The sequence below is a fragment of the Malania oleifera genome, chromosome 2, assembly GCF_029873635.1.
Source record: "Malania oleifera isolate guangnan ecotype guangnan chromosome 2, ASM2987363v1, whole genome shotgun sequence".
Lineage (NCBI taxonomy): Eukaryota > Viridiplantae > Streptophyta > Magnoliopsida > Santalales > Ximeniaceae > Malania > Malania oleifera.
The window spans coordinates 69,670,483-69,742,571 of record NC_080418.1 but is presented as its reverse complement, the minus strand read 5'-3'; the positions used below and the strand labels follow the sequence as shown (position 1 = coordinate 69,742,571).

The 72,089-nt window shown below is 35.2% G+C and overlaps 2 protein-coding genes and 3 pseudogenes across 2 annotated transcripts; 2 read left to right on the top strand and 3 right to left on the bottom strand.

Annotated features, from left to right (window-relative positions):
• Positions 1-32,925: 32,925 nt before the first annotated feature.
• Positions 32,926-33,393, top strand: LOC131148697 (small ribosomal subunit protein uS11c-like; annotated as a pseudogene).
• Positions 33,394-33,410: 17 nt separating this feature from the next.
• Positions 33,411-34,122, top strand: LOC131148698 (DNA-directed RNA polymerase subunit alpha-like; annotated as a pseudogene).
• Positions 34,123-36,058: 1,936 nt separating this feature from the next.
• Positions 36,059-36,760, bottom strand: LOC131148237 (cytochrome b6). The gene is given in 3 exon segments (XM_058097963.1): positions 36,059-36,591; positions 36,594-36,714; positions 36,716-36,760. Coding segments are annotated over 3 exon segments (699 nt in total).
• Positions 36,761-38,277: 1,517 nt separating this feature from the next.
• Positions 38,278-39,869, bottom strand: LOC131148236 (photosystem II CP47 reaction center protein-like; annotated as a pseudogene).
• A 2,891-nt stretch (positions 39,870-42,760) lies between these two features.
• LOC131148696 (riboflavin synthase) lies at positions 42,761-43,906 on the bottom strand. The gene has a single exon (XM_058098584.1). The coding sequence runs from the start codon at positions 43,758-43,760 to the stop codon at positions 42,924-42,926; it is 837 nt and encodes a 278-aa protein (XP_057954567.1). The 5' UTR covers positions 43,761-43,906; the 3' UTR covers positions 42,761-42,923.
• Between the last annotated feature and the right edge of the window lie 28,183 nt (positions 43,907-72,089).

Here is a 72,089-nt window from a genome sequence, read left to right as displayed (position 1 = left end):
CTCAAGATTAATGACTAGATGAGTATAGGAGGTAGATTTTTGTAATAGGATTGAAGAGGTATGAAGATATAGAGATTTTGGACAAAGATATTTTCAAAGAATTTTTCCTAATCTCAAATCCTAATCCATGCTTAATTTTTGCAAATGAAGGGCTACATATAGAATTTGGAAAAAATATAGTTGTTGGGGACATGCTAGGTATTTTTTAAAAAGATTAAGTAAGTTTAATTAAAGTTAACCCAGTTTAACTCTCGGTAAAAATTCAACAACCTAAGAGGCTCGGTCGACCGAACTTGAGGTTCGGTTGACCATAGTGTCCAGTTTAATCGACCGTGGAAAAATTGAACTTAAAGTATGGTCGACCATCTTGAGGGTTTCAAAGGTGATTTTCTAAATCTGTGCGGTTCGGTCGACCAGATCATTTTGAACTAGGAGGTTCGGTCGACCAGGCCGTTGGAAATTCCCACGTAGGGGTTCGGTCGACTAGGGCGTTGCCTATATATTTTTGGTCAGTCAACCGAGAGGTCAACTTAATGACCCAGGGAAGTTCGGTCGACCAAGACTTGCCTATATACTTGTGGTTGGTCAACCGAGAGATCAACTTGTTGATCCGGTGGGGGTTCGATCGACTGAGGATCTCAATGTAACGGAGTTCAGTTGACTGAACATGCCAATTTCGGCATTTTCGGTCCTTTTCTCTTTGAAATGTTATCCATATTCATATGATGATTAACTTAATTTTAATAGGGCACTCATTTATGGATGCATGGGGGACCTAAGGTTAGTTTAGGTTTTTTTGAGCTTAAACCCTATCATGCATTATATGTATTAATTATTATTGACCATAATGCCTTGAATATTACAAACCCAATTAAAATAGAAATACAACATATAAATATTTCAGGTCTTTATTTTCTTCAAGTCCATGTGCATCATATAGAAACCTTCAATTGATCCTGCACACAAACTCAATAAATATTAAGTACCAAGGTATTTGTCATAATCAAAACGGGATCTGACCTATAAGGTCAACAAAAATATTTTCTGAAAAGTTGTTGTGAGTTCTTGCGAAAATACCTAGTGAAATTTTGATTTGATTCTCTGAAATCCACATCCCACAATCAAAATACTTGTGATATATTTGTGAGCTTCACTTTTATATTGATTATCTGAAGTATATTGTTAAACGTCCCACTCGGGAGTATATAGTCCAAAAGGGGTGGTGAATGGACTCTTTTCGCGTATTTGGGTTTTCTCTACAAATAAAACTCTTGGCAAGATTGCAAGCAATTATATCACAATATATATATATATATATATATATATATATATATATATATAATGTAAATCAAGCACAAGACATAAATTAAAGAGTATAGAGAGAGAGAAAGCTTAACACTGAAGTTTTAACGTGGTTCGACACCAAGCCTACGTCAACGCCTTAGCACCAATTCAAGGATTCCCCAATCCACTATAAAACTTCTTCACCAGTGGAGCAAGCCTTACAACTCGGGTACCAAACCCTACACTCAGGAACAAATCTCTATCGTGCTCACCAAGAGCCACAATGATCACCAAGATACCTTGCAAGTTTGGTTCACAAAGAACCTTCACCAAACAGTTCACAAAAAAATTTTCAACCAAGAAGATGATTATAATAAAATGCTCCTTATTGAGCTAATATCAAATAAAATTCAAACCTCACACTACACTCTCAATGAATGATTCAAACAAGATGAATGAGCAAGAGAGATTGAGCACTTGTGAATGAATAAAAAAGATGCAAAGTGCCGAGGTTTTGTATAAAATGATATTTTTCACTATGAACTTGCATAAATTACCAAAAACCATTGCTAAACAAGTCTATGGATTTGTATTTATAGCCAAAAAGTCATTCTAGATGTTGTCTAACCGTTAGGAGTGATCTCCCTTTGATTGGCTCGAGAACTAGTTGTTTTCTAGCTGTTGGGGACTGAATCCCGATGTCACTCGTCAACTATTGACCGCCATTAGTCGACTAGTGGCCCCACTCATCGACTAGTGCCCCCCATTCGTCGACTAGTAGCACTCTGCCAGCAATCATTAACATTTTTCCTAGATTCTTTGATGAGTTGCACCTAATAATCATCGATGAGTACCCCAAATCAGAAAAAAAAAAAAAAATGATCAACATGAAAGTTGTGAGATTTTTTCTTAACTTTCCTTAGACACCAAGATCATCATTTTTAGACTTTTCTAGCAAAAGTTAGGCCTTAAATACCAAAAGATATTCAGGAAATTTGATAGGTGCATAACTGAGGTTTTAAACCCAACCAGGACCAAGTTTGTAAAAGATTATAACACTCATATGATTTAAACTTGTACTTATGAATATATACTTAATTTTCTTGAGGCTTTAGGACATAAAACTTGTTTTGGACTAAGTATATAAAAGATTATAACACAAATACCACTTAACACTTGTCCCATTTGAAAACATATTTGAGTATAGAATGTTTTGCCAAACTCTTTGTTTTATCTTTGAAAACCATGAGTATTGAGTTTGTGACTTAGTGAAAACCTATAAACTCAAGTGTCCCAATATGCATACGCAAATTGCTCAATTCTTGCTTAGAAATCATGCAAGAATTAAAACTGCAAGAGTTACAAAATAAGCTACCTCAAACACTCCCCATTACAAATAAACAATTCTACATTAAGCTTCCTTGGGTGTGCTTGAATCCTTTCTGAGTGAGTGTCTATATGATCTTTCCTACTCGACATCTACTCAGTCCGATCTTTGCCTTTGATCCAGTACTTCCTAAATTCGTCATTGGAACCTGTACTAAACATGATCTGCAAAGATGGAATACAGTAGGAACCACAAATAGGTTAATATCATCAAAACACAATAAACATGATTATGTAGCCCCCAATGCTAACAATCTCCCCCTTTTTTATAATATCTAACCTATTACTATTTTACTTAATCTTTGCATTTATGCTTATATTTACCATAGGTTATCATGTAAAGATTTGTTCACCTAGAACCACTAATGGGTTGTTATCATTAAAACAAGACAATTAAGAACATGTAGTCACCAAGGCTAACATATATTGTGCTTTAAATTTATACAAATTTTGATATTTTGAGAGTTATTTTCTTATATGAATTGTATTCTGCTGTTGTGCAAACTTTGACAATTCAGGGTTGTTGAATTGTTGCTTAGCGAGAGGGTTTTCTCATTAGAAAGGGATCTCCACCTTCGAACGGAGGGAGGGGTGCTTCACCTGTTCAACGAAGCGGTAAAGGAAATCCTCACAACGAGTTGCTTAAGGCAAGGACATAGGCTGCTAGCCGAACCTTATAAAAAACTTATTGTTCTGCTCTTCTTCCCTATCTCTTTAATTCTTGCAAATTATAATCTACATGTATGAGTTTAAATTCATTGGGGAACTTGCTAAACACTGAGTATTGATTTGTGTTTATCTCAAGTTAATAAATTAGTTTCTTTGAATGGTTGTATAATTTGTCTTGTTGGCTGAAAATTTAGACTAGTTCTAAAAATATATATCTTGTTGAGATTAACCAAGGAAAAAACCATTGTGCTTGTTTATATTGATTCAAAGTAAAAATAGATCACTTATTTTATCTTATCTTATTAATATTGTTGAATCCTTGAGAATATTTGGTTATTACTGAAATTCAAAATTTTATATTGAATTGACTAAATCCTATTAACTAAAAGTTAAGTTTTGTTTGTAATTTCAACTTTCATATTTATATCTAGGATTGATGATTGGTTTAGCACGGTCACTGATTAGTTTATTGTGATTGAGTGGTTGTGGTGATATGAATTAAGAGGGTCAAAATAGACTGAAATTCTGCTAAGTAATTTTTAATTACCCAATTCACCCCCCCTTGGGATTACATGTTTAATTTCAAGGTGTAATCTAGTACTATTTTTAATTTGGATGTATTCCTAGTGACACGTGTATCTTGGAGTGCTATGGCACTGTGTATTAATGTGTATTATTCAGGTGTAACATCAGTGGGATTGTGTCCCAAAGTGTTATGGCGTTGTGTATTCTTGGGAGTTTCATAGTGGGAAGTGTGTTTTAAAGTGTTACAACAATGAGATTCGCCAAGGGTCATGTTGTTGGCACTATGTTGACCTTCTAGGGTTTTGTTGTCCCTAGTGATACATCACAGGTTGTTAGTGGTAGTCCAACAATATTAGAATGATTGTCTTGGAAATTGTAATACAATAGGTATTAGTGAAAATCTCAAACTTGTTGGTATGGAGAGTGGACATAGGTTAAGAGTTTGAACCACTATAAATTTTGTGTGTCATTTTTATCCTTCCTTTACTTTATATTTTGGTTGTGCACTTTATGTTAATCACTCCTAGTCAACCAACTTAATGACTGAGTAAATTATATTGTGGTAATGTATTTTATATTAATCATTCTTGATCAACCAACTTAATGATTGGATAAATTGATTCTTTCGCTAAATATTTTAATAGATTCATTTCATCACAAAAACAAGTTAAGTTTTGCATATAATTTGTAATAAAAGATTTGTATTATGTTGATATTATGCTTTGTTTTATAATGATTATGTTATATTTTATAATGACACTGTAATGACAATGTTGTGGTGGATACATGTGTTTACTAATGATATGTTAATTATTATTGATGATGCTTTGTTTTATGATGACATTGTGATGGCAATGTTATGGTGGATACATGTGTTTACTAATGATATGTTTATGATAATTGATAATATTGTGTTTATTAATGATGTTAACTTTTTGAGTCTGATCCCTGTTTTGATGCTAACAAAGCACTAATGTCTCATCTATGCGTTGAGTGCTTGTACAGTTTTTTATGTTGGCACACTCATAAGAAAAAGGGAAATGGAAGCCAAAAGCACTAAAAGAGCACATACTATTGGTGCATTCCATGAACATAGAAGAGCAATGAGGAAAAGAAGACACATTTATTTTAATTGTATATGCATTTATTTTTTATTATTTGGTCAGTAATAATGCATGCATCTGCATGATATGACTTGAATGCTCAGATGACCATAGACTGACCTTAGGGCACATAGAGTAAAACCAAAAACCCTTTTCATAAAAACTAAAATCAAACAAAGTTTTTGGAACAGTTTTAGGTAAGGTCGACCGACGTTGGGTTTTTAGGCTTAATTCAAAAGCCTCGGTCAACCGAACCCTTTAGTACAAATCATCTTGGTTGACCAAACTAGCCTTGAGTCAAAGTTTGACTGTCTCGGTTGACTGAACCCTTGGTAGTGTAAATGCCATGGTCGACCAAACCATTTAGAAGTCAACATTTTGACTTCGCTCAGTCGACTATATCTTTTTTAACGTATCTTCCATAGTAGACCGAACTGACACGTGTTTGACCCCCAACAACTTAGTGACCAAACTATTAGTTCAAAATTGTCTTGGTCGACCGAACCTCGAAGGGTTCGAAATTGCCTCGAGACGGTCGATTATATCTCCAATTCAAAATGGCTGTGGTCGACCGAACTCAGTGACATGGTCAACTAAACCTTGAATATGGTCGACCGAACCTCTCAGATTAGAAATTTTTTAAGAGCTAAAAAATCATTAATTTTTTAATTAAACTTTTTAAAAATACCGAGCGTGTCCCTCAACGGTCAAATTTCCTGGAAATCTATAAACACCCCTCATAACTCAGATTAGTAACTTTGATTAATCCAAATTTTCTCTCAAATCCATTGTTAATCAAAGTTCCTCCAAAACGTTTTTTATTGTCAAAATCATTCTTTTGGGGCAAGATCTTTTATATAAATCTCTCCAACTCTCTTTCATGCTTTTATTTCAAAATCATTTTTGAAGAGAGTATTTCATTTAGGGCATTTTATTTGCATATATTCTCACTTAACACTTAATTTTGAAAAAAAATTTTGAGAGTATTGCTTAGGTTTTCTCTCGGTTATTTCTTTGATAAATATATTTGGGAGAAAATTATTTATAGCATAAATATTTTCTTGAGCTTAAATTCCTAAATTTTCCAAATATTCTTTATTTCGAAAAATATTTATAGGAGAACAATAATACTCATTTTTCATATACATTTTATTTGTACAAAATTATTTGATAGCACCCTTACTTTACTAAGCATAATGCATATCATTAGAGAGTGCATATATTTTAAGTTTTAATGTGTACATCTTTGCTTGTATTTCAGAAGAATGTTTTATGTACAAAAATGTTTTAGTAAGATTGGTTATGAATAGGATATGATATGTTTGTATTATGAATAGGATATGATGCGTGGTGCATCGGCATAAATGTTTAATTTAGTTAAAATGTTTTAAAACCCAATTCACCCCCCCTCTTGGGATTACACCAATTCCAATAATTGGTATCAGAGCCCGGTTGCAATATGCTTAACCACTATTTGCATAAAGATTGCAACAACTCATATTTTGGTGTATCCCTGTTTTGAGGGTCAACCCTTTGCAAATCCTCTACTGCTTATATTATATGGATTTTACTGTTTAATTATTGAAAATGCTTTTGTAAAATCAAATAATTGGAGGATTTGGAAAGTGTTTATCGAAGTCTTTCATATCCCATTGAAAATGTTTTCAAAATGCATAAGTTTCCCATTTTTGAAAATGAAATGAATTTGCATGACATGATTTTAATGCATATCATTTGAGAGCCTTACTTATTTTATTTTGTGCCTTAGCCACTAATGTTTTTACAAGTTCATATTTTTCATAATGCTAAGGATTTTGGGAACCATAAAAATTTTTTAAAAATCCAGAGAGAAAAAGACACCACTTCGAGCTTAAACGTTTAAGGAGTAAAATGGAAAGGTATATATCTTTCTCCTTCTACTTTATTGTATCTTTCATGTCATGATTTATATGTTATATCTCGTATTAAAATTTTTGTATGAATCATGATCATTTTTTTATAGCATGATATCTTATGAGGCACTTTTTGAAAAGGAATTTTATTAATACTTATAAGATGTTAGGACAAAATATATAAAGGGGTTATTATGCTTTGAATGTTTAAATAGTGTTTGTGCTTAATATTCTAACTTTTAGTAAATACTATTACCATACTGAGAACCCTAAGGAAATCTAGCCAATACTAAGTTTTAGTGATCATATCCAATCTTAACTTAATATATACATACCATTATGATTGGATAATATATGATAATAGTGGCTATCCCTTTCAAATGGACAAATTGATTTTAAACATCATTATATTTTTAATGCTATATATATATATATATATATATATATATATATATATGCTATAATATAAAAATCTTAAATATAGCAAAATTTGTCCATCACATTGTATTGAGTTTTAGGAAATCTATCTTACTGTATATAATGTAAAATCCTAAACTCATCATTGAGCTTAAATGATAAATTATTTTATAATAATAAATTAAAATTAAGGAATTCATATGCTCATCCCCATATTAGAAAATATTAGTTATGCCAAATAATGCAAATTGAATATTTGATTCTTTGCCTGCATAATTAAGGAGGAACAGATAATTTAAAACTTCATCCAACAATTACTTTATTATATTATATTTATTATCTAGGGGTTGTATGTTGGATGATCTAAGTGTTGAATGCCGCTATCTTGTGCTTGTTAAATGTTTGCATTATTTAATGGATAGTTTATTTTAATTGTTAGTTTATTTTAATTGTCGTCTGCTCTACTAAAATGCATGTCTCTACTGAATGGCTCCTGCATGGCTAATGCAGTGATGTGAATTACATGCTGGTAGATATTATAGGTTCTCGCATGCTCAGATTAAATTATTATATTGCTTACTTAAACCTATCAGGTTTCAGGGACATGGTAAAAATGGGAAAATGTTCAAATTACAGATGGCACGCTGCCAAAATTTCGGTAGAATTTTTCCCAGAAAAGAAACCATGTATTAAGATGAAAACAATTAAAAGCATGCAAACATGTTTTTGAAAGGATTAGTGAAACATAAGAGAATACTAATTTTCCATCCTTAGTTGAAGATGCATGCACAAGAACATATAGGGAAGACTATATTGAACAAATGATAAAATGCTTTAATAGATAACTAGTGTAGTTTCGTTGAAAGGAGTGCTTATACTATCTGGTATACTTAATAAAATTTATTTTTGATTAGTATAAGAAACACATTTTCCTTCCTAGGATGCACAGTAATTGAATAGCTTATTACATGTAAAATCCAAACCGCTATATTTTGAAGACATGTACACATTTTTTGTGTCTTAGGATAACTTAGTTCATGGGCACCGTTTTGGTCCAAAATCTTTAGGTATGAACTTCATGTTGGACCTAAATTGTTAATAATAATGTCATAAATTTCAAGTCCATGTAACTAGGGAGATTGCATGACGTAGGGGGAGTTTTCATTTCACACACACACTCATTGTGAATTTTGAGTTGCGTCACCTTTTTGAACCCCTATTGCATTACCTTTGAGTATAGTCTTGATTGGCTATCGTGTTTTTAAATTGAAATGTAATATGTCATGCTAAGAGCTAAATGACTCTCATTCTTGAGCTAAAATTCAAGTAAGCGTGTATGCAAATATACAGGGGGAGTTTAAGCTCCAGTCTAAGGAAAAATTAACATGAGCTTAATGCCTATGGTCTCTTGCATATTAAGCTTTGTCATAAAGGATGACCATATGTTAAATGTGCTTAAATGAACATTCATCCTTGCTCTTAAATGCACTTATGTGTGCTTGAGATTATATTGGGGAGTTTAAGCCCCATCTTTGAGGAAAGGATTTAAGTCACCTACCCCATGGATTCACACTATTGTTGTTTCTACTTTTTGAGTTCGAAGCTTTTTAGGCACCATGAACATCATATCCTTCACCTATTGAATCAACATTTGATATGGATTGTTCTTGGGGCACAGAACACTGCACATGACTTAAAATGTTATACTTCTAGTGCATGAGTGTTCTAAGACTTATACTGTTCAATCGCTTAACAAATTTTCACAACTAGTAAATAGTATAAGTAATTAATTGGATCTAAGCACATATTCAAATTGATAGGGGAAGCATTTAAAATTAATTTTCCATCTTGTTATGCTCACCAACATTGTAGGCTTAGATCTATTCTGAATTTATTGTGGCATGTGCTTAAATGTGGTGTTTATATTGAAAATTTTTTTTTAATTAAAATGTTGCTTGGCCATAGTTCTTTGTTTTGCCATATGATCCCTATTTTAAAATTTATTTAGTATCTTTGGATCTGTATGGTTGCATTTTTCTAGTACTTTGTGATTTGTACTTAAATGATAAATCAGAAAGGTAATGTTTGCTTAAGTTTTAAATTAATGTTTCTTTCTCAGCAAGCATAATCGTATTCATCGAAAATTTTAAGGGGATATATTTTTATACATATATATACATCTTTAAAAGTAAGAATTGAACTTATATAGAATACATCTTGTGTCTTGCTTGTGTGCTTGACTGGCTTCATGACTTGTGTTATTCTATGTTAAAAATTGTATGTCATGAAGTTTCAAAATTTTTAAGGGTGTTGCGTAATTGGTTCATTGACTTTTCATGAAATGCATTTGAATTAGTTAGATCATATTTATGCTCGAACTCATTTTTTTTTTTTTTTATACTGCATGTTTTTAAATTCCAATTTTTTTCGGGTCTTACAAAATGCTTGAATTGCAATGGTTTGTGTAAATTTCTGATCTAGTCTTGCTCATCATGTCATTTTTTATCTTAAATGACCAGTTAAACTGTTTGTATGCTTAAAGGCTATATCTTTCAAACAGTTATAAATTTTTTTTTTTTTCTTATGCCCAAATCTTAGGCCAAAAAAAGGGAGAGTTTTTTCAAGAAAAATAAAAATTATTTTTAGAAGGGGAGTTCTTTTTGCTAAGAGTTTGTTTTTAAATGGTCAAATTGTTTTCTACTTAGCTTAACCCTTTTTGTTGATGTCAAAAGGGGGAAAATTTTTATGTGCAAAATGTTATGACCAAAAGGGAATTTTTTTTTTTATAGGGACAAAGACATAGAGGCAAATATCTGAGCTTGCACTTTAATGTAAACATTTAAATGCATGATCTTTCTAATGTCTTCTTTCATGAATATGTTTGAGCTGTAATTGTTTATTTGTTTACTATGCATATTCTTAAGGGAAGCTTTTTTAGGTTGTACCCATTTTGCTCTTAGGTGTTTGTCATCATCAAAATGGGGGAGATTGTTGATTTTTTGAGTCTGATCCCTGTTTTGATGCTGATAAAGTACTAGTGTCTTATTTGTGCGTTGAGTGTTTCTACAGGTCTTTATGTTGACACTCACATAAGACAAAGGGAAATGGAAGTCAGAAGCACTTAAAGAGCACATATTACTAGTGCATTCCATGAACACAGAAGAGCAATGAGGAAAAAAAGACATATTTATTTTAATTGTATATGCATTTATTTTTTATTATTTGATCTGTAATAATGCATGCATCTGCATGATATGACTTGAATGCTCAGATAACCGTAAACTGACCTTAGGGAACCTAGAGTTTAACCAAAAAGAAGACATATTTATTTTAATTGTATATGCATTTATTTTTTATTATTTGATCTGTAATAATGCATGCATCTGCATGATATGACTTGAATGCTCAGATAACCGTAAACTGACCTTAGGGCACCTAGTGTGATGACCCAAAAATATACATACAATTAAAGCATAATAATAATAATAATAATAATAATAATAATAATAATAATAATAATAATAATAATAATAAAATGGTCATTAAGTTAATATCAATACAGAAGTGTTTTTCTATAGGATCCTTGATTTCATGTTTGATGCCTAAGAAAGACCTTGTCTTAGCGAGTGCTCAGAGACCATTGCGGCTCAATCGCTCCCTGGAGGTCAACCTGGTCAAAATGGAATTTTATAAGATAAACAAGATAGATACTGTTTGTACACGTAAATAAGTACATATACATATATAAAATAATGTTTTGATTGACATAATTTGTAAAAATACATGAAAAAATAGTAAAGGTATCCTATGTGGGGCCCACAAGACTGTGGGGGGCCCACATGAGTCCCGAAGTCGTGTGGGGTCCACATGAGTCCCGAAACTATATAGGGCTCATAAAATCGTGTGAGACTAATGGAGTTACGTAGGACCCACTTTGGGTTTCAAAGTTGTGTGGGGCCCACATGAGTTTTCGAAATTCAAACTTAATTCTTTTTTAAAAAAAAATATTAAAACATAACTTAATAATAATAATAATAATAATAATAATAATAATAATAATAATGATGATGATGATGATGATTTTAAAAAAAAGTTAAAAAATTAATTAATTAATTAAGAATTAATTAAATCGGAGTGGTGGCAAGCACTCCCACATGACCTCCATCCCTATCCCATACCTAACTCATGCCTAACTCATCCCATGCCCATTCTTTAATTTAAAAAAATTATAATTTCACCCCTCTTCTTATAATTTTACAAATTCAATTTTCTTTCCCAAAATTTTTCTATCAATAGGAAGCTCTCAACATTCATTTTTCAAAAAAAATTTTCAAAGGAAGAGAAGGATTAGTGAGTGAAAGAATTAGTGGTGGTGGGAGAATTTTTGTTAAATTCTCACTCACCCACTCTTTCCGATCTCATTTTGTAGAGATATTCGTTGTATTCGTAGCACAAGGTTAAGTAAGAGATAAGTAAATTTGATTATGTTAGATTTTTATTTAAAATTTATACCCGAGTTTATTTGTAAGTAAATTTGATTATGTTAGATTTTTATTTAAAATTCATGCCCGAATTAATTGTAAGTAAATTTCGATTATGTTAGTTAATTTCATAAAATTCTCCTGAATTTATTTTTACGCATATTTAATTATACTAGTTTTATCTTTAATATACTTGCATTTATTTTTGAGTTAAAAAATATTCTAAATCTCTCGGGTATTTTACATCATTAATTTCTATTTAAGAAAATATTTTTAACACGAAAATTGTGTGGCATGAGTTTATTTATGCATATTTCACGAAAATATGAGTAAAGATTACATGAGTTGAATTTTTTTTTTTTTTTATGTTGCGTATTTCACAAAAATATGAGTAAAAATGAGTTTTTTTTATGATTTTATTATAATTGTACAAATTATATAATAAAAAATATTTTTAAAATCCCTTATGGCTCAGACGATACAGAAAATTACGAATGCTCGATACTACAACTTAAAGTTTAAACGGATCAGAGTGCACTCACACTGTTTACAGAGTGATTTTATATGATAGTGGATTTCTCCTGAGTGCACACTTGGGTCGGACCAGGGTTTAATAGGAAAAATCTCACTTAATGATGATGTACGTTGATTTAGTTTGGTCAGCTAGCCAGTTAAGTCCAGTTTTCGGACCGCACAATCCAGTCAATGGGGTAAACATGACTTACGATTAACAGACATGATGGTGATTTTTACAGTATATGTATATACATATTTAATTACGTGTACAGAGTTATTAATGATTTGAAGGTACAGTATAAGTTTATATGAACAGGGTCATTCTTGTGCCTAAATGATGATCTAAAAGAAACGTATAAGGAAAAGTATATATATGTATATAATTAAAAATTATAATTATAATTTTTAAAGTTAAAAGTTTAATTTAACAATTATAGTATATGATTATAAAATTTTACTGTTGTAGTTGATGACAAAAAATTTTATGCAGAAATTTTTAAATTTGCGTTTATTTTAAAAGCATTTTTGAAGTTATAATATTAAATATTATTTTATGAAATTATGAAAGCTCATTTTAGCCATGCACTAATAATAATTTTATTTACTTACTGAGCATCATCTCACCCCAATCATTATTTTACATTTCAGATTATTTTGAGGAGCATACCAGAAGTCTGGAGTAGTAAGTGCATGGGCGGGAATAGAAAGAGTAGAGTAGAATTAAAAAAATTGGCATAATACAATTTAAATTATGTTTGTGTATTTTAGAATTTTAGAAATTTGCATTTTAATAGTTAAGACATATAATTGTAATAAAGCTCATTAGTGCTCTGGTAATAAAAATAATTTAGATTTATTTGCATCCTTTGAAATATTTATACGTAGCTACTTGGGTTTTTGTCCTTACACCTAGAGTTTAACTAAAAACTTTTTTCATAAAAAGTAAAATCAAACAAAAGTTTTGGAACAACTTTAGGTAAGGTCGACTGACATCGAATTTTTAGGCTTAACTCAAAAGCTTCGGTCAACCGAACTCTTTAGTACAAACTAACTTGGTTGACCGAACTAGCCTTGAGTCAAAGTTTGACTGTCTCGGTCGACCAAACCCTTGGTAATGTAAATGCCACGGTCGATCGAACCATTTGGAAGTCAACATTTTGACTTCACTTGGTCGACTGTATCTTTTTGAACATATCTTCCACAGTCGACTGAACTAGCATATGTCTTACCCCCAACAACTTTGTCGACCGAACCAGTAGTTCAAAATTGCCTTGGTCGACTGAACCTCGAAGGATTTGAAATCGTCTCGAGACGGTCGACTATATCTCCAGTTCAAAATGGCCGCGATTGACCAAACTCACTAATATGGTCGACCAAACCTTGAATATGGTTGACCGAACCTCTCAGATTGGAAATTTTTTAAGGGCTAAAACGTCATTAATTTTTTAATTAAACTTTTCCAAAATACCGAGCATATTCCTTAACAGTCAAATTTCCTGGAAATCTAAAAATACCTCCTCCATAACTCAGATTAGAAACTCTGATTAACCCAAATTTTATCTCAAATCCATTGTTAATCAAAGTTCGCCCAAAATGTTTTTTTATTGTCAAAATCATTCTTTTGGGGCAAAATCTTTTATGCAAGTCTCTCCAACTTTCTTTCATGCTTTTATTTCAAAATCATTTTTGAAGAGAGTATTTCATTTAAGGCATTTTATTTGCATATACTCTCACTTAGCACTTAATCCTTGAAAAACATTTTTTAGAGTATTGCTTAGGTTTTCTCTTGACTATTTCTTTGATAAATATTTTTGGGAGAAAATTATTTATAGCACAAATATTTTCTTGAGCTTAAATTCCTAGATTCTCCAAATATTCCCTATTTCCAAAAATATTTATAGGAGATCAATAATACTCATTTTTCATACACGTTTTATTTGTACAAAATTATTTGATAGCACCCTTACTCTACTAAGCATAATGCATATCATTAGAGAGTGCATATATTTTGAGCTTTAATGTGTACATCTCTGCTTGTACTTCAGAAGTATATTTTTTGTACAAAAATATTTTAATGAGATAGGTTGGGTTCAACCCGGAATTGAGCTGGGGAGTCTCAGCCCCGTAAGTGAGACCAGTTGGGTTCAGCCCGAAAATTGAACTGAGGAGTTTCAGCCCCATAAGTGAAACAAGTTGGGCTCAGTCTTGTAATTGAGTTAGGGTTTACCTCACCCCGTAAGGAGAGGTTGTAACCCGTTTAAGTGAGCAGGGTTAGTAGAATCCTTGTGGGGTATGCCCAAAGCAGGGATGTAGGCTGATTTGGCTTAACCTTGATAACAAATATCGTCTCTCTCTCTCTCTCTCTCTCTCTCTCTCTCTCTCTCTCTCTCTCTCTCTCTCTCTCTCTCTCTCTCATATAAATTCTGCACTTAAATTTCTATATGTGTATGCTTATTTATTTACTATTACAATTATTTGTGTGCACACATTTAAATTAAATGAGATATACTGCACACGTGTATACCTGCACTCACAGTTTAATTATTTTACATGCACATTTGTATTATGAATAGGATATGATATGTGGTGAATCGGCATAAATGTTTAATTTAGCCAAAACGTTTTAAAACCCAATTCACCCGCCTCTCTTAAGATCACACCAATTCTAACAAATGATATGTTAATGGTTTATGATGCATATGTTTCCTTAAAATTCATGCATATGGTAAGGAGCAACTTACTAATCTTACTATCTATTTTGGCAAAAATTAAGGGGAAGCATAATGAGTATGGTTTAATTTTGTCATAATTAAAAAGAGGGAGAAATTTATTTACAGGTGTTGTGATAAATGCATTCACAACAACCACTTTATGTTAATCACTCTTAGTCAACCAACTTAGTGATTGGGTAAATTATATTATGATTTTGTATTTTGTATTAATCATTCTTGATCAACCCACTTAGTGATTAAACAAATTGAATCTTTCACTAAATATTTTATTAGATTCATTTCATCAAGAAAGCAAGTTAAGTTTTGCAAATAACTTGTAATAAAAGGAAGAAGTTTAAAACCATCCAATTCACCCCTCCTCTTGGGTGCCTAGCCAAACCAATTGGTTTGTATAAACAAATGGGAGAATTTCTTGGTATTATGTTGATATTATGCTCTATTTTATGATGATTATGTTCTATTTTATAATGACACTGTGATGACAATTTTGTGGTGGATACATGTGTTTACTAATGACATGTTGATGATGATTAATAATGCCTTGTTTTATGATGATATTGTGATGACAATGTTATAGTGGATACATGCGTTTAGTAATGATATGTTAACAATAATTGATAACATTGTTTTTATTAATTATATGTTAATGGTTGTTGATACATGTGCTTCCTAAAAATGCATGCATGTTGTATGGGGAAGCTTACTAATCTTACTATTTATTTTGGCATAAATTGAAGGGAAGCATAATGAGTATGGTTTAATTTTGTCATCATTCAAAAGGAGGAGAATGTTGGGATTGGATTTTGATGGTGAAAAAACTTATATAATTTGGTTGTATTTATGTGTGTTTATAGGTGTTGTGATAGATGTAGTCACAAATACTATGGCAGGTGCATTCATAGATGGATTCAAAGATGCATTTACAAAGGCTGAGACAAACGTCTAATAAATCTCTTGCATTGCATATAATTTTGCTAATGATTTGTGTCAAGTTAATCATGATTAAATCCTTGATCAACTTTCAAACTAAAGCATGATTACTAAGACTTTAAACAATCAAATTATCAGTTCAATGGTTGAATCAAAAATTTTGAATTTTCTTGAAAATCAATTCATCATTCTTGGAAGTCTAAGCTTCCATTTGTCAAGTTCTCCATAGAGTACATAAAACAATAAAATAAAATAAAAATGACTGTTAGGAAATTAAATCTTGCTAGAAGTCGTTTGTTTGTTGTTGGCCAGTTGCTTCTTAGGGCCTTGTCCAACTTTAAAAGATGATCCAAATACATACATTTGCAAGAAGCTTAATTTCTCCACCATCTGATATATATGTCATCTTCATTGTATTTATAATTGAAGGGCTCATATTGTAATATCTTTCCAAATAGGTTAAGACTCAACAAAGTCTCTATTACGAATTGGAGATGCCCAGCCTTCAGCTCCAGCTCAGTTCCCAAGCTCCCCCTAGAAACCTGAAGGAAGGGACCCGAAGTGAGTGGCTTCAACAAATTTGTTATTCCTTTTTTTGTTGTTATTATTATTATTTTTTTTGCTTGGTTAGTTATTCCTATTTGCTCGAGATCCTCTCATTTAGTTATTCCTTCTCCCTATTTATCTTACTCCTTGTGTACAGTTCTGGAAGTAAGAGAAAACATGACGAATTCTTCATCATCATCTTCATCTTCCTCTATTTTCTGTACTGTTTTTCCTTCTTCCAGTGCTCTTGTTTTTTTTTGTTTCAATTTGTTTCACGGTATCAGAGTTGCTGTGGAATGAAGTCTCTCCAGCATCTTTGACTTAAGCCCTATCCAAAGTCGCCAACATACCACCAAAAGCAGTTGCCATTACCAACAGCCAGAGCCTGGACCTTTGGCACTATCGCCTAGGACACCCTTCATCAATAAAATTAGATTTCCTTAACTTTGAACCTGTATGCAAAACTTCACTAAATGCTAAGCCTTGCTTTGTTTGTCCCTTAGCCAAGCTCCACAAGCTTCCTTTTTCCTTATAGTCAACAAAAATCTGAACATCGTTTTGAACTCATTCATTGTGATCTCTGGGGGCCATGTAATGAAGTTTCTTATGATGGTTTCCGATACTTTCTTACTATTGTTGATGACTTCAGCAGGTGCACCGAGGTGTATCTTTTGAAATTTAAATTTGATGCAAGTTCCACCTTAAAAGGATTTTGTGCCCTGATAGAAATTCAATTTGCAACCAAAATCAAAACCATTCGAAGTGACAATGGAGGGGATTTTGATCTGAAACAATTTTATCATGAGAAGGGCATCATTCACCAAAGAACTTGTGTTGAGACCCCTGAACAAAATGCCATAGTTGAAAGAAAACACCAAAACATCTTAAATGTTGCAAGAGCCTTAAGATTCCAAAGTGGACTTCCTGTCAGATATTGGAGTGACTGTGTGCTGACAGCAGTCTACCTTATTAACCAAACCCCATCTGTCATCTTAAAATCCAAAAGTCCTTTTGAACTCCTTTTTAAAGCCAAGCCTGCATATGCCCACCTTAGAGTCTTCGGTTGCTTAGCCTTTTCCTCAACTCTTTCAAATAACAGACATAAGTTTGATGCACAAGCTAGAAAGTGTATTTTCTTGGGATACCCCTTTGGGGTAAAAGGATACAACCTAATGGACCTCCAAACTAAAAAAATCTTCATCTCAAGGAATGTCATTTTTCATGAAGACATTTTCCCCTTCCAATCTGGACAAGCCAGTCTTGTCCCTACTACTCAGCGTCCCTTTCCTCAGTCTACTATTATGGACTTCTCCTATGAAGACTCTCCTACACTAGCTAATGTCATTGAAGAACCTAACAGCCCACAAAACACACCAAGTCAACCTTCAACATCACCTCAACCTTCTGGTGAGACCTCAAACCACACTATAAGCAGCCCTCATCTCCTAAGGAGATCTACTAGAACCAAGAGGCCACCATCCCACCTTGAACACTTCATTTGTCAGCAAGCTAGCTCCGCTAGCTCTCTCACTCATTCACGAGAGTCCAACAAGAAACGAGGTCCTGTAGCTCCAGGTAGTCCTTCTCCACTCTGTGCCACTTTATCTTATCATAACATTACACCTAAACACAAGACTTTGGTCACCACAATCACTAAAAACACTGAACCTTATTCATATCATGATGTTGTTGAGGATCCTAATTGGGAGAAAGCTATGCAGACTGAGATTGCAGCTCCTGAACAGAATAAAACCTGGGTTATCACTGATCTTCCTGCTGGTAAGCATGCCCTCAAATGCAAATGGGTTTACAAGATAAAATACAATGCCAATGGGACCATTGAATGATAAAAGGCCAGATTGGTCTATAAGGGATACACACAGGAAGAAGGTATAGACTATCATGAAACTTTCTCCCCTATAGATAAGATAGTATCTATCAGAGCCTTACTAGCATTGGCAGTAATCAAAGGCTTTCATTTACATCAATTCGATGTCAACAATGCCTTTCTTCACGGTGATCTTGATGAAAAAGTGTACATGAAGCTGCCACCTAGTTATCCCACGTCAGATGAAATAAAGGTCTGCAGGCTACTTAAAAGTTTGTATGACCTTAAACAAGTCTCGAGGCAATGGTATGCTAAACTATCCTCCTTCATCATCTAGCATGGTTACACCCAATCTAAAGGAGATTATAGCTTGTTTACTCGAATGTATAATGGTTCCTTCACTGCCATCTTAGTTTACGTTGATGACATAATTATGGCCAGCAATGACATAAGATCTATTGAAGAACTTAAGGGAGCTTTGGATGAAAAGTTTAAAATCAAAGATCTTGGGCAACTTAAATACTTTCTTGGCATCGAAGTTGCACGATCAGCAAAGGGAATCTATCTTTGTCAATGAAAATATGCACGGGACATTCTATCAGATACGGGAACCAGTGGGTCTATACCTGCTAAAACTCCCTTGGATTAAAATCTTAAGTTGTCAAGAGATGAGGGAGAACCTATTGGAGATCCCACCATTTACAAAAGACTCATTGGCTGCTTGATGTAGCTGACCATCACTCGACCAAACCTTTCTTATTCTGTCCAACTTCTCAGCTAGTTCATGGGAACTCCACGAGTCCCTCATCTAAATGCAGCACACAAGGTTCTTAGATATATCAAGATGGCCCCAGGTCAAGGACTTTTCTATCCATCAGATTCCAGTTTACAGCTAAAGGCTTATAGTGATAGTGATTGGGGTTCATGTCCTGATAGTCGGAAGTCCATAACCGGCTACTGTGTTTTCCTTGGTTCTTCTTTATCTCTTGGAGGTCCAAAAAGCAAAACACCATCTCCAGGTCTTCTGCAGAGGCAGAGTGCAGAGCCATGGCAATGGTTTTCTTCGAATTGACTTGGATCCATTACCTTTTAGATGATCTCCAAGTGCCTCATCCTCAACCTGCCACTCTCTTCTGTGACAACCAGGCTGCCTTACACATTGCTGCAAACTCAGTTTTCCATGAACGCACAAAGCACATTGAGTTAGATTGTCATCTTATTCGTGAAAAAATTCAAGATGGTAGTTTGATTACTCACCATGTCAGCAGCAACTTGCAAATGGCAGATATGTTCACCAAACCTATTGCCTCTTCCCTTTTTTATTCTCACCTGTCCAAGATGGGAGTAGAAAACATCTACTCTCCATCTTGCGGGGAGGCTATTACGAATTGGAGATGCCCAACCTTCAGCTTCAACTCAGACTCCAGCTCAGCTCCCTAGCTCCCACTAGAAAACTGAAGGAAGGGACCCACGTGAATGGCTTCAACAAATTTGTTATTCCTTTTTTTGTTGTTTTTTTTTTTTTTTTTTGCTTGGTTAGTTATTCCTTTTTGCTGGAGATCCTCTTATTTAGTTATTCCTTCTCTCTATTTATCTTACTCCCTGTACAGTTCTGGAAGTAAGAGAAAACAGGACGAATTCTTCTTCCTCATCTTCATCTTCCTCTATTTTCTGTACTATTTTTTCTTCTTCCAGTGCTCTTTTTTATTGTTTGTTTCAATTTGTTTCAGTCTTTAACATCACTAATTCCGAAAAAGGATATTAGTAAGTGAGCTAAAAGAGAACCTTTAGAATTTATTATTATTTTTATTCTTCTCTCTCTCTCTCTCTCTCTCTCTCCTCTCTCCTCTCTCTCTCTCTCTCTCTCTCTCTCTCTCTCTCTCTCTCTCTCTCTCTCTCTCTCTCTCTCTCTCTCTCTCTCTCTCTCTCTCTCTCATGTAATTAAGCAATTCATCTATCTTGTGATTTTTGTGTGGTTGAGTTTGAAATTCAAATTTTGATTTTCTAATAGTTGGTGTGTGAAATCTAATCCTTGCTTCAAATATAAATAAGTAACAAAATCTTGAAACCATCCTATTCACCCCACTCTTGGGTGCCTTTTCAGACCAATGACTTTATTAAACTTAATTCTAATGTTTTAACCATTTGCACGTGTCTATGTTAACATGACTTTTTAAATGCAATAGCTAGCCAAAAAATTAACTTTTTAATGTAGAAAAATTCAAGTTCGGTTCAAGTGGGAAGAAAGCAACTATGAATGATTTCGGTATTCTTTGACATGAAGCAAAATACTAATTATCTAAATTTTATTGTTTCTAGTTTTCACATCCGCCCATTAACATTGAAGAAAAAATTACCGTCCACCCCACCCCCCCCCCCCCCCCCAACTTGGTGAGATATAATAAAAAAAGAAAAAGAAAAAAGGAAGCTATGAATACACCATCAAATTATTTAAACTTAATAGTCAATACAGTGTAATAATAGTGACACAAAATGATTTTTTATTTACTAATTGTCTTGGAAGAGTGGAGTGCAATGTGCATTGAAACAAAATATAAGTATTTTAAATTGTTAGGTCTATAAAGATGTTGTGTTCTTTATTTTTCGTTTTGGTCTTTAAAATATACAAAATCAAATAAATAATTGTGCTCAATGACTTCTCACTTTCATTAAAAATAATTGCATGAAATTATTCATTGTGTTTTCATGGTGCTTTGCGAATATTAAAACATTTTGTATCAACTAATGACTTCTTTCTTTATTTTATGAATTAGGTGAAATGAATGCAATTATTGAGTTTACTTTCGAACACAAAAAAAATAATTTTATAAAGCATTTAACTGTGTTTATGAGCATAGAATTAAAACCTTCAAATTTGAATAGAATTTGATATTTTTAAATTAAATATAAATTCATAAGTCAATATTTCACGCGGGTGAAGAAATAAAAAGTACAAAGTCAATGCATAATTGGAAAAAACAAAAGAGCAAGAGTATATAATAAAAGCAAGAGCATATACTATGGTTACTACAAAGTAATTGGTCATTATCTACGATTATTTGATGTCACAAACTTAAATTAGTACTTGGATTTTCCTTTCAAGTTTAAAAAATCAAAATTAGATGCTTGTGTTTGTTATATCCTTCAAATAAAGACTATCTTAAAATTTAAAATTAAATAACCCCAAAAAATATAAATTAGAATAGTTGAGGGATAATTTAAAACCCCTTCTCGATAAGTATTGACCTGAAAAAAGTGCTAAATTTTATGGGATGTTGTTAATAACAGTCCAATTGAATAAATTTTGAAAATAACAAGTACCGATACGTTGTATCATCTTTTAGGTTAGGAAGAACTTGAAATGCCATGTTTCATGCAATTATGATTTTCGATGTTAAGGAGTTGTGAAAATACAAAATACATAGTTTGAGCTTATATCTCTAAACATAAATACTTTGTTGACTAATTGAACTTGATGGTTAAACAAATCCTAGCAATAATAGGTTCAAGTGCCTTGGATTTATTAAAGGAAATGAAGGAAATATGAAGCAACATACAATTAAAGAAAGTTAGGTAAAATAATACCAAAGTACTTTAAGCATTTTGTGCGATGATACAACACAATTAAAACTAACATAAAAAATCTATAACACTCTGTAAGACCAATATTTAAAAAGTTGATAGATGGTAAAGATGAGAGAGAATCATGCAAAATGACAAAAGAGAATTCCTAAAGAGGATTCTCAAGTTCAATTCTACTTGGTGGGAATGAGACTTCATTGTTGCCGTTGCTGTACTATTTTTCTGAAGCTTTTTATTTTCTATAGTGCACCTCTTTTTCTCAAATTTATGATAAACCATGTGGAAAAGGAGGAAGAAATTTGGTCTAAGAACAACAAACAACAAATTTTCTGTTTTTCTAATCTCTTAAAGAATAAAACCATAGCTGTGTGATGGGAAGTTGGAACAGAATCTACAATGACTTATAAGCAATGTCTTAGTATGGAAGTGGCGACGAGAGAGAGAGAGAGAGAGAGAGAGAGATCTGACGAACGTGCTCAACAACTGACAAGAAGGCCACCCTCTCCTATTTTAGCTGAATTTAAGCTATCTCAAGCAACTATGCCAAACCTTTAAACACCAATGTTAAAAAAAGAAAAAGAAAAATCCGACGACTGTGCTCAACATCTGTCATCATTTTCTTCAGTATAGCAAATACCAAGTGCCAATAAGCTAGAAGCCTCAGAACAGTGCAAACAAGTTAGCGAACCTGCATGAATATAATCACGGATGGATTGAAGCTTCAGATTCAAACCTTGACAGTGCTTATAATACTCAGTGCTGTACCTACTCTATAGTCGTATTTGAAAAAACTTATCATACAAGTCAAAAACACAAGTTTGATATTTATCTTGTGGGAAGGTTTCACAAGATCATCCCTGCTTTGGCTGTTCCATGAAACACCATGTCCATGGCAATTTGTGCCTCTATAATAATCCACAACCACACAAGCAATATGTCGTTTCATTTCATCCAATCTTAATAATCCTTGGAATCTGGAGACACAGGAGAATGCAACAAATATTTGGACTTCTCGTTCTCGCTAACATAAACATGCACCAGTTTGTTGGCTGTGATTTGTATGCTCTAACAATATCAACTGAAGCACTCTCCAAGAAGCCATCATAACCACACTCAATACAGCACAATCAAAAGACGCCAGTATCAAGAAAAAAACAACACAACAACAATGCAAAATCAGGCAGAACACACCAGCACAGAACAACACTCAAGAACTTCAAAGGTCCAGAACTTCAAGACGCAACTACAACCATAGAACTGGAGTTATATTATCCTAGGAGGAATCATAGACAAAAATGATGTCACACTCATCATACCAAAGTTGGCTTTGACCACAAAGAACAGAGGAGATCACACTTGGACCACATGGAACAAAGCAGACCACAACTGAGCATCGCAGACACTTAAAAAGCAGTGCAGGCACTGAAACAACCTGGCAGCACCTAGAAGCACATGCAGGCATGCAAAGAACAATCATATCATAACAGTACCATCACTCAACTAACATAAGAACATCAATAACTGTCACAAACAGTAGGTTGTTGTGTTCACATGAGCAAAACACCACGAGTCACAGAACACCCATAACTGTAGCTTAGCCTTGAGATGAGCAAATAACTCTCAAACCATTGAAAAAATAAAAAATAAAAAAAAAATCTCAACAAGTGAGAGTAAAGGAGAGAGAGAGAGAGAAGAGTTGTCACTACTTCACATTCATGTCCAGAGAAGTTTAGTGCTTTGATACCATGTTAAAATTTGGAATAAATGAAGATTCAATGAAGAAAATACAGCAATTAGGGTTCAAGATGAAAGAGAGAAGAAGAGAATAGAGGTAGAAGGCCCAGCAGTCACCTAGAGCATAAGTACTGCTTCAGGTCTGCCCTCTGATATATTAGTAGGAAAAAAAAAACATGAAAACAAAAAATACCCCAACTAATACCACCTACTTACTAAAATAATGTATTCTCCCTTAACACAATGAATCAAAGCAATACTCGAAATAAAAAGTCCAGCGTGCAAAAATCTCCACTTATGACTACGAGGAAAATAGAAACCACACTATCCTGAAGGCAATTAACATTAAAGTTACCGTCCCAAGAGACTGGAATTTCTGTAGTCAAGTGCTCCACACTATAGCCATTGAAGTGCAATCCCATTAAATTCTGCAATCTTTCCTTTAGCTTGAAACCTAAAAGTCTAATGAGAAACAACTCCTACACGGTAAGCATGCCCAGGACTCCTCATAAATGTTAAACATGAGATTCCACAATCTCAAAGCATCAGGATATTGTGGAAAAAGATGAGGGACACTGTCTGCTTGCACAGAACACACACAGGTGACAAACCCTTATTAGGCTTCCTTGTCAACAAACAATCGTTGGTATTTATCCTGTTAAAAGCATGCACCAAACCCAAAGCCTTAACTTCAAAAAAGACCCTTGGCTTTCCAAATTTTATTCAATACAAATCTGTCAGGGATCTGAACAAGATAAAATAAATGGATTTACAAGAAAAGAGAGGCAAAACAATCTAAGTACAAGAGTATTGTATCCAGAGAGAAGAGGACATAACAAAAATTAAGAATAAAGCTTTAATAACTAAATTCATCCACCTCCCTGTCATTAAGATTACAAAAGAACGGAAGATTCCAAGAAATATTATAGTCATCACAATTCCCAACAGTAGAAATCCGTAGTACGAGCATCTTGAAAAATAGATGAGTATACCCTGTCCACAAGACCTCTCTCTCAAAACCAGATTTCAGAAACACTCCAATCCTTAAACAAGGCACAATAAGTTCGAGAAATAAATTTCTGAGGACCCACCTTACCATCCCAAACATAACTGTAGAGCCCATCTTTCCCTGATTACCTCATGCCACAGGGATTCAAATTCTAAAGAGAAATGCGACAACTACTTCCCCTCTAAAGAAATGTTCTTGTACACTAAGCTCCTATCCCCGACCTCCTTTAGATTTAGGCTTCTTCGAGACCTTGCAATTGACTAGATAACCTTTGTACTCTCCCATGCCTCAAACTAAAGAAAATCGCAAATTAACTTTTATGCTCTCTCAATCACTCTAATAGGCAAGAAATAGGAATACAAGCTAAAACTAAAGTACAATGAGTACACAACCACCTAAAACAAATAACTTCTTCCACCTGTCTCTTTTAGCAACTCACTCAATAATAGGACCCCAAAAAGAAAAGGAAGACCTACGTAAAAATTAAAATCATATGCTATTCTAAAACTTTACAAGCAGCTAAAGAAGTAAAGCATTCTTAAAATCTTTTGAGCCATCTTTGAGAAAAAGGATAGTATCCTAAATGAGCTGAAGATGAGAAGCAACAACCTTTCTTTATGCTGCTCAAGCATCCCCCACGTGTCCTTTATGACAAGGAGCTACTCTGAGTCACCTTCTCAATCATTACGACGTGTCACCATCTGGTTTTGCCTACAATCATGTCTATTGTAATTGGGCACACTTCCATGCAGCATCCTCTCACTCGACTACAACGATACATGCTTCAACCCCAATAAATACCATTACCTCTCATTTCAGTTCTTTTGGTATTCATGCCATCCAACTTAACTTCCTCTCCCTCCCTCATGCTCTTTCCCTCCCCCCCCCCCCCCCCCAAAGAAGAAACCACTAAGCCCAGGGAATCCTCCCTCCCTACTTTGAGATTCCCTCCAACCACCAGAATTCCCTCATGTGCCGCAATCCATGCTGGAGCTTCCTAGGATTGCCTGGTTCTACTCTCTCAAATCTCAGTCCTCTCGATTACATCCACTGCTAGCGTACAACACAATCTCTCCTCCCCTCTTAGAAACCCCCTCTCACAAACACCAAGGACTAAATTTGTTTTAGTAACTCATTTGAGGACCAACTAATTATTTAATGCTAAAATATTCTGGATAAAGTAAAATCCTCAATCTCCTGCTATCACAAAAATATTGGGTTTACTTCCAAGTAAGCTACCTCAAATCTTCTTCTGCTCATTAAAGATCAGCAAGGTGAGCATTAGCATTTAAATTTCTAAATGCTTCTATCCTTAATTTTAATACCAAAGTGCACTGAACTAGTTATTATCTTCCCTAAAGAATAAAACACCACTGTCATTGAACATGACAAAAAAATAGTCCATACATGATACATCCACAGAATATCAAACAAGGAAGAGTAAAGATTGTTAAGCATGGTTCTTATAGGTAGAATGATTCTTTACCTATCTGAGAAAATCATTCAATTTGAATCTGTGGATGAGACGAACTAATTAACCCATTCTGGTGGTAATATATTTAAACATCATAAATATTTCAGAACGCTTAAGAGTTTTACTATTCATGACAAGATAACCATTACAAGAAAAAACTATTCATGACAAGATAATCATTACAAGAAAAAATCACAAAAGAATCTTCTCTCAATCATAAGAAACCCAAGCAGCAAAGCATAAACCATATATAAAATTTATAAAATCCACCACTTGACTAGTTAGTCTTCACCTCTTGATGTCCCTCAGACCCTAACACACGTTCAAAGCACCAGAAATGCACCAACTAATAAGATATATATCCAACAAATAAGAAACATATATGTGTGCGTGTGTATATATATCAGTGTTTTAAAAGGCTCAATCAAGGCTCACCTCAAGGCAAGGCATGCTTAAAACACCTTAAGGCTCAATCTAAAATACCAAATTCCAAAAAGGCCAACACATTACACGCCGAGGCTTACGCATTTTTTGCAAAAAGCACACCTTTTGCACCTTTTTAGTTGAGGCTTGTGCATTTTGGGTGTGTGATTCTCAAGTTAGAATTGGTTAGAAAATTTTAACTACATTTTTGTACAAAAGGAATGTCATAATATGAGCTTATTTCTAAAACTCTTGAACCTCAACCTTTCCAAAATAACTGGACTTGTATCTCAACTCATGAAAATAGTTTGAACTTTGTAATGGTATAGCTATCTCTTGTCATGATTTATGTCATGTATTCAAGTTAGCAATTTTTGAATGGCCAACAAGTATTTTGCGAAGTACATCTAGTTTTTCTTTTTACATTATATTTGTGATTTTTTTAATTTTTACTTTATTTTAAATATATACAATTTATTTAACAATTTTATCTTAAAAAAAAAATTCTCAAAAGGCTTATGCCCCAACGCCTTAAGGCTTACGCCTCGCCTTTTGAGGGTTAAAAAGCTTCCCCTTATGCCTACGCCTTTTAAAACATTGATATATATATATTTAGAGCGAGAGAGAGAATAAGAAAAATTCAATAGTTCCATGTAATAATTGCCTCTACTGAGGTAAGATTGATAATTCTGGTGCCAGAATGTTGGAGGAACCATCAGATGCTTCCAATGGACACACACCCCCACCCCGTGGCACATGGACACAACCAATAACTATCTCGAAGCATGTCATGGTAAGCATGATTATGCAATATTTGCATACATCATAGCTTCAGCCTCTGATATTATGGGCCATTGTGAAATGATGAAATGACACTCCCATTCCATTGATTTTGCGTAGGTCTCTTTTATATTATGAGAGAATCATTCAAGTACCACTCAATTCTCTGAATGAAAGTCATAAGTGGAAGAGCAAACTAATGGAACGAAGGTAAGGAAGAGATGAGTTTTGAAACTACTTAACAAAAGAGAAAACCACCATCTGAGGTTAATCAAAGCAAACCTTAGTTGTTCCATTCCATTTAATCACCACATCCCTCAAAACCTCACTCCTTACTGCACCTTCTTACTCCCCCTGGTGACAGGCTACATCTCTAATACATGGATTTCAAAGAGTAATAAATATATTCTAATTATTAAAAGCACAAATTAATTTCAACCAACATTAGTATTGAATTTTTGAGCAAAAATTCTAATACTTAATCATTTGAGATTGCTACAATCCAATCATAATGTACAAGTCAAAATATCAGAACCAAGGACAGCAGAAGGAAGAATCCATTCCATGGTTCTGCAGAAAAGCATGTCAAAGCAAGGCTGGTCAAAATAATTGACCTAGAAAAAATAGAATAAAGTAAGAAATTACTAGCTATTAGTAGACAGCTAATCTATTCAAGCAACCATATGATGAAAGAAAAGAAAGGACGTTCAGGAAAGTATGTCAAGATCAACACAGGGATCCAATAATGTCAAGGCAAGGCTGTCAAAATAATTGAACTGGCAGTAGAAAAAATATAAAAATAACTAGCCGTAAGGGAGAAGCCCTTAAAAATGAGTGTCTATAACTATTTTAGTTTATACAAGTAGTTTTAATTAAAATAAGTAGTGTTTGGATGGTCTATAAATAAGTATTTATAAAAAGTTAATATCATTTTATTACCTGATTAAGATGATAAATTGAAATTTCTAATTTCTACTTACAAATAAATGTTTAGTACAAAACCACTTTTTAAAAAGCTAACTGCTCATTTCTTTCTGGTGCTCCCCCGACAATTTTCTCCAATGGCACACAACTCTCTTCCTCTTCTAACTCTCTCCATATTGCTAAGCCTCAAGCAAAAAAAAAAGGATCAAGATTGATTTAAGCAAGAGATTGGCTTTTCAGACCTGATTTGTGCTTCAAATATCCACTTTAATTGGAGCAGTAAATTCATTTTTCAGATCTGATTTGGGCTTCCAATAATTAAAGAGTTAAATTTTTTTTTTTTTTAGATTTTATTGAATATACTGTGGACAGTGGCTCAAACAGAATAGGAAAGGAAAGTGTCAACTCTTTTCTTGATAAAGATGGTTTTCTAGGGAACATGGTGATTCAGGGATATGCAAATTCGGCTCCTCTTGTGGAAGCTATGAATATTTATGATAAAATGCGGAGTGGTGCTTCTGCGAATTGGTACACTTACCCTTATGTGCTGAAGGCTTGAGGTGCAACAAAAGATAGAAAGAAAGATCAAGATTGTCCATGACCATATTGTCAAATTTGGATTTGAATTTGATCTGTTAGTGGGAAATGCTCGTGGCATTTTATGCCAAGAGGCAGGACATTGAGACGTCTAGGAAATCATTTGATGAAATGCCTCAGAGAGACCTTATGAGTTGGGATCCCATGATTTCGGGATATATGATTAATGGGTATGTGGAGGAATCTCTCGTGCTTTTGCATGCACTCCTGCAATATAAGAGTATACCTAGCAACACTTCTTGGTGTTCTGCCTGCTAGCGCTCAAGCAGCAGCCATCCAAGAGGGCAAGTGGATTCATTCTAACACTGTAAAGTCGGAATGGAGATTGAAGCTGCTTTGAGAAGTGGAATGATTTCAATATATAAAAATTGCAGCAGGTTAAGCAGTGCTCAGGATCTTTTGATCAAGTTTGTCTTAAAAAGATCTCTTAAAAAGATCGTGATGTGGAAATGCAATGAGAAGGTGTTGCAGAATGCACGGGCAGGCTAATTAAGCACTTGAATTGTTCTCACAATTGGTAGATAGTGGATGACAGCCGGATGGTGCCATATTTTTGTGACTTTCCCAATGTTTTCTCACATTTTCGATAAAACCTTCTCGTAAAAGTATTTTAACAATGTTTTCAGTGATGTTGGTAGATGCTATTTGAACCGTTCCTTTTCTATCAATGTCGGCATTTCGTGTATAGCTTATTTTATCAGCAATAGTGTCCCTACCCATGCTGAACTAAATTTATTGATACCTCCGAATTTTGATATAATCAACATGTTCTTTCTTCTATTTTATTTATGTTTATGAATTATTAAATAAATAAAATTAAAGGGTATATGCGTGAGATACAATCTACTACATTAATCTATTTTAGTTTATTTCATTCAAATATCCTACTATTACATTCAAATATCCTACTATTACTATAAATAAAATAACTATGTTGTGGTTTTATCTTATAATACCTCAAAAGCTAATGAAACTATTTTAGTAAAATTGAAGTGTCTCAATTCCCAGGCGATTGCACCAAAAACTCAAGTCCCTTTTGGATTTCCTTCTTGATCAATGATAACCGCAGCATTGTCGTCAAATCATATTATGATACTGTTTTCACGTTTGAGTTCTTTACGAGTACGTACAATCACAGCTCTGACCACTTTTGATCTTGCTAAGGGCATATTAGGTACTGCTTCTTTGATTGCAGCAACAATAATGTCACCAATATGAGCATATCGGCAATTTCTAGTTCCTACGATTCGAATACACATCAATTTTCGAGCCCCGCTATTGCCCGCAACATTCAAATGGGTTTGAGGTTGAATCATATCATTGTTTTTAATCCCTTCTTTCAATGCAAAGGTCGAAGAAAAAAAGGAAATATTGTTTGTCCATAAAAGGAAACCCATCCCAAAGACCTCTTTTCTTTCTCTTTGGTTCCACATCCCTATCTCGAAATAATTAATTGAGTTCATATAGGCATTTTGGGCGCCGCTATTAAAAAAGCTTTTCTGGCTATATTTTCTGTTAGTCCACCCATTTCGTAAAGTATTTGACTTGGTTTAACAACAGCTACCCAATATTCAGGAGATCCTTTCCCCGAACCCATTTGTGTTTCCGTAGGTTTTACTGTAACTGATTTGTCTAGAAATATACGTACCCATATTTTTCCACCACGACGTGCATTTCGTGTCATTTCTCGTCATCCTGCTTTTATTTGTCAAGATGTGATCCAAGTGGGTTCAAGTGCCTGAAGACCATATTTACCGAAACAAATACGATTACCCCGATAAGATACTCCGTTCATTTTTTCCTTTATGTTGTTTACAGAATCTGGTTCTTTTGGGGGCTTATAGTGGATGGTTGTTTCTCACAATTCTATCTCTACTACAGAACCAGCCATGAGAGTTTCTTCTCATCTAGCACCTCACGAATGAAAGAATTTGCATATCAAAAATCAAATATTTTTTTTTATACTTATATACTTAATATTTATACATATTATTTATACATATTAATATTTTTATACATGTATTTAGTGCATAATATACTGAATCGTGAAATTCTTTGAGATTTCATTCATTTAATCTATTAGGAATTTGTAGATCTTGTTTGGATATATAACTAAAATTGGTAGATATATGCATGGTCTCAAATTTCCACGAAACTATCGAAATTTCCGTCGAAATTTCCAATTTCCGTCACCTTCGAAATCGAAATGGCAGTCAATTTCCGTCTTGCATAATTTCCGTCGAAATCTCAACAAATCATCCGAAATTTATCGAAACCTCGAAATTTTAGCGAAATTGGTCGAAATATATCGAAACCTCGAGAGTGAAGTGAAATTTCTCTTTTAATTTATTTTATTTATTTTATTGAAACAAAAGGTTATCACAAGTGCTTTTGAAATTATATGAAAAAATAAACTTATAGTAATATTTTATTTAACCATTCATGTCTAAATTATCAATATTTGTATAATAAATAATATTTAAATGATTTATGAATTTCATTTGCATTAACTCAATATGTTTAATGTACATTATCTTACAAACATGTTTGATACACATACTATTTTACAACTTTTCCACCTCATACAAAACATAGATGTATTTAATTTGTAATATATTAGTCTTAAAACTTATATTTTTATGTTTGTTAACCATTTCTAAAGCTTCACAAAGAATTCCATGCTTTATTACTAGTTTCCGTTATTTTTTCAAATCGAAATCGAAATCAACATCGAAATTGAAATTTCCGTCGAAATTTCCATACTTTTGGAGCTTCGAAATTTGAGTCGAAATCGAAATTTAAGACCTTGGATATATGTTATATATGTTATTATATTAATTATGTTATTATATATTTTAAATTTTAGGTTATAGAAAAGATTCATTTTTTATAAAGAATCTTTATTTTGTGTTACCCTTTATGCTCTCGAAAAATTTAGCAAAGCAATTCAATAAAATAAAATGAAGTATTTGCGAGCGAATATTTACTCTTTCAATATCTATTTCAATTGTAGGGTTAGCTCATGACCTCTCAGAATAAATGAATTAGTTATAGTTCGTTCTGCCATCCCGCCCAAGGAATCATTAGGATTCGTTTTCAATAGAATCTTCTGTATTCACAGGTTCTTTCGATCCTATCGCCTCTCGATTAATGGTTAGGTCTAAATTCCATTCTACAAGGGAGCTCCTAATGAAATTTAAAACGGGCTAGTCGCCCCGGTCTACGAACCTATTCTAGCTATCAACGAATTTCTAGAATTTTGGGTGGGATGGGAGTTGTAATTAGTTCTACTTCTCAAGGTATAATGACAGACCGAGAGGCTCAACTTGAAAAAATTAGCGGAGAAATTTTGTGTTATATATGGTAATCCTTCTAATGTTTAAACTAGATCTGGAACCCTCTATTTGTGAAAAAAAAAGAGAGAAGGCAGATTACTTAATATCACTCCTACTCCATTAGTTGATACTTCAAGGATTTTTACTTGAGTTGAAAGAACAAAAATGGATTCATGAGGGTCAATTACTGAATCACTTCCCAATGGTATGTTCCTAGTTCGTTTGCATAATGAAGATTTGATTCTAGGTTATGTTTCAGGAAAAATCCGACGTAGTTTTATACGGGTAGGTACTATGAGGAGATAGAGTCAAAATTGAAATAAGTTGTTATGATTCAACCAAAGGGCGTATAATTCATAGACTACGCAACAAGGATTTGAACGATTAGTTAATTTTTTCAACTTCAACATTTCTTTCATGGGTATACAATTCAAAGTTCAAAATTTCAAAGAAACTTCTTTTCTTCCAAAAAAAAAAAAATAGATTCAGAATTAAGGTAAGGAATGACAAATATGAAAATAGGTACCTCTGTTCGTAAAATTTGTGAAAAATGTCAATTGATCTGTAGACGGGGATGAATGATAGTAACTTGTTCCAATCCGAGACATAAACAAAGACAAGGATAATCTCTCTAAAACTTTTTTTTAAAAAAAAGACCCAATACACAACTAAAAAAAAAAAAAAAAGGGATCTGCCTTTTTTGACATGAAATGGATATATCCATATATCTCTGACTCATATTTATGAAATGATAAAATATGGCAAAGCCTATACCAAGAATTGGTTCACGTAGGAATGGATGTATTGGTTTACGTAAAAGTGCACGTACACGTAGAATACCAACGGGAGTTATTCATGTTCAAGCAAGTTTCAACAATACCATTGTGACTTTTACAGATGTACGAGGTCGAGTAATTTCTTGGTCCTTCATGGGTACTTGTGGATTCAAAGGTACAAGAAGAGGGACACCATTTGCTACTCAAACTGTAGTAGGAAATGCTATTCGTAAAGTTTTAGATCAAGGTATGCAACAAGCAGAAGTCGTGATAAAGGGCCCTGGTCTCGGTAGAGATGCAGCATTACGAACCATTCGTAGGAGTAGTATACTATTAAGTTTTGTATGAGATGTAACCCCTATGCCACATAATCATTGTAGACCTCCTAAAAAAATACGTGTATGGAAATATGAAGAAATTTCACGAGAAATAAATGATTCAATGATCTAAGCAAAATATTACTATGGTTCGAGAAGGTAACAATAGCTACTTGAATATTACAATGGAAGTGTGTTGAATCAAGAGTAGACAGTAAGCATCTTTATTATGGACTTTTTATTTAGTTTCCACTCATGAAAGGTCGAGCTAACACAATAGGCATTGCGATGCGAAGATTTTTTCTTGGAGAAATAGAAGGAACATGTATCACATGTGCAAAATTTGAGAGAATACCACATGAATATTCTACTACAGTAGGTATTCAAGAATCAATACATGAAATTTTAATGAATTTGAAATAAATTGTATTGAGAAGTAATCTGGATGGAACTTGCAACGCATCTATTTGTGTCTAAGGCCCTAGATATATAACTGCTCAAGATATCATTTCACCGACTTCTGTGGAAATCGTTGGTAATACACAGTACATAACCAGTTTGACTAAACCAATTGATTTTTGTATTGAATTACAAATTGAGAGGAATCACGGATATCGCCTAAAAATGCCAAATAACTTTCAAAATGGGAGTTATCCCATAGATGTTGTATTTATGCTTGTTGGAAATGCGAATCATAGTTTTCATTCCTATGGGAATGGGAATGAAAAACAAGAGATACTTTTTCTCGAAATATGGACAAATGGAAGTTTAACTCTAAAAAAAACACTTTATGAAGCCTCTCAAAATTTAATTGATTTATTTATTCCTTTTCTACATGTGGAAGAAGAAAACTTACATTTAGAAGACCATCAACACAAGGTTTTTTTACCTCTTTTTACCCCAATCATAGATTGGCTAAACTACTACGGAAAAACAAGGAAAAAAATAGCATTGAAATATATTTTTATTGATCAATTAGAATTGCCTCCCAAGATCTATAATTGTCTAAAAAGATCCAATATGCATACATAATGGACCTTTTCAATAACAGTCAAAAAGATGTTATGAAAATTGAACATTTTCACATAGAAGATGGAAAACAAATATTAGACATTCTAGAAAAGCACTTCGAACTTGATTTACCGAAAAATAAGTTTAAAATCCGACGGATTTAAAACTTTTTTTTTTCTAACGAAGAAAAGAAAAAAATGGGTTTTGAATCTTTAGCAAATCTATATATTCAGAATATATTCAGAAATTAACTAAAGAAATGTATCTAGGGAGAATTCACCATAAAGCGACTATTCCCTAGATACATACATCATGATATTTTCTTTCACAATTGAATCAATTTAAAAAATACCTAAGTTAGGGATTTATCAATAGGTAATGTTGCGCCAATACCCAACCAAAGGGCCACTGCAGTACCAACAAAAAAGAAAGTTGTCGCTATTGGACGATGAAATGGATTTTGGAATTTATAAACATTCTCTAAAAAAGGTACTATTAATAATCCCCTAGGTACTAAAACCAATAAAAGAACACCCAATAATTTATTGGGTACTGTACGAAGTATTTGAAATACAGGAAAAAAATACCATCCTAGTAATATTTCCAAAGGAGTTGCAAATGGATCTGCCGGTTCACCAATCATTAATAATTCCAAAACCGCTAAGCCTACGTTACACGCAATAGTTCCTAGAATTACTATGGGAAAAATATATAAAAGATTGTTAGGCCATGTGGGCTCCCCATAATAACTATGATCCATCCCTTTAGCCAATTTTGCTTTTAATACAGGATCATTCAACTCAGGTTTTTGTGTTATTGGGATAGGTGAATTCCTATAGATCCATCCCCTTAAGGAAACGAACATGATAATTTTTCATCGTACGACTAGAACAAAAATCAAAAGAACCAAATGAAAAAATAAATCCATATAATATACCCTATAAAATACATGTTATTAAAATCTACATGTTATCCATATACATAGCACATACATATATATGAATGTTCTACATAAGAAAAAATTGACCGCATTCTCTTTTCCAAAGTTGCAACTACTCATTGCAAGGAATTCAATTCTTACAGTTTAATGCTCTATACCCAAGTAGGCTTACAAAGTTGATTAAGATCAAGTGTTTTCCAGGTTGACTCAAACCTTGCAATTGGTATTTATCCCAAAATATTTTGATACAGTTTTACATACAAAGGGATTACTTGTTACTAGTATAGTTTAGCCTCTAGTTTTCTTTAGATCCCTTGTTTCACTCCGATAATAACATAGATCAGGTCGATGCAAAAGAAATGAATGCATTTCCATACTATATACAATTAAGTAAAAATAAAAATAAGTGAAAAAAAGTAAGTATAAGTGAAAGACAAAACATAATCTAGATTATGCCACATCGCTTATTCTACTGGATCTTACAAAGCCTATTCATGCACAAGTCTGATAGAAAAAGTTCTCTTCAAGCAAACCAGACTATCGGGGCTTACATAGTGAGTGGAACAAAGACATATTTGGTTGCGAATTCCAATGTGGCAGATAAAAACACATATCTACACGGCCAAATCAATAGTTCAAATCACACACTCCCATAATCCATTTCCTCTTCGAAAAATTCCCTTCAACCATTCGTGTCAAATAAACAATTCAAATACACAATATTGTGGAATTGAAGAGAAATATAAAAATACATGTCTTATTCTTTTCAATAATCCATATTTATAGCAATGAAAATTTCTTGTTCCTTTTCCAAGTGATAAATGATTCATTTCCAAATATCTAGGGTCTATCTTTTATATAAAGGACCAGAAATACCTTGTTTACGTATCATAGGGAAATGCACTAACATAAATACAGCAATAAGAAGAGGTAATACAAAAGTGTGTAAACTATAAAAACGAGTTAAAGTGGATTGTCCCATAGCACTTGCGCTTAATAACTCTACCAAAGGCGATCCTATTACAAGAATAGCTTCAGGTACGCCTGTTACAATTTTTACTACCCAATAACCAATTTGGTCCCGAGGTAAGGGATAACTAGTGACACCAAAAGATATGGTCAATACAGCTAGAACCACACCTATAACCCAAGTCAATTCGCGAGGTTTTTTAAATCCACCGGTAAGATATACATGAAATACATGCAAGATCATCATTGAGACCATCATACTTGCCGACCATCGATGAATTGATCGGATTAACCAACCGAAGTTGGCTTCAGTCATTATGTATTGAACAGAAGCAAAAGCCTTAGTAACGGTCGGACGTTAGTAAAAAGCCATAGCAAACCCCGTATCTACTTGTACTAAAAAACAAGTGTAATTCCCCCTAGACAATAAAATATGTTGACATGAGGAGGAACGTATTTACTAGTTATATCATCTGCAATTGCCTAAATCTCGAGACGTTCTTCGAACCAATCATAAACTTTATTGAGATAGGTAAACCAAGGAAACTCCCCCCTTGAGAACCATATATGAGAATTTCATCTCATACAACTCAAACTAAAACACCCCAATACTGGTTGAAACAAACATGTAATAGAAAGTTTGAAACTTCTTAATCATCTAATTTAATCTTTTCTCTAAAGAAAGGAATAAAAATCCAAAAGCTCTTCTTGGTAGGGATAATGCCAAAATATCAAGTCGGCTCATTCAACTTTATGTTGATCATTACAGACATCGACTCTTCTCTTTCCCTATTTTTTTTCTTTGATTTGTTATTTTTTTTTTCTTGTTTGTATATAACGCGGCTTTACTATTGTTTTTTATTATTATTGATAGGAATTTCTCTTCTTAAGATCCTATAAGTCGATTGAAACCTCAAATTCATACTAGAAAAACGATTATTCAAGAAAACCTCCAAGCTAAACCCAACCAAAGATTCCCTGAGCAAAAACCCTTGGATCATCGCTTAACTTATTCAATGAATAGATAAAAAAAAAAAAAATTGTATTTCGGCCAAAATAAGCATAAACAAGAGTTTGAAAAAAGAAAAATCTTTCGACTTACAATTTCTACCTCTTTAAAAAAAATTTGGAGTTTGGGCACAGGGTCTGAATATTAAGTATGAATCATAGTTCAAATATTTCTTGATCTATATCATATACTTCGTGTTCCAGATGCTAGAATGAATATCCGACAAAGTAGAACCATCTCTATCAAGATGATAGATCCATTCTCTGTATTATCAATAGAATTAATTCTAACAAATAAGTCACACACTCATATTCCATAAATACAGGATCACAAAAATTCAGTGGTCGAACTACCAAAATAGAATGGACTAGAAATTTGAGACCTAATTGATTCACTTTATATTAAAAAGCTAGGACTTTGCGATTCTTGTGGATCTAATTCATTGAAATTCCATCCAATAAAAAAGAAGAATTATAAATTTCCAAAATAATAGCTAGGAATACTGCAAATAAAGTCATTGCGACACCCATCAAAGGAGTAGTTCCCCATCCAGGAGCTACTTTACCATATTCTGAATTCAATGGTTTTAATAAATCCCCTATACTAGTTCATCTTGGACCAAATTTAGAACTACCCTCAACGGTTTCTATAACCATAAATCCTATTGTATTCATTGAGATTTGTTGACTTTGTATACCATTCCATTGTAAATAAATGATCTTATCATAGATCTATTGGAGTCTTAAAATTTTATAATAAAGGAAACAGCAACCCTAGTCGTCATCTCTATATCTGGGTTACTTGTAAGTTTTACTAGATATGCCTTATATACTACTTTTAGGAAACCCTCTCAACAACTAAGAGATCTATTCGAAGAACACGAGGACTAGTTGTTGAAGTAATGAGCCTCCCAATACTGGGAGGCTCATTACTTCAATTGAGATTGAGATAATGAAAAATCATTTTATCTTTTTAGTTGGAGCTTTAGGCGGTTCTCAAAAAAAGATAGCGGAAAAAAGTATTCCAAGAATCGAGAATAAAAGAAATGTATAAACCAATGCTTCCACAAATTCGATTGCGGTTTTCAATTATAGCTTCCATACCTGTTTATTTATTTGGGTGCATTTTCGAATAAAGAAAGAACAAGAGTCAAAGAAAGGGAGATGATTCAAATCAAGATTTCCCTGGTATTGGTACCCTATATCAAATCCCTCAAAGAAAATAGAAACAAATGATACCAGAGTAATGTTGTCCCAAACTACTTGTTTCCTAGTAGTTGGATCCCCAAGGTTTTGGAATATGCCAAATTCCACTTGAGCATCCAAATTCAGGTCAATACCAACAAAAACATCTCTAAACAAAGTTCTAGCACCATGCCAAATATGTCCGACGAAAAATAGTTGAGAAAATGAAGCATGCCCAAATGTAAACCAACCCTTGGACTGCTATGAAATCCCCCCATCGAATTTCGAAGTAGCACGATCCAATTCAAAAATTACACAAAATTGAGCACGTCTAGCATATTTTTTCACAGTAGCAGGATCACTATAACTAACTCTATTAAGTTCATCACCATAGAACTCAGCAGTTACACCTACTTGTTCGACAATATATTTAGATTCTACCCTTCTAAAAGGAACATCAGCTCTAACAATTCTGTCTCCATCTACCAAAACGACTAAAAATGTTTCAAAAAAAAGTAGGCATACGACGTACAAAAAGTTCGCACCTCTCTTTATCTCTAAAGATAGGGTGTCCTAACCATCCAACAGCTATTTCGTCCCCATTGTCCATTGAGTGTGCTCTGAATAATCCCCCTTTTGCCGGATTATTGTCAATGTAATCATAAAAAGCTAATTTTCCAAGAATTTTAGACCAAGCTTCTGATAAACTTTGATTTTCGATTAGCCCAACGCCAACTCTTCAATATATTTCTCGCTAAAAGTATCCCTGATCCCATTGATAATGAGTGGGACAAAATAATTCGATCGGTGTAGTTGCTAAACCATACCACATAGTTCCAGGAACAACAAAAGCTACAAAAAAGACAGCAGCAATACTACTAGAAAGGACGGTTTCAATATTTCCCATATGTAATCCTTTGTATAGATGTTGGGGCGTACGGACACTAAGATGGAATAGGCCTGCTAATACCAAATGTTCCTGCTGCAATATGATGAGAGGCTATTTCCCCCCAAAACAAAAGGATCAAAACCCTCCACACCCCACGCCGGATTTATAGATTGAACTTTTTCAATTAGTCCATAAGGATCGGAAACCCATATTCTAGGACCATACAAACCTGTTACATGAAATGCATCAAAACCAAAGCTAGCCATCCCCAAGATAAATAAATGAATTCCAAAGATTTTGGGAAAATCCAAAGAGGATTTTCCAATAAGTTCATTGCAAAATATTTCTAGATCCCAATACACCCAATGCTAGATAGCTACTAAAAAGCACAAACCAGAAAATACAATATTGCCCCAGCCACGCCTTCGCAACTCCAAATACCCAGATTCGTTATAGTCCCCTCTGTGATACAACCACCTGATGAAGTGGTTATTCCTAAACGAGTCATGAAGGGTTTCTTGATGAGGCAGTTGAGTTTATGAAAACCATGCCCAAGCAAGTACGAAAGGATGCATACAGTGCTTAGCTCGGTGCTCGTAGCATACATAATTCCTTGCCAAGATGTACGAAGAGGTAGGGCAGTGGGAGGATATAGCTAGAATGAGGAAAATACTGAGAGAGAAGAAAACAAGGAAGCCACCGGGATGAAGTTCAATTGAGTTGGATGGAATTCTTCAAGCATTTCAGGTTGAAGATGAGTCTCGTCCATTTAATGATCTGTGCATTCAGTATCAGCAGAAGCTATCTCTGTAGAGGCCATCTTAAAAACCTTAAACACAGAAGGGACAGCGCACGCTAGATCAGAAATAGCACTGAACATATCAACTACAGTGCACAGCTGCACAGACCTGCACTTTGACAATGCGCTAAGGCTTCAACAAGGAACCACAGCCATAACAAACACAGCAACACAATACAGCAACTACTGCAGCCTAAATAGGTCAGAAGCCAGGAAGAAAACCATTCTGGAAGTCTAAAACACTAGCCATAATCACACAAACAGCAGGGGGCATCAAAAACTAGCACTGAAGCTCACAAAAACACTGCTGGACATTAACTGAATGTAGATGCAGGCATGAAGAGAAACAGGGAAGTCAAAATGTTATCAAAAACTCTAACTGGTAAAAGGTGCGGGTGGGAATAAACAATTCCAAAATTTCACACAGCCAAACACACCACAACCAACCCAGATACATTGACCAGAAACAGCAGTTTCTACTAACAGGATTCAACTGCTTTCACATCAGCAGCACCTTATGACCACACATTGCATCCAATAACAGATGCAAACATCCCAAGAATACAAGTGGCCCCAAAAAAATCTTAAACAAGAGGCAAGCACATATTTAAGATTGTTGGGACTGGATTCTGATATGTGACAAAACTAAAATATTAGAATTGTACTTTGATCATAAAGCAAATGTGAATATATGAAAACTCAACGCACGAAGAATTGTTAGATGCATTTACAGATGTGACTACAGATGATGCACAGACAAAAGCATACATAGATACGATAACAGGAGTAGTGACTGATACATTACAAATGCACAAACAAATGCATGAACAGATGCACATACAGATGCAAATACAGAACAATAATAGAAATGAATATTTAAGACGTTCTTAGCCAGTGACTGATGCATTACAGATGCACAGACAGATACATGAACATATGCACATACAGATGTACATACAAAAGCAGTTTTCTAAAGAATATTGAGACATTCTTAGCTAGTGAGCTGTATCTGAATTAAGTTACTTTAAAAAGCTATTAATCTGAATACAAATTGTGATAATTTTCCTATCAAGCTAAGGTTGTTGAAAAAGAATTGAAATCATTCAAAATGTCAAATCAGGTTCAAATCAAAATTTTGAATTTTCTTGAACTCATTTGAAATATTGTAAGAATCACATTGCTTCTACTTTTGGGCACTCTGAGCTTTTCTTGCCAGATTTTCCTATTCGTCCTTTCTTCAATAGTAAATACGACCATTGATCATTTAATGTTCATCTAGAATTCATTTAGCATTCAGACAGAAGCATTTATAAATATAAAATTTCATGTGGTGAATGAAGGCAATTGAAATACATACATTTTGAAGAGAGCAAACTCTGCAGTCGTATTGATCTTCATTGGGCGAAATTGTACTTCTGATTCGTAAGCTTATATTGGTTTATCCTAAGTAAAACTTCCTCTAGCCTGTTTGGTTCAAGCCGGTACTTTGTAAAAGCTAGAGGTTATCTCTATTTTTCTTCTTCAGTTAATTAGAGAGTATCTTTGAACTGGACTAAGGTCCAAAGTGCGGTTGCACAATACCTTGACATGGTGTTAAGGGTGTAAACCAGTTGACTGAGGAACGTTGTCTCTCTCTCTCTCTCTCTCTATTTAAATGTGCTCTACTAGTTTGCAGATAGTTGGGTTGCAAAAATTAAAATTATTATTTTGAGTAATTGGACTCAATTGTTTTCAAAACAAGGTAATTGTTTGTTTTCTATTGTGTGTATCAAAGTTTTGGCAAAACAACTAGTTTTTCTAGCACCCAATTCCCCCCTCCCCCCCCCCCCCCCCCTTCCTTGGGTGCCTACTAGGACCAACAAAGAGTCAACTGGGGAAGGTAACAGAAATAGAAAAAAGTTGTCAAAAGCCAATTCAAATAAAAAGTAGGGATGAACTGTCCATAAATTAATGAAACAGCAATGAGCAGTGGCTGTGAACAGTATTGATGAACAGATTTATTGGTTTTGTTTCTGCTCTATTTATGGTCTATGGTTTTTTTTGTAACTTTCGATTACTTTGTTTGAGTGCTTTTACTGTCTCTTTTGCTGTATACTACCAGTTAGTTTAACTTTATGAATGGATTAAATTGCAACAACTAATTAGTTTAACAAGAAAATAAGTACTTTTCTAATTTAGGCACCAAACACATATTATTAAAATATAAGCAATAATGGAATAAAAAATGCTTATTGATTGATTGAATCCAAACAGGTATTTTATTATAAAAGTATTTGTACTATAATTCTGCATTTGGTAGCATGGATTTTAGGTCTTGGATTTGGACAAAAATTCAATACAATTTTGTATTACAGTTTGTCCAAATCCACACAAATCTAAATTCGAGATTTCTCCCAAGAAAAAAGTATTTATATAACATCACATACGAGAGAAGTGATTATTTGATAATTAAGTGTTGCCAAAGGCAACCTTAGTACATTGCTTATCTATTCGAGCAACCATATGATGAAAGAAAAGGACCTGTACGAAAGCAAGTCAAACACAGTTGATTTAGAAGAATACAAGAAGTGACATGACTTCGATTTGAACTTTATGAAAAATTTCATTGGCCTGATTGTTCCAACATAGACAGTGATTCACGAACTGCCCAGTTAACACATCTATTCTCATGAAACACAATGGCAGAGTTCTAAGCAAAATTCCACACAGCCAAAACACAGACATTCCATGCAGTTTTCAATTGTCTTACAAATGCACCAAACAAAACAAGAAGAAATGGAAGGCAACACAAAATACGTGACATAGCGATACGACAACAAGAGAAAACTCGCAGAAATAGAACTACATTTTAGTACCTCTTTATCATGAAGTTTTAATAGAACTAACAAACCCGCTACTGAGAAGTCTCTCGACATACTTTCCAAGAATATCCACCTCCAAATTCACCTTCTGCCCAACCTTCTTCAAAGGAATCACCACCTTCTGCTGGGTATAAGCAACCAACATAAAATTAAAACATTCCTCTTCATCAAACACCTTCACGACAGTCAAGCTAGTCCCATCCACTGTTATGTACCCCTTCGGAACAATATACTTTAACAACTCCGGCGTCGTCCTCACCTTCACCCACAAGGAATCCCCTTCTGCTTCCAGAGCCACAATCTCACCTGTTCCATCCACATGACCCTGCACAAAATGCCCACCCATTCGCGTCTCCACCGTAAGCGCCCTCTCCAAATTCACCACCGAGCCCGGCACGAGCTCGATCAACGACGTCTTCCTAAGGGTCTCTGGCGATAATCCAACAGTAAATTCGGACAAACGGGTATCGAACTCTGTCACAGTAAGGCAAGTTCCGTTGACGGAGATGCTGTCGCCCAGCTTGACGCCTTCAAGAACTGTTTTTGCATGAATTTTCATCTCAAACCCGCCGTGTTCGGCAACGCCTAATTGTTTGATTTCGCCCGTTTCTTCAACAATGCCCGTGAAGAGGGATCGGGTAGGAGACTTGTAATGAGATCTGAATTTAGTTTTGGCTTTCTGGGTGCAGATGAAGAGATTGGGAGAGGAAAGTTTGAAATTGGGGTGGTTCGATTTGAGGCAGGCAGTGGGAGAGGGGCAGCGAAGATTTATCAGGGGTTTTGAAAGAGAAGATTTTACGGTAGTGCAGGGAGAGAAAAGAGAGCTTGAGATCGCCATTTGTCCGAAGGTTTTGCTAAGGATTTGAAAGTTTTGGAACGTTATAGAGTTTAGAGTCAACTGATTGGGAAGGATGCGATCATGCGAGTCGTCTTAACGTAAGTAATCTGTACTCGACGCCAACACAGTACCAAAAATAATCAGTATAACTTGTTTTTTTCTTGATTTATCCCTTTTTTTTAAACATATATTAAATAATATTTTTTTTTTAAAATAATTCTCGGACTCTGACGTAATCACACTACTTAAAGTATGAAGATTTAAACAAATCCCGTTACTTGTTATTTCAGAAATTATTTTTAAAAAAAAGATATTATTTAAAAAAAATGATAAATCGGGAAATAAATTCTTTTGCATAATAAATCGAGAAATAAATTCTTTTAATATATATATATTTTTTAAAAATGATAAATCAGGAAATAAATTCTTCTACGTAATAAATTGGAAAATAATTTCTTTTATGGTAACGAGATTTATCACGTGTCATTCCGAAAATTATTTTTTTTTTAAAAATATTATTTTATATATTTTTTAAAAAATGATAAATCGAGAAATAAATTATTCAGCATAATAAATTCTTCTACGTAAAAAATCAGGAAATGCGTTAGTTTGCCTGCTGGATTTGGTTGTCCCGATGAAGGATAATGGTATTCCTAGTATATAAAGAAAATGAAACAAAAATAACACTGATTGGCAGGAGTCAAATTCAAATTAAATTATACTTTCTTAGCTTTGCTTAAGAGCCACAGAAGACTACTACGAATATGTATAACAGATAATTTAGTGGTGTTATTCACAAGCTTGGTTAATACAATGAACTGATTTTATTTTGGCAGCTATTCACCATTCACTTCAATGATGAATGGACTTCGAATATCAAATTTTATGTTTAAAATATTAGCATCCAAACACACGGTAAACGAATTCTGCATAATCGTTTGCATAATTTGTCTGATACCAATTCAATAACGGCCATATTCTCATACTTCATCATTATTCTTATTCGCTCTTTCATGCAAAGTACTCCCCCCGCCGCCCCCAAACAGCAAATATGTGTTACAACAACAAAATTAAGCCTTAACTACATGTCATGCTCATGCACGTCGATGCTCTTCCGAGGACAACGACCTCAGCCCCATTCCTGACCTCCACACACAAGCTTCGTACCTTCTCAAGAAGCATCTCTCATCTTACTGATTCAAATTAAGGTATTGCTCTGACTTCAAATGGCTCAAGCAAATTAATTAATCCACTCCAACATTATCCAGAACGGTCTCTTCTGCGATCAATCACTCGCCAAAAGACAAACTCCTTCGCCTTTGCTGGGTAGCTTTTCTTACGGAAAAATGGACTACGACTCTTTGGGTGTCCACCAAATGCAGAACCCTCTCTTTCTGCATAACCTCACGATCTTTCAATTCCTGCCACCCGATAGCTTCACCTTCTCATTTGTTGTCAAAGCTTGCATGCGTCCTCCGCCATTGATAAAGTAGGAGAGGAGCCATGTTTGTGCAAAGCACCTTGACGGATCTTTACTTCAATATGGATATTTAGATGACGGGCTTGAGGTGTTTGACAAAATGCGTGTGGGAAATGTGATTTACGTGGCATATTGTGCGTGAGGAGTTAGAAGTCGACACCGGTCAATAGGTTATTTTTGCACAAATGCCTTTTTCATTCTACTTGAGAAAGCAGAATGCACCATCTTGAGGAATGAGGAATCATTGATTTTACTCTATATATGATGATGTTTATGCCGCAGGATCTACAAACTCTTATGTAAATATGTTTCTATGTCATAGAGGGGTCTTGTTGGGAAGTTAGATGCCATAGATCTACTGATTTATTAATGTTTAATGACGCACAGACTAAAACGGCTTCCTGTTTTTGCTGTTGGATCACTAAAGTTGTGCATGTCTAATTGATATATCACTGTCCTTATTATTCCTTTTAAAGAAATGAAGGGTATTGATAAACCTAAAATAACTTGAAATAAAATAATGAATAAGAATTTAATAGCCTTATTATCAAAAGAAATTGTCTATAATCACATAGATTGGCAGAAAAGGATTTATGCAACCAATCTCAGGGAGTGGGACCTAAGGCTTCTATGATTATTGTGGAGAAAAATTATATTGTATAGTATATATTTATTAAATTTTAAAAATAATTCCAATCATTTTTACCCATGACTCATTGTTGGGGTAATAAATTCTTCTAATGGTATTCTCAGAATGACACGTGGCAAATCTCGCTACCATAAAAGAATTTATTTCTCGATTTATCATTTTTTAAAAAATATATTAAATAATATCTTTTTTGGGAAAATAATTCCCAGAATGACACGTGGTAAATCTCGCTACTTGACGTTAGTCATTTCAAAAATTATTTTCCCAAAAAAGGTATTATTTAATATATTTTTTTAAAAAGGATAAATTGGAAAAAAAACTCCAGTAAACTTTGAACACAGTTCCCAAAACAAGAAGAAGAACCAAAATAATAATAATAATAATAATAATAATAATAGTAGTAGTAGTAGTAGTAGTAAAGGTAAAATGCAATAGCATTGTTAAGATTTTTAAATATCTCCATCCCTCTTCAACTTTTAAAAACTATTAAAAAATTTTCTTGAGCTCTAAATTTCATAAAATGAGCATTCCGCTGCTTGGCCGTTAATCCAATGTTAAATATATATTTAAAAAATAAAATTTTTAATTAATATAAAGTGACAATTTTTTTATTTAATCGTGATATAACTTTTAAAAATTACGTTAATTCAATAAATAAAATTTGAAAATTTATTCAGTTAGGTGAAATATATTTTGAAAATTGAACATGTAAGTAAATAAGTCACTCATTTCTTAAGTGGACCAATCTAATTGGCTTGACTAATTTGAGTCAACCAGTTGACTTTTTGAGTTTGATCCATGTTTTGATACTGACGAAACAAAGTGAATTTATGTGTGTATTTAATATGTGAACAAGTCCTTATTTGAGATCACACATAAGGGATAGGGAAATAGAAGTCAAGACGGATCTTAAAGCTTACTTCGTGTGGTATATTCCATGGATGATAGATGAGAAAAAGAAGAAAGAAGAAGACAGTTATTATTATTTTTTTTTTTTTTGTAATTGTATTTAGTTTTAAAATTTAAGAATATATAAAATATAAATTATTTTTGGCTTTACTAATTTGAGTCAACCAATTAACATAAACATGATAATATAATTAAATTATTATTTTAAAATTTAAGAATATAAAAAATTTAAATAATACTAGTAGTTTAGAGAAAGTACTTGAATTGTTATATTGTTCCAAAATATTTGTTATATACAAATTTCATGCAAATTAAATTATTAAATATATTTTTAAACAATAAAATATAGTTTAAAAATCAACTCGTATTGACCAATTAGTCAAATTGTGGCTCGCTTTCAAGATCTAATTGGATCTTATACATAACAACATAACAACTTGAATAAAACTTTTAAAAAAATCAGCCAATTAATTTAAATTTAAATTTTTGTCTATTCATTCAACATTCATATTTACACAAGAATTGATATTCAACTTTATAATTTTAAATTATAAATTATGAGTTTTAAAATTTTAGTTTATGTTTATTTTAATACTATGTTTGGTAGGTTACTTGAATTTAAAAATGTTGAACTATATTTTATTTTTTTTATGATGTATTTAGTCATTAAATTTTCATGAAAATTACATATAACAAACATTTTATACTATCATAATTACTATGTATTTTTTTATAATTTATTAGTATTTTTTACCTTTTCACATATATATTTTTAAAAATTTTCAAAATAATATTAAAATTAATTTATCATGCTAATGTCAAATGGTCGATCTAAAGCAATTAGACCTGTTAGACCATTCAATTTAAAAATTGATTAGGTCTCCAACTTGTTTACTGGCCATTTTTTTTCAAATTAATTTATTAATTGATGTCTAAAGGTAAATTTTTTTTTTTATTACATAGGAACTCCAACCACAAACGAGCCCTTCGGACCCCCTGGTGCGAGAGCGTAGTTTGATTTTATCCTAATAATTGATAAACCCAAAATTAATATTTATTCATAAGAATAAACAGTTGCAAAACCACTGTTAACATGTAATGACTCGAAGAATTATGGTATTTAAATAGTAAAGAGGGAGAAAGAGGAAATTAAAAAGGGGGCACAACAGGTCCTTGTCAACGAACGCTTTGTGTTCGTCTACGATGTGACATATTCGGCTCATTGACAAGGGTGCACTTCGTCGACGAGAAAATACTGAGAGACTATCTATCTATCTCTGAATTTCATTGACGAGAAGTAAATGTTCATCGACAAACGTCCTTCTTGACCTCATTGACGAGGTGACGTGGCTCGTCGACGAAGGTTAGGGTAGAAATAGGCCTAAAACTCATTTTTGGCTGAAAAATTACGCAAGAACTCCTCTCTCTCTCTCTCTCTCTCTCTCTCTCTCTCTCTCTCTCTCTCTCTCTTCAATTCATCCCTCCTCCCTTCTCTCTAAGATCTTGGGCCGGATTCTCGCTGGTTCGGCGATCTGAAGCCACCACGATGCTCTTAGGAAAGTTCTTTGCAAACCTACCAGAGTGGATCGTCGGTGGAGCTACTTTGAAATTCATCTCAAATTCAAGGTAATACTTTATATTCAGAATTTGGTCTTTTCATAGTTATAGGAAATGTTATTCACGGAAAAATATTGAAGTTTGGTTCTGGGAGATGTCGTTTTCAAGGAGTTGAACGGGGAACCCTATGAGTGCAGGACGAGTGTAATTTAGGGGGGGTTTCTTTGTAGAAATCAGGTAAGGAAATAAACTAAAGCAGTTATTTTTCCATGAAAATTATTATTAAATTATTAAAAGAATTATGTTCAGGAAAGCATGTATTATATTTATATATTATTGAGAAAATGTTAATTTGGGAAAATACTGCTATGATACTGAAATGTATATATTAGTATGAAATGACAGGAAATATGATTTTAGAATAAAATGTATGGTTTTATTCAACATTGTGTGACATGAATATTATTTTACATGAAAAGTATTATGTTATGACAATTTTACGAATAAAGTATGTTTTTAAAAATGATGGAATATTGCAGTACATTATGGTTTCAAAATACATGATAAACAGATTATTTATTTAGAATAATATGTATGAAATATTTGGCGTAAGGCTGTGATTGATAGCTGGTGCAAGGGCGTGTATTATGCATGATTTCGGTGCAAGGCCGTATTTATGAATGTTCAACGCAAGGCCACAGATATGAAAGAAATCGGCGCAAGGCCGTATGTATATATGTATGTATGTATGTATGTATGTATGTATGTAATTACATAAAATGCTATCAATCTATTTATGTTAGACAAGTATATTACCATGTATTATATGTTATTAGAACCTGGATGATAGTTCAATTCAGTTTCAGGAGCACGGTACCGTAACTATACAGATCAGATTATTATGTTCAGACTTGTGCTAACCGCCCCTACAAGTAGAGGGGGTGGGAGATGGATAGTCGATGTGGCTTTCAGTGTAGAGTTGTAGATGTCCACCTGACAGTCCGGACCAGGGTGTGGTGGGGCCCATCGTACTTACAAACATTTTTGACTTGGCAGTGGTCGGCCAGCCATTGTCGAGTCCCGCCTTCGGGATGCACAACTCATCATGGGGGGTAATACATGACATTAGCTAGCTATACACCCTGGGTAAATTACAGCAGTACTAGTTATATCAGACATTTTATATACAGTATGATTTATTAGAAATTATGAAAGTATATGCTTATTCAGTTATGTTATGATGAATGTTTACTCGTATATGAAATGCACCGTATGTGTATTATAGCATCAAATATTCATGTTACCACACAACTGTATTTAGTTTATTTTCCCTTACTGAGAGGTGTCTCACCCCTAACATTAAATCATTTTCAAGAAACCCAGAAAGACCGGCAGTTTGTGGCTGCCTTTGAATTAGTTCAATACCACCTCGTTACGAGGGTAAGTTTTGATTTAGGGACAGGAAATTTATGTTGTGGGTTCCTAGATACGTAAATGTTTTTGTATTTTTTTGAAGATTGTATATGAACACGGTATTTTGTGAATGTAGCTGACTCTAGTATTACGCATTTTATAGTTATGAGGATGTGATTTATATTTACTGCAACTTAGGTTTTCGCTGTGAATGTCAGATGTGTCCCCGTTACTCACTGGTTCGGGTTGACTATATTAATAAATATATTTTATTATATGATAAGATAAGTAGGTCGTTACAATTTGGTATCAGAGCCTAGGATGCTAGGTTCTGTAGACTCTAGAATGCAGTAGTAATAATACCAGAGTATAGGATAAAGGAATTTGAGGTTTGGTTTTGTAATCTAGATGCATGACTTCCGTGGTGGTTTGGGTGATTTTCCTGGGGTAACGATTTCAAGAAATCCATGGTAAACTATCGTCGGGTTAGGTATCTTGGTTGCAGGATTGAACCTTGAATTAAGATTAGGAGAGATGAATTAATTAGGAAGATACTATATTGGTTAGATGATATGTATAGTGATGGGGTTCTAAGTAAAGTTATTTGTTTTTCAGGATGGACCCTAGTGGCAGTAGTGCCCATGCCAGTGGGAATGAGGGTCCTAGACCCTCAGGAACTGCGGGTGGTGATTTAGATACAGTTTTGCGTAGCATAGCACAACAAGTCATGACTGAAATTGCCAAGAGCTTGAGGGAATAGGGTGGTCTGTTGGCAGGCCACGATAGCTCGATCGAGAAATTCATTAAGATGAATCCTCCGGCTTTCTCAGGAGGAACTGATCCTGTAGTCGCTGAAAATTGGGTGTAGGAGATTGAGAAAGTGTTTACAGTTTTGTAATGTATGGAGGAACAGAGGGTGTTGTTTGCTACCTATAGATTGACTAGAGAGGCCGAGAGATGGTGGACGACAGTGAAACTTTTAGAGCAGCAGCGGACAGTACCTATAGAGATGATATGGGAGTGATTTAAGGAGATATTCTTCAATAGGTATTTTCCAGCCTCGTCCAGGGAAGTTAAGATTGAGGAGTTCCTGAATCTGAAGTAAGGACAACAGACAGTGCAGCAGTACGCGGTGAGGTTCATTGAACTATCTCGCTTCGCCCCGTACATTATTCCAGATGAGGCAAAAAAGGCATAGCAATTTGAAGGAGGTATGAGGAGAGAAATATATAAGTAAGTGTCAATACTAAAGTTGCAAGATTTTGCTAAGTTGGTGGATAGGGCCACCATAGCGGAAATTGGAGAGCGGTTGGAGGCTGAGGAGCAGAGACCGAAGAAGAAATCCACGCCTTCTGGTTCCCAGCAAGGCGTTGGTCATGGTTTGTGGAAGAGAGGTGGCTACTACAGAAATTGGAGGTAGGAGACTGGGAATCGTGGTTTTTAGTGTATACAACCACTTCCAACTTGCCCGACTTATGGGAAGAGACACCCGGGGAAGTGTCGTGCCGGGCGAGGTATTTTCTATCGATGTGGGGAGCCAGGTAATGTGATGAGAGATTGTCAGGCGCAGATTGGTGCTGCTCCTACTCCTAGACCTGCTCAAGGATGCTATCAGGCGCCACGTGGAGGTCAGCAAAGGAATATAGCTCCAGCCAGAGTTTTTGCTCTAACGCCAGGTGATGCCAAGACAGCCGGCGATGTGGTGATAGGTATGATTAGTATGTTTTTATTTAAAGTCATTGCATTATTTGATTCAGGTTCTACACACTCGTTCGTGTCTTCGGGGTGTGTTAAACTATGTGGGCTAGACATATATTTATTAGATATTGAACTATTAGTGACTACACCGACTGGGTCAGCAGTGAGGTGTAGTAGGGTGCTATGTGGCTGTCTAGTTGATATCTAGGGGAGAGTTTATCTGTTGATTTGATAGTGTTGGACATGCATGGGTTTGATGTCATATTCAGCATGGACTGGTTGGCAGCTAATTTTTCTAGTATTGATTGCTGTTTGAGAGAAGTGATATTCAGACCGCCAGGAAGACTGGAATTCAGACTTACAAGGTCACAAGTGCAATCTCTACCTCAGTTAGTTTCGGTTATTCAGGCAAGGAAACTACTTTAGAGTGGCTATCAGAGATTCGTGGCTTTTGTGAAGGAAATGTCAGAAAATGAAATAAAGCATACTAATACGCCAGTAATAAAGGAATTTACAGATGTGTTTCCAAATGAATTACCAAGTCTGCCACCTAATCGTGAGCTAGATTTTCTCATTGATCTACTTCTAGGTACAGCGCCGATTTCTAAAGCACCATACCAAATGATGCCAGCAGAGTTGGCAGAATTAAAAGATCAATTGTAGGATTTACTTGATAAAAGTTTTATACGACCTAGTGTATCCCCATGGGAGCTCCGGTATTATTTGTGAAGAAGAAGGGCGAGTTTATGAGGATGTGCATAGATTATAGGGAGATTAATAAAGTGACCATCAAGAACAAGTATCCTCTACCTTGTATAAATGACTTATTTGACCAGCTCCAGGGTACATGGGTGTATTCCAAGATTGACCTCAGATCAGGCTATCATCAGGTAAAAGTAAGGGTAGAAGATGTGTTGAAGACGACCTTCAGGACTAGGTATGGTCATTACGAGTTCCTTGTTATGCCATTTTGTGTAACGAATGCTCCTGCGATATTTATGGATTTGATGAATAGGATCTTCCATCCATATTTAGACCAGTTTGTTGTTATTTTTATTAATGATGTACTGGTCTATTTGAGGAGTTATGAGGAGCATGAAATGCATTTGAGGCAAGTTTTGCAGACATTTAGAGAAAAAAAGTTGTACGCCAAGTTCAGTAAATGTAAATTCTGGCTCGAGAAGGTTATATTTTTAGGGCATGTTATCTCATGGAATTTCTGTGGATCTCAGTAAAATTAATGCGATAGTGAATTGGGTTAGATCGAGGAATGTCTAGGAGATTAGGAGTTTCTTAGGGTTAGCTGGTTATTACCGTCATTTCGTTGAGGGATTCTCAGCATTATCAAGGCTTCTCACACGACTGACTAGGAAGAATGTTAGATTTGAGTGGGACGATAGTTGTGAGCAGAGTTTTCAAGAATTGAAGCAAAGACTTGTCATAGCACCTATACTAATCATCCTGTCAGGGGGTGAGGGTTATGTCATTTACAATGGTGCATCCTTGAAGGGACTTGGCTGCGTATTGATGTAGCATAGCAGGGTGGTGGCGTATGCTTCCAAGCAGTTGAAAGAGCATGAGAAGAACTACCCTTCCTATGATCTCGAATTGGTTGTAGTGGTACACGCATTGAAGATTTGGAGGCATGACCTGTATGGCGAGCAGTGTGAGATTTTCTCCGACCATAAGAGTTTAAAGTATTTCTTCACTCAGAAGGAACTGAATATGAGGCAGAGAAGGTTGTTAGAGCTTATTAAAGATTTTGATTGTACCATCAGTTATCACCTAGGAAAAGAAAATGTGGTAGCTGATGCATTGAGCAAGAAGTCTGCGAGACCAGTGGTGGCAGCTATGGAGATCCAGTATTCGATTATGCCATATCTGGAGAGACTCGGCATAGAGTTGGTAGAGAGTGATCCTCTAGTGTGTATCGCCAGTTTAGTGGTACATCCTACTTTGCAGGAAAGGATTAAAGCCGCTCAGAAGGAAGATCCAGAATTAGAAGAGGTGATGGACAGAGTGCAAACTGGTCATTGAGAAGAATTCTACATTACAGATGACGGAGCTTTACGGTTCCATTCCAGATTGTGTGTCCCTGCTGATTCTGACATCAGGAAGACCATTTTAGAGGAGACTCACAGATCTTTGTATACAGTTCATCCCGGCAGTACGAAAATGTACAAGGATCTGCTAGAGTTTTACTGGTGGAGTGGTGTGAAGAAGGAAATTGCCGAGCATGTAGCATAGTGTCTGACATGCCAGTGGGTAAAAGCTGAACACCAGAGGCCAGTAGGTCAGTTACAACCACTATTTATCCTAGAGTAGAAGTGGGATCGTATATCTATGGATTTTGTCTTAGGGCTACCGTCGACATCACATGGCCAGAATTCGATTTGGGTGATTCTAGATTGGTTGACTAAGACCGCCCATTTCCTACCTTTCAAGATCAACTATTCCCTAAACTATCTAGCGGAGGTGTATATTCAGGAGATAGTTCGTTCTCATGGGGTGTCAGTATCTATAGTGTTAGATCGAGACCCGCGTTTTACGTCACGTTTCTGGAAAGCTTAAAGGAGGCTTTAGGGTCTCAGTTATCTTTTAGCATGACATTCCATCCTCAGTCATACGGATAGACAGAGAGAACGATACAGATATTAGAAGATATGCTTCGAGCATGCGTACTGGACTTTGGGGGTAGTTGGACTCAGTTCATGCTGCTGGTAGAGTTCGCGTATAATAATAGTTATCAGGCCAATATTAGCATGGCACCGTTTGAGGCATTGAACGGTAGGAAATGTCGTTCTCCGTTATAGTGGGACAAGATGGGTGAGTGGCGAGTCGTGGGACCAGAATTAGTACGGCAAGCATATGATAAGGTTCAGCTCATCAAGGATAGAATCAGTGCAACCTAGAGCCGACAGAAGAATTATGCCGATAATCGTCACAGGAAACTAGAATTTGATATTGGTGATCATGTAATTTTGAAGATAGCACTGTTAAAAGGGGTTATAAGGTTTGGAAAGAAGGGTAAACTTAGCCCTAGGTTTATCTGTCCGTTTGAGATTCTAGAGAAACTGAGGCCGATTGCCTACAAGTTAGCTTTACCACCTGCGTTATCCATGATGCACGACATATTCCATGTTTCCATGTTGAGAAAATACGCCCTAGAGCCTTCTCATATAATCAGTTATGGTGAATTAGAGCTCAATGATTTCCTAGTATATGAGGAGGTACCAGTACAGATAGTAGATAATAGAGAACAGGAATTGCATAACAAGAAAATTCCTTTGGTAAAGGTTCTATGGAGAAATCACGCGATAGAAGAGATTTCTTGAGAGTTTGAGGAACAGATAAAACAGAAATACCCCCAGTTGTTCCAAAAGGTTCAGTCTTGATCAAGAAAATGTAAGTGATTATATAATGTTTCTTTTGTTAGTAAGTAATATTTTAGTTTTGGGGGAAATTTTTATTTTACTTATGTAATCTCCCAGGACTTGGAATATAACCACGATATTCCTCTGCCATAAGTGAGGATAAGTAATAAAATAAGTAAACTGTTTTGCCTTTAAGGGATGACGAGTTATATAAATAGTAAATTTCAAGGACGAAATTTTATAAGGAGGGGAGAGTATAATTGTTAGACCTAGGGTTAAGAGTCTTTCATTCTAGCTATGTTTTGATGACAACAACCCATTAGCAATTCTTAAGAGTTACTAACTGTTTCCTCTAGTCCAGCTCAATTACACAGAGCGGCTCCAAAAGCAAGCAAGTTTCAAACCAGCCAAAAGCCACACATGACATGACCAGAACTCGGCCACTTAAACCAAAACATTCATGGATCCTACATAGCAAGCACATGTTCTAAGTTGAGTGTGAGAGTTAGAGAGATTGATTCTGTAATCCTTTGTGTATGGTGTGACTCAAAAGAACAAGAAAAAAATGGGCAAATCACATACATATCACTAGAACACAGACACAATATATAACAAGTCAAGTAAAAATGCACAAGATGTTTAAAACTCCCAAAAATATTTTATTAAGCCTAAGATATCTTGAAATAGATCAAAGATCATTTCTAAAATAAAATAAGGACCTTTTTTACTTCAACACAAACATGGTTGAAATAAATTTTTAAAAGTAAAAGGGGCCTTGTCAATGAACAGAGGGGTTCGTCGATGAGAACAAAACATACCCTCATTGACGTACACAGGGTACTCATCGATGAGAAGATACTGAGAACACCAAAAAGTTCAAAACACCTTCGTTGACGAATACAGGGGATTTGGCGACGAAGTTTGCACACATTTCGTTGACGTACACAAGGTACTCGTTGATGAAAAGAAACCAAGACCTACCAAAATTCAGAACCAGTGACTCATCGACAAACACAGGGCTTCGTTGATGAATGAGCTAAAAGGCTCGTCGACGAAGGCGCGACCTCATCAACGAACGTCGGGCTGCAGGCTTTATTTTATGCAGCAGAACGACTAGTTTTCTTCTTTCTCTCATATCAATAAATGCCCAACGGCTCTCTAGCGCCTAACTCGCCCCTTTGGTGTTTAAAATAGATCTTTTGCATCAACTTCAAAGCAGTGAAGCTCATTAGTTGTTGAAATCATTCATTGTGCATTTACTCTAGGGTTTCATTGTGCAACCACTTGCCCTCTTGCTCTTGCTTTTGTTTACACTCCATTAAAAAAGAGGAAATAGTGTGAGGATTACATTGTGATATTCAGCTCAAGAGGAGCATTTAAGATTGTATCTACCTTTCTTCCAACTACTTGTATTGTAAGGCTCTTTGCGAACCATTGTAAGGTGTCTCTAGGTGAGCACCATTGTAAGAGCTCTTTGTGAGTAGTTAATTGTGTAAGCTTCTCTGCTGGAAGGAGGATCACATAGTGGATTTGGGGAATCCTTGAGTTGGTCTCAAGGCGTGGACGTAGGCATGGTGACGAACCACGTTAATATCACTATGTTAAGTTTCTCTTCTCTTTTATCTCTTATGTTGCTTTGCCATTACCATTTGCTTGATTTATACACTGCGATATAATGCTTTTGTTCTTGCCAAGAATATTGTGTGATTGCATAAAATCTTGCATATTCACGAAAAACGTCTATTCACCCCCCCCTCTAGACTTATATCCGGACCAACAAGTGGTATTAGAGCACCAGTCGCTAGATATTTGGAGTAACTCCCAGGCGCAAAGATCAATATGGCGGATATGTTTGCCCAAGGTCAATCCGTGGATCGTCCTCCCAAATTCTGCGGAGTTAACTACCCGACATGGAAAGATCAGATGTTAATCTTCATCTAAGCCTATGATTACCGAATGTGGAACGTCATTACCAAAGGAGACTACATCTTAAAAAATAAGGAAGGCGATGACATACCGATTCGGAAACTTCCCGAGGTTGATGCAAAGCTAGCACAACTGAACTTCAAGACTAAATCTTCCTTTATTGTGCTGTGAATGATGAAGAATACAGCCGAATTTGTGGATGCAACATGGCAAAGGAAATGTGGGAAAAGTTTCAAGTAACGTATGAAGGAATAACGCGGGTAAAGAAGTAAAAAATTTACATGCTAGTTAAGGAATACGAAATGTTTAAAATGGAAGAAGGTGAAACAATTACTACCATGTTTACTCGCTTTACACATATCACAAATGGACTAAAAGCTCTTGGTAGAGAATACTCTATGGAAGATAATGTGCAGAAAGTTCTTCGCTCTCTACTGGCATCCTGGCACGCAAAGTCCACACCAATTGAGGAGGCCAATGACCTATCAAAGGTCACTCTTGGCGAGCTGATTGGGTCTCTCATGACCTATGAAATCAAAAATAAAAATGCCACCGCAGAAGTTGAAACACCAAAGAAAGCCACTGGAATTGCTCTAAAAGCTGGAAAACAAAAAGAGCTTGTAGAGGAGGAAGAAAATGACAACGATGATGAAGTCGCTCTCCTCACAAGAAGATTCAAAAATTTCTTGATGAACAAACGAGGCGGCAAACAAAAGAAGAAGGGAGAATCAAGCATAAGGTGCTACAACTACAAAAAGATCTGGCACCGCATGGTCGACTGTCCCCTTTTCAAAAAAAAAGGCAACAATCAGTAAAGAGACAAAAAGAAGTTCAAAGCAATGAATGCAACTGAATGGGATGAACTAGATGGAACGTCAATCGACGAAAAAATCGAAGAAGAAGTTGCCAACTTCTGCCTTATGGTGGACGAACAAAGTGAGGTAAAATCTGACGACGAATACCTTCCATCTTATGAAGAATTAGAAGAAAACTGTAGGAAGCTCTACATTGAATTGATTGCCGCCAAAAAGAAAAAACAAACTTTTAGAAGAAACTTATGCAAAATGTAAGCAAAAACAAATTTGCTCATGTGAAACTTTAAAACAAGAGAATGCATCTCTCAGTTTTGAAAATGAAAAACTTATTAAGGAGAGCAAAGATTACAAAGAATCTTTTCAAAAAGAAGTTGGAAGCTTGAAAAAAAAAATTACGGAAATTCTTCAAGAAAATTCAAAATTGAAAAGGAAGGTGGAAGATCAAAATAATACAATTTACAAATTCACAAATGGTAAAGAAAATTTTGATAAGCTACTTGGAGTACAATGATTTGGAATTTTCAAGAAAGGATTAGGATATGGCTTATCATCATCCAAATCAATTGGTTTTGCAAATCTTTGTGCTAAAAGAAGCTCCATGTCTAAGAATATCCCTGCACCTAAACCAAACCCCTTGCATGCTAATAAAATTTGCTTATATTTCGAAAGAAGAGGTCATGTACGCTTTACTTGCTCCTTCAGGGGAAATAGAGGAAAAAACATGAAATACATATGGGTGATTAAGAACACTAACCCCATAGGACTCAAGACAATGTGGGTACCAAAACAAATCACTTAATGTTGTGTGCAGGTATGCTTAAAGACCAACTCCACAAGAAATAAATGGTTTCTTGATAGTGGATGCTCAAGACACATGATGGGAGATGCAAGAAAATTCCTCTCACTCACCTACAAGAAGGAAGGATTTGTCACTTTTGGAGACAATGTCAAAGGAAGAATTATCGGTGAAGGTAAAATAGGTAATTCATCCTTGACTATTGAAAATGTTGCTCTTGTAGATACACTCAAACATAACCTGTTAAGTGTTAGTCAGTTATATGATAAAGGGTTAAACATTACATTCCAATCCACCCAATGTTTGATAAATGATTTGAATGGCAACACCATACAAATAAGAAAACGTGAATCCAACATCTACACAATTGAGTTTGATGACATTAAAACTTGTGACGTTAGATGTTTGGCAGCAACTAATGAAAATTATTGGTTATGTCATAGAAGACTAGGTCATGCTAGCATGGATTTACTACATAGGCTATCATCTAGGGAACTAGTAAATGGCCTACCAAAAGATAACTATGTAAAAGACAAAGTATGTGATGCATGTCAATATGGAAAACAAGTGAAATCTTCTTTCAAAACCAAGAAAATCATATCCACTTCAAGACCTTTAGAGTTGATCCATCTTGATTTGTTCGGACCTAATGATATTCCAAGTATTAGTGGAAAACTGTATGCCTTTGTTATAGTTGATGATTTCTCTAGATTCTCATGGGTAATTTTTTTTTACAAACAAAAGTGACACTTGTAATGCCTTCATCCATTTTTGTGGAAAAATTCAAAATGAAAAAGGAATGTCTATTGTTCACATTAGGAGTGACAGAGGAAGAGAATTTAGAAACAAAGAACTATAAGACTTTTGTAACCAAAATGGCTATTCACCCAACTTATTTGCACCAAAAACTCCACAACAAAATGGAGTAGTTGAAAGAAAAAATCGAACACTCCAAGAAATGGCTAGGACAATGCTCAACAAACATAATTTGCCAAAATATTTCTAGGCCGAAGCCATTAGCACAACTTTCTATGTTAGTAATCATGTCATCATTAGATCCAAGTTAGGAAAAACCCCATATGAGATATGGAAGGGTAGAAAACCTAACATCTCACATTTTAAGGTTTTTGGATGCAAATGTTTCATATTAAATGATAGAGATCATTTGGAAAAATTTGATTCAAAATCCGATGAGGGCATTTTTATAGGATATGCCATGAATAGCAAAGCATATAGGGTGTTCAACAAAAGAACTCAAACTGTTCAAGAATCAACCCACATTGTTTTTTATGAAACTGACCCTCACACATCTAAAACAATTGTTGACATGGAAGAAGATAATCAAGTCACTACCTTTAGAATTGAAAAAGAACTTGAGCAACTTAAGATAAATAATGATCAAGATAGAAACTGTCAAGACCCAAAACTTGATCATCATGAATCATCTCCTCAAAAGTCTAGTGAACCAGAAGAAGAAAATTATGAACTACCTAGGGCTTAGAAATTTATCAAGAATCACCCAACTGACCTTATCATAGGTAGTCCATCCCAAGGAGTTAGCATTAGATCTCACTTAAGAAGTGGATGTAATCATATAGCTTTCATATCCCATCTAGAACCAAAGAACTTTGAGGAAGCTAAAAATGATGAAAATTGGATAAATGCCATGCAAGAAAAACTGGACCAATTTGAAAGAAACAAAGTATGAGACTTAGTTCTTAAACCCAAAAATACTACTATAATAAGCACAAAATGGGTGTTTAGGAATAAGAAAGATGAAGATGATAATATTGTTAGAAACAAAGCTAGAATAGTGGCTCAAGGGTATAACCAACAAGAGGGTATTGACTATGATGAAACTTATGCCCCAGTGGCAAGACTAGAAGCTATTAGGATGCTACTTGCTTTCGCTTGCTACAAAAACTTTAAACTATTTCAAATGGATGTAAAAAGTGCGCTTTTAAATGGATACATAAATGAAGAAGTCTATGTCAAGCAACCTCCAGGATTTGAGAGCCACACACATCTCGAATATGTATACAAACTCTCAAAAGCCCTTTACGGACTTAAGCAAGCACCAAGAGCATGGTATGAACATTTAAGCAAATTTCTCCTAGATGATGGGTTCACAAGAGGTAAGTTTGACACTACATTATTCTTAAAATATAAAGAAAAAGATATGCTAGTTATACAGATTTATGTAGATGATATCATTTTTGGTACTACAAATGAAACTTTGTGTCAAGAATTTTCTCAAACCATGCAAAAAACATTTGAGATGAGTATGATGAGTGAATTAACCTTCTTCCTAGGGTTACAAATAAAACAAATGAAACGTGGAATTTTTATAAATCAAGCCAAATACGTTAAGGACATGCTTAAGAAGTTCGGTCTTGAAATGGGAAAATCTAAAGTAACCCCTATGAGCATCACAACAAAACTTGACACCGATGAAAAAAGGAAGAATATAAACCAAAAACTTTATCGCAGAATGATTGGTAGCTTGTTATATCTCACTTCTAGCAGACCTGATATAATGTTTAGTATTTTCTTATGCGCTAGATTCTAATCATGTCCCAAAGAATCTCATCTTTATGCCATCAAAAGAATTTTTAGGTATTTAGCAGGGACACATGACTTAGGACTCTTTTACCCTAAGAATGCTCCCTTTGATCTCACCTGCTACTCGGATGCCGACTATGGAGGTTGTAAAACCAATAGAAAAAACACTAGTGGAACATGCCACTTCCTATGAAACTCACTTGTGTCATGGTTTTGCAAAAAACAAACCTCCGTAGCTCTCTCAACCACTAAGGCTGAATACTTGTAGTTGGTAGTTGCTGTGCTCAAGCCTTATACATGAAGCAACATCTTGAGGATTTTAGAATCTTAGTTAAGGGTACTCCAATTCATTGTGATAACACTAGTACCATCAACATCTCAAAAAACCCGTGCCTACACTTTGGAACCAAACATATTGAGATAAGGCATCATTTTATTCGAGATCATGTCCAAAAGGGAGATGTTGAGTTAGTTTACGTTCTACTAAAAATCAACTAGCTGACATCTTGACAAAGCCTCTCAATGAAGAAAGATTCAATAAAATCTGGCATGCCCTAGGCATGTGTACTCCCTCAGATCTATCTTAGGATCTTCTAGTTACCTCTCCTCCTTCGTTCTAAAGCTCTAACCAAGTAAAATTCAGTTTTTCTTCCTACCCTCGTTGATGAACACAAGGGATTCGTCATCGAGGAATTCGTCATCTTCATCAACGAACACAGGGGTTTCGTCGCCAAATTCTCCTTAATTTCATCGACAAACATGGGGTCCTCGTCGACGAAAACTGTCAGGATACCTCATATTCCAAGTCGCACACCTCGCTCATTATCAAACCATAACCTTCACACCTTGACTCTCACACGGCCTCAAGCTGATCATCGGTAACCCTCGTATCCCTTCCATCACCCGCTCTAAATCCAAGGACCTCACAGTTTAATTTAAGGTTCTCCACTATATGATTACTTATAATCTTTGCCCTCGGACCAGTGGCCTCGATTGGGTGACTCTGGGCGAAATCTTTAATATGTATTGTCTATGGGTTGGGCGCAGTATCTACTTGCCCTCTATGATAGTTCAAAACATAGAAGAGAGCCTGAAATGGCAATGGGGTTTCCTTCCCTATGGTCATCTTCTCACAACCTTTTTTTATCATTTCGAGCTTATTCGCGCCGGGATGCCCCACATTTGGCCTGTGCCAGACTATACGTACACTAAGGCCACCCTTCGTCATATGCATTTCGAGAAGGACAACGACACCAACACATGGGTCAAAACCCACGAGCAATGTCAGACCCCTGTTGATCAAGTCGAGGCCACCATGGAGGAGGATGAAGAAGCTGAGGATCCCTTCGCTGACCCTATCTTAGAGCGCCTAGACGACATCCAGCATGCTATGATGCATTTTGATATGTGTAACCGTGCTCACTTTGACTCTATCGATGAGGTACTTGCCCTTCAGGAAAATAATAATTGTGCTCGCTTTGATTCTCTTGACGCTTCCTTAGCTGCTCTCTTCGACAGACTTGGTCGCCCGCGGGAGTAATCCACCGTCGCTTTATTCCCCCCAATTTTTGATAATGGAAAAGGGGGAGATATAGATATAGGCCTTTAGATGTAATCGGTTTGGATTTTTTTTGGATGTAGTAGTACTGTCAGATATAGGCCTTCAAATGTTATAGTTTCGGATGTAGTAGTTTATCGATAAGATAGTAGTAGTCCTAGTGATAACTCTGTATGTACTTGCAATTGATGTACTGATTACTTTGCATGTATTTTGATTGATGAACATGAATCATGAATGAACTTACATTGAATGCAAAGTACTGACATGTTTTAATACTTGTGTAGAATACTGAAATGTTGATATACTGAACTGTCAATCATAGGTTTTATGCAGGTTAAAAAAAACATGGAAAATGCATTAGTTATAGACAACATGCTGCCGAAAATTTTATTGAATCTCTTTTTAAATAATGCATACATTAAGGGGGAGGAACTGTTAAAATTCCAAACATTTACATATAGTAAGGAGGAGCATATTTTCAAATAGAACACTAATGGATTGCCATCATCAAAAAGGGGGAGAATGTTAGACCTAGGGTTAAGGGTCTTTCATTCCAGCTATGTTTGGATGACAACAACCCATTAGTGGTTCTTAGGAGTTACTAATTGTTTCCTCTAGTCCAGCTCAGTTACACAGAACGGCTCCAAAGCAAGCAAGTTTCAAACCAGCCAAAAGCAACACATAACATGACCAGAACTCGGCCACTCAAACCAAAGCATTCATGGATCCTACATAGTAAGCACATGTTCTAAATTGAGTGTGAGAGTTAGAGAGATTGATTCTGTAATTTTTTGTGTATGGTGTGACTCAAAGAACAAGCAAGAAATGGGCAAATCACATACATATCACTAGAACACAAACACAATCCCACATATATAACAAGTCAAGTAAAAATGCACAAGATGTCTAAAACCATAAAAAATATTTTATTAAACCTAAGACATCTTGAAATATATCAAAGATCATTTCTAAAATAAAGATAAGACCCTTTTTTACTTCAACACAAACATGGTTGAAATAAATTTTTAAAAGTAAAAGGGGTCTCATTGACGAACACAGGGTCTTGTCGACGAGAACAAAACATACCCTCATCAACGTACACATGGTACTCGTCGACAAGAAGATACTGAGAGCACCAAAAAGTTTAGAGCACCTTCGTCGACAAATACAGGGGATTCAATGACAAAGTCTGCACACATTTCGTCAACATACACAGGATACTCGTCGACGAAAAGAAACCGAGACCAACCAAAATTCAAAACCAGTGACTCGTTGACGAACACAGGGCTTTGTTGACGAATGAGCTAAAAGGCTCGTCGACGAAGGCACGACCTTGTCGACGAACATCAGGCTGCAGGCTTCATTTAATGTGGTAGAACAGCTAGTTCTTTTCTTCTCTCATATCAATAAATGCCCAACGGCTCTCCAACGCCCAACTCGCCCCTTTGGTGTTTAAAATAGGTCTTTTGCATCAACTTCAAAGCAGTGAAGGTCATTAGTTGTTGAAATCATTCAATGTGCATTTACTCTAGGGTTTCATTGTGCAACCACTTGCCCTCTTGCACTTGCTTTTGTTTACACTCCATTGAAAAAGAGGAAATAGTTTGAGGATTACATTGTGATATTCAGCTCAAGAGAAGCATTTAAGATTGTATCTACCTCTCTTCCAACTACTTTTATTCTAAGGCTCTTTGTGAGCCATTGAAAGGTGTCTCTAGGTGAGCACCATTGTAAAAGCTCTTTGTGAGTAGCTAATCGTGTAGGCTTCTCCTTCGAAAGGAGGATCACATAGTGGATTTGGGGTATCCTTGAGTTGGTCTCAAGGCGTGGACGTAGGCACTGTGCCGAACCACGTTAATATTGCTATGTTAAGTTTCTCTTCTCTTTTCTCTCTTGTGTTGCATTGCCATTACCATTTGCTTGATTTACACACTGCGATATAATACTCTTGTTTTTTTCAAGAAATTTGTGTGATTGCAGAAAATCTTGCATATCTGCGAAAAACGTCTATTCACCCTCCCTCTAGATGCATATTCGGGCCAACAGTAATGACCCGAAGAATTATGGTATTTAAATAATAAAGAGGGAGAAAGAGGAAATTAAAAAGGGGGCACAACAAGGGTGCGCTTCATCGACGAGAAAATACCGAGAGACTATCTGCCTATCTCTGAATTTCGTTGATGAGAAATAAATGTTCATCGACAAACGTCCTTCTTGACCTCATCGACGAGGTGACGTGGCTCATCGACAAAGGCTAGGGTATAAATAGGCCTAGAACTCATTTTTTGGCCGAAAAATTATGCGAGAACTCCTCTCTCTCTCTCTCTCTCTCTCTCTCTCTCTCTCTCTCTCTTTTCAATTCGTCCCTCCTCCCTTCTCTCTAAGATCTCGGGTCGGATTCTCGCCTGTTTGACGATTTGAAGCCACCACGATGCTTCTGAAAATGTTCTCTACATACCTACTGGAGTGGATCGTTGGTGAAGCTACTTTGAAATTCATCCCAAATTCAAGGTAAGACTTTATAATCAGAATTTGTTCTTTACATAGTTATAGGAAATGTTATTCACGAAGAAATACTGAAGTTTGATTCTAGGAGATATCGTTTTCAGGGAGTTGAACGGGGAACCCTACGAGTGCAGGACGAGTGTAATTTAAGGGGGGTTTCTTTGTGGAAATCAAGTAAGGGAATAAACTTAAGCAATTATTTTTTCATGAAAATTATTATTAAATTATTAGAAGAATTATGTTCAAGAAAGCATGTATTCTATTTATATATTATTGAGAAAATGTTTATTTGGGAAAATACTGCTATGATACTGAAATGTATATATTAGTATGAAATGACAGGAAATATGTTTTTAGAATAAAATGTATGGTTTTATTCAGCATTGTTTGGCATGAATATTATTTTACATGAAAATTATTATGTTATGACAATTTTACAAATAAAGTATTTTTTTAGAAATGATGGAATATTGCAGTACATTATGGTTTCAAAATACATGCTAAACAGATTATTTATTCATAATAATATGTATGAAATGTTTGGCGCAAGGCCGTGATTGATAGCCGGTGAAAGGCCATGTATTATGCATGATTTCGGCACAAGGCCATATTTATGAATGTTTGGCGCAAGGCAGATATGAAAGAAATCGGCGCAAGGCCCTATGTATGTATGTATGTATGTATGTATATATGTAATTACATAAAATGCTATATATCTATTTATGTTAGAAAATTATATTATCATGTATTATATGTTATTAGAACCTGGATGATAGTTCAGTTCAGTTTCAAGAGCATGGTACCGTAGCTATACAGATCAGATTATTATGTTTAGACTTGTGCTAACCGCCCCTGCAAGTAGAGGGGGTGGGAGATGGATAGTCAATGTGACTTTCAGTGTAGATTTGTAGATGTCCACCTGACAGTATGGATCAGGGTGTGGCGGGCCCATCGTACTTACAAATATTTTTGACTTGGTAGTGGTTGGCTAGCCATTGTCGGGTCCAGCCTTCGGGTTGCACTGCCCGTCATGGGGGTAATTCATGACATCAGTTAGCTATACATCTTAGGTAAATTACAATATTACCAGTAATATTAGACATTTTATATACGATATGATTTATTAGAAATTACGAAAGTATATGCTTATTCAGTTATGTTATGATGAATGTTTACTCGTATATGAAATGTACTGTATATGTATTATAGCATCAAATATTCATATTGTCACACAGCTATATTTAGTTTATTTTCCCTTACTGAAAGGTGTCACACCCCCAACATTAAATCATTTTCAGGAAACCTAGAAAGACTGGCAGTTCTTGGCTGCTGTTGAATTAGTTCAGTACCACCCCGTTAGGAGGGTAAGTTTTGATCTAGGGATAGGAAATTTATGTTGTGGGTTCCTAGATATGTAAATGTTTTTGTATTTTTTTGGAGATTGTATATGAACACAGTATTTTGGGAATGTAGCTGACTCTGGTATTATGCATTTTATCGTTATAAGGATGTGATTTATATTTACTGTTGCTTAGGTTTCTGCAGTGAATGTCAAATGTGTCCTCATTACCCACGGGTTCGGGTTGACTATATTAATAAATATATTTTATTATATGATAAGATAAACAGGTCGTTACATAACACCTCTGCATAATTGACATACTAAATTTAATATGCTTATTCTTGAGAAGAGAAGGTTATAAAACCACAATTAAAACCTCCACATAAATACCCTTAACTCTTCATAACTCCCATAAGCACAATAATGCGCTCATCAATGCTAAATCGAAAGAGGATCAACCTCCACCACTATAAAAGGGAACTCCAAGAGGAGGTGAGCATCTAATTTTCATCTACTTCTTTCTACTGTTGCAATTCAAAGCCTTTCACAAGTCTCTAACTTATGCATTAGAGTGATCCCTCGGAGTACACCTTGAGTCTTCCAAGTTATTCACATTTGGTTATTTTCAGATCATCACAATCGAGGGACGATTTACAAAAGTTTTTTGATTTTTGGCAGCAACAGTTGGTGCCATATGTAAGAAACTTTTGGGAGGTTTTTCTATCCTTGACCATAGGTGCATCACATAACTCAAAGTTGGAACCTATTATAGGTAAATAGTAGCCCCAATCAATTCATTTTGCACTGGCAGACAACCCTAATGTGCCACTAAGTGAATTTATAGCTTTGCAGAGAAGAGTGTAGGACATGTTCATAGAGTGTAAGACATGTTCAGAATGATCCTACATCAGAAAAGGGATCATGGGGAACATGCTCCTAAGGATAATTGAATAGAAGTTGTGTTTGATGGGAAAGTTGTAGCCCCACCAAATATCGTTGCAAAGGCTTCCAATCAAATGGAAAAGGTAGAAGATGCAAATAATGTGGGCATCTATGAGCACCAATCCCACGAGCTGGAGGAAAAGTTCAAAAAAATTGACTAGTTGGAAAAGATGATAAATGAGGTACGCAATTATCCCTTTACTAATCATCAATCTAGTCTTCAGATCCTCCCTTTACTAAATAAGTAATGGATGTTCCTCTTCCTAGAAAGTTTAGGATGCCAAGTATGGAGGGGTATAATGATTTGTTTGATCTTGTTAATCATCTAGACACCTTTAGAGTGCTAATCCAATTGCAAGTTGCACCTGATGCAATCATGTGCCGAGCATTTATAGCCACTCTAAAAGGGAATGCCAGGGCATGATACCAAACTTTAAAGCCTGACTCCATTAGGTTCTTCTCTAAATTGGAGCAGAAGTTTATAGGACATTTTGTTAGCACCCAAAAAATGGCGAAAATGTTGGCTCATCTAATAAGTCTTGTTCAAGGGGATAAGGACACACTAAAAGAGTTCATGCATCGCTTTGTCAATGCCACCTTAGAGTTGTAAAATTTGGAGCATGGGTGGCCGTGGCAGCTTTGACGATGGCTCTTAAGTCAAGGGACTTCCTAAATTTTCTAAGGAAGAAACTCCCAGTCAATATGGGAGAGCTGATGACATGAGTCCAAAAATACATCAATCTAGAAGAGTTTATGACAAAAAAAAAAGAGTTGGACAAATTTAAAAACGAAGGGTCCAAAATATATTGATGAAGCAGCCAAAGTGGGGGAAAGGCAAGAAAGTAGTAGCCAGCTCAACAACCAAATGGAGACAAGACCCACACAAAAGTTCTAGTCTTATACCCCCTAAATGTCCCCTGAACCAATGTACTGATGCACATTAGGGAGAAAGGCTACATCTCCTGGTCAGAACCCATGCGCACACCTTCGTATAAGAGGAACACCTCAAAATTCTACAAATTCCATAAAGATTATGGGCATGACACAGAAGAGTGTGTTCACTTGAAAAATGAGATTGAAGCTTTAATAAGAAGGGGATACTTGTCAAACTTTATAAAAAGGAGTGATCACTGAGTTGAAGCACGTAGTCACTAGAAGCCAGAAGCTGAGCAAAAAAACAATCAAGTTGTAGGAGAGATTGCTATGATTTTTTGGAAGACCAGCTAGTTGAGGGGATAGCAGAAGTGCTAGGAAAAGATATGCAAAGTAGGTTTTTATAACAGAGGATCAGATTCAACTCCCGAACCAAAAGCAAAATGAGATCATCACCTTCACCAAATAAGATAAGGTAGGAGTGCAATAGCCACAAGATGATGCCTTGGTGGAATCTCTACTTATCGCTAATTATCGAGTAAGGAGGGTGCTAGTCGACAATGGAAGCATATCCAACATAATTTTCTAGTCGATTCTACAAGAAATGAAGATAGGAAGGAAACATTTAAAGCTTATCTCAACACTTTTAATTAGATGTGGAGGTGAAGTGGTCCACCATTTGGGTACAATCACACTTCCCTTAACCATGGGGACACCCTTGCAGCAAGTCACTTTCATGACTAATTTCTTGGTGGTAGATTGTCCTTCTGTCTATATTATAATAGTGGGACGCCCAACACTCATCGCAGCTCGGGCTATAACTTTTACCTATCATCTGAAGGTTAAGTTTCCCACTCCAAACGGAGTAGGAGAAGTAAAAGGGGAGTAGATGGCAGCTTGTAACTACTATGTGATGGCTCTAAAAGGAAAAATAGAAGGCCGGGAGGCCTTGACTATAGATGACTTGAAGGTGAGGGGAGAGTACTCTCGGATCAACACACTAGATGATGAGCTTATCAACATTCCAATAAAATACGACCAAGGAAAGTGCATCCAGATCGAAAAACAATTGCCATATTTTCTAAAGAGAAAGTTGGTAAGATCATTAGGTGAATATGCTTATATCTTTGCCTAGTCTGCTGATGATATGCGGGGATCAATCCTATATTCATCGAGCATAGATTTGAGTAGACCTTAACCACCATTCTATAAAGCAAAATAAGAGGACTGTTGCTATAAAATGAATCAAAATAATATACGAGGTGGTAAACAAACTTCTGAAAGCTAATTTCATTAGTAAAGTCAATTACCTAGAATGGCTCAGCAATGTAGTTTTGGTAATAAAAAAAAAAAAGTCAAATGGGAAGTGGCAGACTTGCATTGACTTTTCAGATCTAAACAAAGCATGTCCCAATGACAGCTTCCCTCTTCCACGATTTGACTAGAGTGTGGACTCCACACCTGGACATGAATTCTTAAGTTTCATGGATGCATATTCACGCTACAATCAGATCCGCAAACACCCACAATAGGAAGAGAAAACTGCCTTTATCACTGAAAGGGGGCTTTATTGCTATAAAGCAATGTTGTTTGGGTTAAAAAATGTTGGAGTTACTTATCAAAGGTTGGTGAGCAGGATCTTCAAGGATCTTCTCAAGAATACCATGGAGGTTTATGTGGACGAAATGCTAGTGAAAAGCCTGGAATCTGATGATCATGTGAAGGATTTGGGAAGAACATTTAAATTACTACACAAGTACCAAATGAGGTTGAATCCAGTTAAGTGTGCATTTGGTGTATCAGCAGAAAAATTTTTAGGGTTCATGGTGACCCACAGGGGGAATAAAACGAATCTAGGTAAAATAAAAGCTTTGATGGAGATGCGGGCCCCTAAAAAAAAGGAGGTACAAGTTCTAATGGGAAGAATTGCATATTTGAGTAGGCTTGTCTCTTATTCAAGGGATAAGTTCCTGTAATTCTTTAAGGCGTTACGCAAAGCGGGAAAGTTTGAATGGGGTGAAAATCAGGATAAAGCTTTTGAACAGTTTAAGCAGTACCTCAATTCTCCACCCCTCTTGACCAAAGTAGGTACTGGAGAGGATTTGTACTTGTATCTGGCTTATACACGATGCGCGGTGAGAACATCCCTCATTTGAGAGGAAAATAGGCAGCACAAGCTTATATACAACACCAGAAAGGTGTTGCATAGAGCAGAGATCTATAACACATTAGTAAAGAAGGTTGTTTTTGCCATCATTTGTGTGGCTAGGAAGCTAAAACCTTATTTCCAAGCACACAAAATAACCGTGTTGACCAACGTGCCACTAAGACAAACCCTCCAATGGCCTGAAACTTCAAGAAGGATGGTAAAGTGGTTAGTCAATTTGGGAGATTTCGACATCCACTACAAGCTAAGGCTCATAATCAAGGCCCAAGTCCTAGATGATTTTATCATCAAACAAACCTACAAAAAATTAGGGGATGTGGAAGTTTGAATGCTCCATGCAAATGGATCCTCAAAAGGAATAAGAAGAGGCGCGAGTTTGATCTTTACAACCTCAAATGGATCCAATGTGCAGTACGCGTTGCAGTTAGAATTTTCAACAACCAATAATGACGCAGATTTTGAAGCACTATTGATAGGGTTGCGCCTCTCTCTGTCTCTTGAAGTGAGAAAGCTCCAAGTTTTGAGTGACTCCGAGCTGGTGGTTGAACAAGTGAAACGTGATTTTGAAGCTAGAGAACCAAAAATGAAAAGATATCTAAAAAAGGTGTTAGAATATATCAAAGCATTTTTTGAGTTCAAAATTAAGCATATTCTTCGAGTAGAGGATGCCAAAGTTAACGCACTAGAAAAACTAGCTTCAGCTTTAAAGTCGGATTAAGAGAATATGGTCTACCTAGAATGAATAGGGAAACCAACCTAGGAAGGAATCACCATAACCACAATAGAAGAAGAATAAGATTGGAGGGGAACCTTGGTAAAATATCTCCAAGATGGTTGGTTACCTGACGATCGGAGGGAGTCATTGAAGCTAATGAGGAAGGCGGCAAGGTGTACAATAATAGGTGAAGAACTATATCAATGGTCTCTAACGCTGCGGTATTTACGATGCCTGGGCAACAAGGAAGTAGAGTATATACTGATAGAGATCCATGAAGGGGTTTGTGGTAACCATCTAGCTGGAAAAACCCTGACTCACAAAACTTTACGATAGGGATACTATTGGCCCACCAAGAGAAAATATGTGCAAGAACTGGAGAAGCAATGTGAAAGATGCCAAAGATGTTCTAATATACCCCATTCACCCACTAATGCATTATCTCCCTTGACCAGTCTATGTCCCTTTGCACAATAGGGGTTTGACATATTATGTTATTAAGTGTGTACATAGGTATTAGGGTATTAAGCACAATAACATATGCAAATTGGAAAGCCATGAAACATACAAGATGATTACATTTGCTTGTGATCAATGGAGCTCATGAAGACCAAGTTTGAAGACTTAAATAATTTCTCAATTTATATTGCAAATAGGACCTATGTGAGTATACTACTTTCGATTATGTGAAGAAGCTTTTATGTGACCTTAATTGGACTTTAAGCACTCTATATTTCATGGAAAATTATTTTATAAATGTGCAAAAATTATTTCAAAGTATTAAAATCATTTTCAGATTGAAAAACTAAGGTTCTTGAGGCTCTAGGAAGTTCAGGCGATTGAAGCAGGGTACTCAGTCAACCATATTGTCACTGGACGTGCACAACGACTAGAAATGTCTAGTGTTGAATATAATAAATTATTTTTAAAGCCCAATGGCTATAAAACGGCTAGTTCATCATCTTGCCTATAAATACAAGGTTTCTAACTTGTTTTAAATAGATATACGTCTATCATATACATCCAAGCTTTTGTATTTCTAGTT

Coding starts and splice junctions, on each gene's coding strand:
- LOC131148696 (XM_058098584.1), bottom strand. CDS start 43,760: ATGGCGATCTCAAGCTCTCTTTTCTCTCCCTGCACTACCGTAAAATCT.